This window comes from Physella acuta, unplaced genomic scaffold (assembly GCF_028476545.2).
Source record: "Physella acuta isolate Inbredline_101_S28 unplaced genomic scaffold, ASM2847654v3 ptg000669l, whole genome shotgun sequence".
Taxonomy (NCBI): domain Eukaryota; kingdom Metazoa; phylum Mollusca; class Gastropoda; family Physidae; genus Physella; species Physella acuta.
Window position 1 is genome coordinate 303,377 of NW_026732188.1, and position 59,124 is coordinate 362,500.

The window sequence follows — 59,124 nt, forward strand, 5'->3', positions numbered from 1 at the left end:
GTTTGGAGCTCGTGGTGTGAAGTGCAGTGTAACAAAATATTTGTCCCCAGTTCAAAGAATTGTAGGCGGATACAAAAGTCAAGTCATTTTTGGCTACTAAGTCTCCAGCCAATTGAGTCAGCCAATTGTTTTGCTGGTTGGTAGTGTTAGCTGTTTGCGTAGCTGGGTGGTGTTAGCTAGTGGCGTAGATATGTGGTAGTGTTAGCTAGTGGCGTAGATATGTGGTAGTGTTATCTAGTGGCGTAGATATGTGGTAGTGTTAGCTAGAGGCGTAGCTGGGTGGTAATATTAGCTAGAGAATCGTAGCTGGGTGGTAGTGTTAGCTAGTGGCGTAGCTAGGTGGTAATAAACGATTGTGTAGCAGTAGCCGTTAAAATAAAAAAAAAAAAGCAATATCCTCCAGATTGGGTTACCGTTAAATATCGCTCACCAGTTTTTACTAGATGTTGAGTGGGGGGGGGGGGCACTTTTTCGCTATAACAATAATTGGAAGGATTTACACAGGAATGATAAGTAGATAAATATAATTTCAACGCTTAGAAAGAAAGCAATTGTATTAAGTGTAGCCAGTGTTGTTAAGAAATGACGCTACGATTTTCTTTACTTTTCTCTCAAATGCATTTTGGAGACTTTTATTTGGGTGCAATAAATATTTTCTAAATTATAAATAATTCGTATTAGATTTACAGCCTACAATAACAGAGGAAGTGGTACTATGACAATACAAATTTAACATAGACAAAAATCACACAAAAGATTGCATTTTTTATTTTTTTTTCAAATTTTAATGAGTCTGTAAATACACAATTAAAATCTTACAAGAAGATTATATGTTGTACACGTGTGTCAATAAATTATAATGTAATTTACCAGAGGTTTTTAATCTGCACAGTATAGGATATATATATATATATATATATATATATATATATATATATATATATATATATATATATATATATATATATATATATATATATATATACATATATATATGTTCAAACACGTTTAGCACTTTATACTTTACATATATCATATCATAATGTTTTTAACAAGAGCATGACAGTATAAATTATGCTTTGAACATATATGGTAGTGACAACATATTTCTGAGAAAAAATATTTCTAAAAGATTCACTTAGGGTTTTTTTAAACAACCTCGCCCCCCCCCCACCCCCCCCCCCCCTTCAGAGGTTCGATATCTTAAAAGAGAGCGTTATTTTTTTAAACAGGTTAATTAAAAAGTCTAGTGACATTTAAGCGCAATTTCCTTATGTTATCTAAAAATAGCTTTGTCGTAGCGTAAATCAAGAGCAGGGTTAGTAAAACCATTGGTTAGTTATTAAAACGTTTTTTATTAATTTTTTTCTTCAGTATTTTACATGTTTTATTTACAATAGAGTTACATGACTAAAAACCATTGCGCGCCTAGCTACTAAACGTGATGACGCAGCCATTGAACGTGATGGCGCAGCTATTGAACGTGATGACGCGTGTGGTGTGGTTGGAAAAAATGCCTACTAATTCGGTCCAAAGTTTAATTACTTAAAAAAAAATGTTGTGACCGAACGAAAGGATATTTTTGAAAACTTTCTTCGGCAATATTGTTCTAAATTATGTCAGAAATCGATTGGTACATGTTTCAAGTCGCTAAGTGGTCTGGTTGCCGAGATATGGGCAAAAAACTGCATTTTTTCGAGGTTTTTTGGCTTTTCCGGGAAATCCATGGAAGAAACCCGGAATTTTTATGGCCTATGCTCATCCTCGTAAGTTGCTTAACATAATTGCTTTTGGAACTAGTCATCGATTTTGCTTCGTTGAGGAGGAGATACGACTTAAAGCTGCGGACACACATTCATCCATTCATCCATCCATCCAGAAATGACGGGTTAATAAACGCAATTCTCCAGAATGGAAAATTGCGCTAAAAATATAGTAGTTTATTTTAAATGCTCATAATTAATTTGTTTTCAGTAATTCGGTTATGACAGTGTAACTAATTTATTGTAAACAAATTGCCGCATTAATGTAGTAAAATTAAATCCAGTTTTATAGAGTTAACGAAAATAGTTTTAAAAGATATATAACCAAGGCAGGACTTAAACCGCAAAATAGAAGAGAGGTAGCGTCCCTTTATTGCGCTTGACAGCACATTGTTTATACTCATTACCTGTCAAAATTTAGACCGTTTCAGACGTCTGCGGGTGTAGGTGGCATTGCAGAATTCCTAATAGGACTATGGACATGGTGACATCACAATCCCGAATTTTACAGCTAAAATCCTAACCTTTCTTTCATTGATCAAACATGAAGTTTCGTCATAAGACTGAGCTAGTAACTAATTAAGAATTATATTTATGAAAACAACTAGATGTATATTCCTAACTCAGAACTATGATAAAATATCGTCATAAAAAAGCCTAATGGGTTAATGTTTACTATTTAAGAAAACAACTAGATGTATAACATTAACCTATTAGGCCTTTTTATCACGACATTTTAATTTTATCATAGTATTGAGATAGTACTTATAGTCTTAGGCTTCTTTTAGTATTTATTTATTCTACCCTCCAGCTACTAGGAACAACCCCATGCAATTTATATTCATTTGTCCAGCTTAGTAATTTAGTAATGTAAGCTAACGAGATATATTATCGACAAATATCAAATAACATTGGCGAAACGAAAAGTTTATAGTAGACCCATGTACACATTCTTTACACTTTAGATAACAGAATTTGATAGCAAAAGAGACTGTTCTTGAATAAGGTCTGCAATAGTTTATTTTACTCGTGTCTTACTTTATGTTCAACCATCTAGTATGGATGCAGAGATGGGAGAATTCTTGAAAGCCATGTACTGCAATAAAAAGGAACCAAAAAATATAGGTAGTCATAATGTTAAACTGCTCTGTTAATGGATAGCTCTGTTAATAATTGTTTTTAAAAGATGCCTGAAAGAAACTCTGAACCCGGCCAGCATATCTCACTAGTTTGTATAACGGTGCCCAGCAGAGTCTGCCATTTCTTATCTCTTATCAGAACACAACACCGTTCTGTATTTAGCACTTCTGTTTATAAACAAGCTTAAATAAACCATTTTTTAAAAAATCAACATTTAAAAAATTGAGAGTGGAAAGAACGAGATGTAGATGTTCAAAATTCTGAGACACCCAGCTCCATATTACCGTCGTCATCACAGACATTTCTGTTCAGATATTTATACCCTTTGTGGTTCCGTTCATAGCTTGGTAAATCGGAAGGAAAACACAATAATAATCCAATTTTTAAACAATACAGTTTCATCAGTGGGTAAGGAATGAAAATTACTTTATAATAGAATCGTTTATGTTCAGTTTTAGGAGGTGGCTTAAATTATGCCATTAGAGTGTGAGTAAAAATTAAAACCGAGAAGGCATTTGTCAATAAATAACACTGTCAAATGACACTGGTAGAGCCTATTGCATCATCGACAGCTAACATATATGGGGGAAAAGGTTAATAAGATCTTAATAATATTAGTAAGTTTAATAGCAAGAAAAGGGTATAACTTAGAATTTATTATTATTATTATTTCTATTAGATAGACAACTTACCACAATTTAAGTACAGCGTAAATCATTTTTGCCAACATTATGACAAGCAGGCCGGAGCCAAATAGGAGAACAATGGCAAGATAGGTCCGCTTACCTGGGGATTATTAGTAAAAACAAACTTAACATGATATATAAACAATTATTCACAGCATGCTTTCATAAGAGTTATCTATTATCGTGATCATATTTTCCTGTTGGTGCATAATACGTATGGGGCCGATGAAGTAGTGTTCATTTTTTATAATGACTTTGGCAAATGAGAGGATCGTGTGGTTAGCACTACACCCAGTCGTCTTAGTTTCTCTCAGTCAGGTCAGAACTGGGTGGACTTAAGAACGTCCCAGTTTCTCTCAGTGGGTCAGGTCAGAACTGGGTGGACTTAAGGACGTCCTAGTTTCTCTCAGTCAGGTCAGAACTGGGTGGACTTAAGGACGTCCTAGTTTCTCTCAGTCAGGTCAGAACTGGGTGGACATAAGGACGTCCTAGTTTCTCTCAGTAGGTCAGGTCAGAACTGGGTGGACATAAGGACGTCCTAGTTTCTCTCAGTGGGTTAGGTCAGAACTGGGTGATCTTAAGGACGTCCTAGTTTCTCTCAGTCAGGTCAGAACTGGGTGGACATAAGGACGTCCTAGTTTCTCTCAATGAGGTCAGAGCTGGGTGGACTTAATGACCTCCTAGTTTCTCTCAGTCATATCAGAACTGGGTGGACATAAGGACGTCCTAGTTTCTCTCAGTAGGTCAGGTCAGAACTGGGTGGACATAAGGACGTCCTAGTTTCTCTCAGTGGGTTAGGTCAGAACTGGGTGGTCTTAAGGACGTCCTAGTTTCTCTCAGTCAGGTCAGAACTGGGTGGACTTCAGGACGTTCTAGTTTCTCTCAGTGGGTTAGGTCAGAACTGGGTGGACTTAAGGACGTCCTAGTTTCTCTCAGTCAGGTCAGAACTGGGTGGACATAAGGACGTCCTAGTTTCTCTCAGTCAGGTCAAAACTGGGCGGACAAAAGGACGTCCTAGTTTCTCTCAGTGGGTCAGGTCAGAACTGGGTGGACATAAGGACGTCCTACTTTCTCTCAGTGGGTCAAGTCAGAACTGGGTGGACTTAAGGACGTCCTAGTTTCTCTCAGTGGGTCAGGTCAGAACTAGGTGGACTTAAGGACGTCCTAGTTTCTCTCAGTCAGGTCAGAGCTGGTTGGACTTAAGGACGTCCTAGTTTCTCTCAGTGGGTCAGGTCAGAACTGGGTGGACTTAAGGACGACCTAGTTTCTCTCAGTCAGGTCAGAACTGGGTGGACTTAAGGACGTCCTAGTTTCTCTCAGTCAGGTCAGAACTGGGTGGACTTAAGGACGTCCTAGTTTTTCTCAGTCAGGTCAGAACTGGGTGGACTTAAGGACGTCCTAGTTTCTCTCAGTGGGTCGGGTCAGAACTGGGTGGAATTAAGGACGTCCTAGTTTCTCTCAGTCAGGTCAGAACTGGGTGGACTTCAGGACGTTCTAGTTTCTCTCAGTGGGTTAGGTCAGAACTGGGTGGACTTAAGGACGTCCTAGTTTCTCTCAGTCAGGTCAGAACTGGGTGGACATAAGGACGTCCTAGTTTCTCTCAGTCAGGTCAAAACTGGGCGGACAAAAGGACGTCCTAGTTTCTCTCAGTGGGTCAGGTCAGAACTGGGTGGACATAAGGACGTCCTACTTTCTCTCAGTGGGTCAAGTCAGAACTGGGTGGACTTAAGGACGTCCTACTTTCTCTCAGTGGGTCAAGTCAGAACTGGGTGGACTTAAGGACGTCCTAGTTTCTCTCAGTGGGTCAGGTCAGAACTAGGTGGACTTAAGGACGTCCTAGTTTCTCTCAGTCAGGTCAGAGCTGGTTGGACTTAAGGACGTCCTAGTTTCTCTCAGTGGGTCAGGTCAGAACTGGGTGGACTTAAGGACGTCCTAGTTTCTCTCAGTCAGGTCAGAACTGGGTGGACTTAAGGACGTCCTAGTTTCTCTCAGTCAGGTCAGAACTGGGTGGACTTAAGGACGTCCTAGTTTTTCTCAGTCAGGTCAGAACTGGGTGGACTTAAGGACGTCCTAGTTTCTCTCAGTGGGTCGGGTCAGAACTGGGTGGAATTAAGGACGTCCTAGTTTCTCTCAGTCAGGTCAGAACTGGGTGGACATAAGGACGTCCTAGTTTCTCTCAGTGGGTCAGAACTGGGTGGACATAAGGACGTCCTAGTTTCTCTCAGTCAGGTCAGAACTGGGTGCTTAAGGACGTCCTAGTTTTTCTCAGTCAGGTCAGAACTGGGTGGACTTAAGGACGTCCTAGTTTCTCTCAGTCAGGTCAGAACAAGGTGGACTTAAGGACGTCCTAGTTTCTCTCAGTGGGTCAGGTCAGAACTGGGTGGACTTAAGGACGTCCTAGTTTCTCTCAGTCAGGTCAGAACTGGGTGGACTTAAGGACGTCCTAGTTTCTCTCAGTCAGGTCAGAACTGGGTGGACTTCAGGACGTTCTAGTTTCTCTCAGTCAGGTCAGGTCAGAGTTGAAAAGCAGTCGTGAAAGCAGTCGTCCGTGACGATAGTTTACAGACGACAACAAAAAGATCAAACAGAACTTTTTATTACCTCCCCTTAGTTTCAAATCCTTTAAAAACTAAATTATCTGCCCCTAATAGCCGTCACTAATTCGACCCGTCTCTACGATTGTAAACATTTGGCGTGAACCACAGCTCACCAGACTGGAGAGCGAGAGAGGGGGAGGGAGGAGGGTTTGACAGTCAGCTTGCGTCGTGGTATCAATAAGGAGAATTATGAATAGGGCCTATAGATAATGAGACTAGACCAGGGCTTGGCAATGTTGAGACGCGGCTTTCTAGCTCCTTGCACAAATATTACTTGTTATATTATTTCATTTTTAAAACACATAACAAATATTAAATAACTTTAAACAGGATAAAAACACTCATCAGACAACAGTGAGAATAGGTGAGGTAGCAAGTATACGGACAGCTGACAGCCGCTTGGGCACCAGGCCCAGACCCACGGCCATTCTGTGGACAGCACCGTGGCAACAATTCCATGCTTTTAACTAAAAAATCAAATTTATTTACCAAATCCTAATCAAATACCATAATTTTGAAATAATAATGTGGCTCTTTATAAACTGGGACATTTTGTAAATTGTAACTTTTGGCTTTTCCGGCTCAAAAGGTTGCCGACCCCTGGACTAGGCTGTTGACTTTCTGATTCAAGAGCTTGTAAAATAAAGTAAATGTTATACTGTGTGTTTTTATTTCTGTTACATTCAACCATTGATCATTGTTGTAGCTTGTGTTTTAATCCTGCATTCCTATGTTTCTGCTCCCTCGAGGGAGAGGGGGACAGAGAGAGTGAACTACCTATCCGATCACGCATTATTACATAGGGCCTGCATAGCATTTAAAAATGAGAAATATTTTCAGATTTCTTCGTAATTTATGTAATGTTTTGGTAGAACTTAACCGTTGAATCAAGTAGTTCACCTGACCCAACCTGATCTTTTGTCTCTCCTAGAAGAGTGGCTGTACTTGAGGGTTCGAACTCGAGACTTTTCGGTTTAGCAACCATGAGCTTTACCGACTCGACCACGCCGACCACTTAGCAAACGATTAAAAATAAAACGTGGGAGGCAGCATTCCATTACATTCCAGCTGTCAGTTAATTTGACAATAACCGACACTTGCGTGTAAAGGAGTGCGGGCAAACGTTTTTCTCTAGGGGGGAAGGGGAGGGAGTCACTTGAAATTTCATCGGGACTTAATTTTCATGGTGAGGGGGGGGGGGGCGAACTTTGGTAAAAGTATATTATTATATATTTTCTATATAAATTCTATTTTGTTGGGGGGCGGTAGACATTCTTCGGGGAGGCTCCACCCCCCCCCCTCATCCAAATAAATGCCTGAAAGAAACTATGTGCATGCACCAAGTGATGTGACTTGCGAGGACATGACGAGTTTACTCTTTTGACGCGTTGCTCGTGTTTGACACGACGTGTAACAAAAACAAACTACAGCAATTTTTTGCCTGGTTAATTTTAGCTTTCATCACCGAAGGCGAGTTCTATATCTACCTGAATATTCTATAAACAATAGTGTAGGGAGGTAAATAAATTTGCGAAATTGGTCAAAATCTCATTATTTTTTCGGGCAGGACTACAATACATTGCCTATATCTATATTATGTATACGAGAAAGAAAAGAATTATTAATAAGCAGATATACAGCCTGACAAATGAACTAGATAACAAACAGACACATGCAAAATACTGACAATCAAACAAGCAGCAATGAAAGGAGAATAAGCAGACAGACACACATACAGACCAACGATTGTAACGTACCCTTTTTGTTGACAGCTTTTCCAGTGATATTCATTACTGTTGTGTTATCTTTCCCTGTGTTGATTACAACAGTGCTGTTGTATGCCACTGTTAAGGTGCTGTTAACGTTTACTGGTATCATGGTAACACTGGTGTTATAGTTGATTGGCGTCATGGTAACAGTGGTGTTATGGTTGGTTGGCATCTTGGTAGCACTGGTGCTATGGTTGATTGGCGTCATGGTAACAGTGGTACTATGGTTCATTGACATCTTGGTAGCACTGGTGCTATGGTTCATTGGCCGAATGGTAACTGTGAGGTTATGGTTTATTGGCATCTTGGTAACAGTGGTATTATGGTTGACTGGCGTCATGGTAACAGGGATGCTATGGTTGATTGGCTTCATCGCAATAGTGGTATGATAGTTTATTGGCGTCATGGTAACACCCGTGTTATGTTTGACTGGTTTCATAGCAATAGTGGTGTCATGGTTGACTAGCGTCATGGTAACACTGTTCTTATGGTTGACTGGCATCATGGTATCACGTAATTTATCTGGAACTGGGCTCTTGAAAGAATGTGTTCCTTGATGTATTGCAGTAACCGCTTTCGATTAAACAAAAAGCATCGATAAAGAGAATTATTCATCATAGAGGTCACTTTGTAAGAAGACATTTATCCCATATCCTGCTTCCATATGGAACACTTGTAAAAAAAATGGCTAAAATATATTAACAATTATTTTAAAAAAAAATATGTTTTTATGTATTTGGAAATAGTTAGACTGTTGAATTTGTATGTGTTTTGTTAAAATGTTTGAAATTAAGCGATTAGTTATTTGCAGATTATTCATTAATTAATTGCTTTATTTTCTAAGTTTAAAAAAAAAAGTAGCTATTCACTTATCCGGAGTTTTTGTTTGTTTTTAAGTTGTGTTTAGAGGATAAATTCAATTTTTGAACGTCCTAATCACAAAAATCACTAAACTCGGACCCCCCCCCCTCCCCTTTCTGTACGGTCGTCATACATGGGTGACCCCTCTGGCACGCCGATAAATTGGGAATTCCATCACGTGCGCTGGTAGAGACAGTTTTGCCACATAGGTCTCAGAAGGCGAAGTGGGCTCTATTAATTCTTGATGACAAGATCCTTATATAGACAACATCTTTTTTAAATGATGAATATACCCGCCAGATGTTATTTGAAGACCCGGTAATAAATTAAAAACACACGACTTATTCATATTCAAAATCACGATAAAAATCAAACCGGAATTCAAGAACACAGGATGTGACAATTTACAAAATCAGATTCGGCCAATAATACTGAATAGAACAGTATCGGCTGTTTTAAAACCTGAATACGTTGTTATTAGCAGAGTTTCTTCCAGGCATCTCTTGAAAGTCTACCGCACCCCCGATCCCCAACGAAATGGAATTTATATAGAAAATATATACTTTTAACAGTGTCCGCCCCCCCCCCCCCCCCGTACAAAAAAGTCTGGAAGAAACACTGATTATTAGAGCCCAATACAAGAATGAACAGGGGATGGGCGTATCCCCCATCCCCTGGCTATTCTCAAGAGTGTTACTAGTAAAGTTTATACAAGCTTCAACAAGTACAATCAAAAAAGAAACTACAAATAAATACGATCGATTCGTTATCACCACATCATTATACACTGGCTTGGAGAAAGTTAAAAGAATAGAGGTTCTTCAAATCCTAAAGTGGATGTCATTAGATTAATACATTCGATCCGTAAATAAGATTAAGGTTTTTATCGACTACGATTTTCAAGTTTTTGAGTCAATGTCCCTTGGATTACGTTCCTTGGGATTTCAGAAGTTTGATTTGTAGCGGATATGTCTTTTCTTCGATAAACGCTCGGACAGGGTGCCATTTGGTGCCACCGGCTAGACTGTGGGCACTATGCGTTTATGTTTGCATTTAAGTTGTGTTTATGTTATGATTGTAGTGTTTGTTTTTTTGTTCGTGTTCTTTTTTTGCATTTGTGTTTGCATTTGCATTTGTGTTTGCATTGTGTTAGTGTTTTCATTTGTATTTTTATTTGCGTTTGTTTTTCTTTTGTGTTTATGTTGTATTTGTGTTTTCTTTTGTGTTTGTGTTGCGTTTGTTTTTTTCTTTTGTGTTTGTGTTTATGTGTTGCGTTTGTATTTTCGTTTGTGTTTGCATTGTGTTTGTGTTTTCTTTTGTGTTTGTGTTGTGTTTAGTTTTGTTCTTTTCCCAAGTTGGTACATTTAAAAAAGATGTACCGTGGCAGATCACGGGTATGCAGCTAATATATATATATATATATATATATATATATATATATATATATATATATATATATATATATATATATATATATATATATATATATATATATATATATATATATATATATACATATATATATATTATATACATACATACATATATATATATATATATATATATATATATATATATATATATATATATATATATATATATATATATATAATGTATATATAAAACATTAAAGTGAAAGAGTATTTATACGTGTACTAGCAGAAGCTTAGCACAAAAAGACAGTTAAAACAAGCGGAGCTTAAAGGTATTTATCGATACTCATAATGAATCTGTTGCTAAAAGAATTATGATGCCACCACACCAAATCTTACTTCATTCACACACAAACACACACACACATATATATATATATATATATATATATATATATATATATATATATATATATATATAATGTATATATAAAACATAATAGTGAAAGAGTATGTATACGTGTACTAGCAGAAGCTTAGCACAAAAATACCTGTATTACTTACGTTGTGTTCGACCAACGTAGAAAGACAAAAGAGCAACCGCTAACGAAAAGTTGATTGTTGACTTCATGATTAATTAAAGTATGACTAGCTCTAAAGGAGAGATCGTGCTGATTGTGGTCAAGTTATTAAAGTTTAACCTTCCTCCTTCACACGTCTGCCATCCCAGTTCAAGGAATTATAGGCGGATTCAAGAGTCACGTCATCATTTGGCTACTAAGTCTCCAGGATTTGAGTTAGCCAATTGTGTTGCTGGGTGGTAGTGTTAGCTAGTGGCGTAGATATGTGGTAGTGTTAGCTAGTGGCGTAGATATGTGGTAGTGTTAGCTAGTGGCGTAGCCAGGATCGTCTCAAGGGGAGAGGGGGTTCCAATTTTTACCCGGGGACAAACATTCGATTTGCACCCCCCCCCCCCTTCAGACTATTGATTTGCAGCCCCACCTCAAACTTTCGATTTGCACCCCCACCCCCTTAAACTTTCGATTTGCACCCCCTCATACTTTATATATATACCGAGGGGTCTATGGGGAGGGGGGGTTATGACCCCCCTAACCCCCCTGCCTACGCCAGCGGGGGGGGTTTGCTAGTGGCGTAGATATGTGATAGTGTTAGCTAGTGGCGTAGCTGGGTGGTAGTGTTAGCTAGTGGCATAGCTAGGTGGTGGTGTGTTAGCTAGTGGCATAGCTAGATGGTGGTGTGTTAGCTAGTGGCGTAGCTAGGTGGTAGTGTTAGCTAGTGGCGTAGCTGGGTGGTAGTGTTAGCTAGTGGCGTAGCTGGATGGTAGTGTTAGCTAGTGGCGTAGCTGGGTGGTAGTGTTAGCTAGAGGCGTAGCTAGGAGGTAGTGTTAGCTAGTGGCGTAGCTATGTGGTAGTGTTAGCTAGTGGCGTAGCTAGGTGGTAGTGTTAGCTAGTGGCGTTGATATGTGGTAGTGTTAGCTAGTGGCGTAGCTGGGTGGTAGCGTTAGCTAGTGACGTAGCTGGTTGGTAGTGTTAGCTAGTGACGTAGCTAGGTGGTAGTGTTAGCTAGTGGCGTACCTAGGTGGTAATAAACGATTGTGTAGCAGTTGCCGTTAAAATAAAAAAAAGCAATATCCTACTGATTTGGTGACCGTTAAATATCGCTCACCAGTTTTTACTAGATGTTGAGTGGGGAAGGGGGGGGGGCGCTTTTTCGCTAACAATAATTGGAAGGATTTACACCGGAATGATGAGTAGATAAATATTTCAACACTTAGAAAGAAAGCAATTGTATTAAGTGTAGCCAGTGAAATTAAGAAATGCTGCTACGATTTTCTTTACTTTTGTCTCACATGCATTTTTGGAGACTTTTATTTGGTTGCAATAAATATTTTCTAAATACTTTGTATTAGATTTACAGCCTACAATAACAGAGGAAGTGGTACTATGACAATACAAATTTAACATAGACAAAAATCACACAAAAGATTGCATTTTTTATTTTTTTGTTCAAATTTTAATGAGTCTGTAAATACACAATTAAAATCTTACAAAAAGATTATATGTTGAACCTGTGTGTCAATGAATTACAATGTATTTTACCAGAGGCTTTTAATCTTTATTGCAAAGGATATATATGTATGTTCAAACACATTTAGCACTTTATACTTTACATATATCATATGATAAAGTTTGAACTTGAGCATTACAGCATAAATTATGCTTTGAACATTTATGGTAGTGACAACATATTTCTAAGATCAGGGTAACTGTCACTAAACGTACACAACAGTTTTAAAGAAAACAAAATGAAAACAATTAAAAAAATTCCCCTAGGGCTTAATTTTAAATAGTTGCAGCAGTATTAATACAGTAGTCATACAGAGGTGATAAGGATTAACAAAAAAAAAAGGAGCTCCGACTTGCAATACAAGAAATAACTATTGCGGAGGTGGATTGCTTCACATATCTAGGGAGTGTGGTAAGCAAGGATGTAGGAGCAGATGAGGGCATTAAAAGCTGTCTCAGCAAGGCCAGGTATGCATTCAACACCCTCCACACAACATGGTCGTAGAGATTACTGTCCACACTTTCCAAAACACGACTGTTTAACAGCTATAGTTCTGAGATGTCGAGAGTAACACAAACTAATAATAACATACTTCATACTTTTATTAACACATGCCTCTGCTGCTTATTGAATATCAGGTGGCTGGAAAAAATTACCAATGCCGAAGTATGGAGAAAAACTGGACAAGACCATGTTGGCAATGAAATACCAAAGTGAAAATGGGGATGGACTGGATACACCCTGAGTAAACAACTAGCAACATCACCTGACAGGCACTAGATTGGAATACACAAGAACAGAGAAAAGTAGAGAGGGCTAAACAAACATGGAAGGGTTCAACAGTCAGTGAAGCAGAATCAGTGGAATGATGTGGGCTAAACTTGGAGGAATTGTCCAGAACGGAGTATGATAGAGAGGGTGTGGTTGCTTCCCTATGCCCCACACGCGGTCAACAGGAATGAGGATGATGCAGCAGTCATACAACTAACTTAAAGAAATAAAATTGTTTTCATCACATAATTCTATTTCATGTGAACTAACTTGCCCAGAAAGATCTTCCCAAGAATAAACAGTGTCCTCTTAGTGTTAAGTTCTTCACTGATACCTTTCTTGATTGTGTTTGTGTGTGTGCGTGTCATGTGTAAGGTACCTACTTATGTAGATAGTTGTAGTCTTGGTTTGTTTGTTGTGTTTTAAGATGAGAGGTTTTCACTGACAGTTGGTGAGTGACAGAGCATGTGTTAGTGTGTGGCAGTTGATGAGTGACAGATGTGTTAGTGCTTGGCTGTTGGTTGGCATTTGTGGACAAAGAGAAGACGTGGTGTGGGTATTGTTGTATCATAATTCTTGTATTATTTATCTTTATGTTTAAAACATTATACTTATTATTTATTATCACAATTAGTATTGTTGAGTCTATTGTATTGTGCTATACAGTCTTATGTTGTCATAGATTATCCCCTAGACAGAAGAACCTGACACATAGTTCTATTTTATGTGAACCAACATGCCCAGAAACTCATCAAAAATTTCTTTAAGTGAACTTGTGTAGAACAGGGTTTGTAACTCTGTAGCTGATTCCAATTCAAGAATACAGAAATCAGGAAATCTGAAATTTAGATTAATCTGAGAATTAACTTTATTTTAAAACTGGGTACAATGCTCAACTGTTCCATACATAATATCACATTTTATTTCAAATGATGTTCACACAAATGGGAAAAACCTTTCCCACCTAGACTAAAATGACACCACACTTTCAAATGACTCTTTAACTCCAATTGATTTTCTTTAAAACAACTATAAAGTGTAATACATTTTATTTGCTACAAAAAGTTTTCAAAGATGTTTAACAACACCTTAATGTTAGTTAATGCAGATGATGTGTGACAATACACTCTCTGATCCTCTATCACTCACATCACAAGTTTGACACCCCCCCCCCCCCCCCCCCATAGATTTATGTGAAATCATTTATGGATGACCCCCAAAGTACTCATCTTCTACAATATATTCTGTAAACTTAGCTGAATTAGCCACTACTTACAGAGAACAGACTGCAATGTGCAAATTGTATTCAAGCAACAGTTTTTAGGTTTTAAAATTAAAAAAAAAAAGATTGCAATTGATTTAAGAACATATTATTATTATTATTATTATTCTGGAAATCTTGCTATGTATTTTAAATATTTTAAATACTAAGAAAAGTAAAGAAATGTTACAAAAAATATTCTCAAAAAAATATATAAAAAATAATATAGCTCTAGACACAGAGAATCTAAGACACAAAGAATTTACCTGTTAGATATCTCAGTCTGTAGTTCACACAGAACTGACAACATCTTTTCCTTGCAGCTCCTGCCCTTAGAATCCACATCCACATTGCACGTCCTATTGCGGATTATATAATCCTTTGTGACTAAGAAATAAACAATTTAAATGTGGAAGCTTTAATCAAACAAACTGTACTTTTAGTTTCAAGAAAAGTAATTTGTTCTCAGAAAAATATTTACCAGATTTTTTAAAAAATATTTTTTATGGAAAAAATTTAGAAGTTTTAAATGTTGAATCAAAAAAAGAACTGCAATTTATTATAGATTGAAGGTAAAAGATTGTATTATAGGTAACTTTATATAAATAATTTTAATACTTGTTATTACTACTTCCTTTTAAATTATTTTTAATGCAAATATATAAAAATTAAAAAATGCTATGAGGGGATAAAAAATATTTAAACAAATGATTTAAGAACAAGAAAACTGTATATATGATTAAAGCAGATCTCTGACACAAAGCTAACACCTTTAATACAAATACAACTTTGGAAATCTTATAAACTATTAAGATAAGTAAAGTCTACAAAACATGACAAGGTAATACAAACCTTTATACAACTAGCATCACCTTGAATTAGGATCAGAATAATTTTATGCAGAAATATTAGCCTGCCAGTCAGAGAGAGCTCAGTGGTCCATTTTTTAATCAGTTTTACATAGCTTTGTTTACTTCTCATGTGGTCTAGCTGAAGTAGAGCTGTCATAATGTGGGAGGTACTTGAGGACAATTCTACAGCATGTATATGACTAGTGTTGTTAGTCCTTAAAGATGATTCATTAGTCTTTACATGACTGATATTAATGTTAGAACTTAAAAGTAGGTGTCTAGAAGGTGTATCACTGGTGTTGGAAGTCCTTGAGCCCAGGTATTTAGTCTGACTAGCCTCTGGGTGACAGACTTGGGTGTGTGAGATCACAGAAGAAAAATGTGCTTGATGATTTTCAGGACACATACTCAATGTAACACCATCAGGCCCATGAGTAGCGTTAGGCTGACGTTCTGAGGTAGACTCACTCTCTGTATCAGGTTGAAGACAGGGGTAAAACATATTTGGATCTGTGGAGCACAGATTCACCAAAGCATCAACTTCTTTACGTAACAGTTCCTCAGCCAAGCAGCAAAGCTCCATGATCATGGGTTGACCCTGCAGGCTCTGGGCCTTTGCTTGTAGCTGGTCCTGCAGTTGTTGAAGTTTTACCTTGGGGAGAAGTGAACAAACCACAGTGCATTCTGGGATGTGCTGTGGCTTCAGGCAGAAACTGACACCAGTGTTTCCACCAAAGTTAAGTTTGTTGCACTGAGATCTGAGGTCAAAGTTCACTTGTATAACCCAGGTTTCTGCATTTTAAAAAAGATTTCATAAAAATTATTTGAAGTTCAGAATGTAGTTTTATACATTTGATTTTACACTTGAAACTTGAAAATTAACAAAGGTGAATTGACATTAACATTAGCTTACTGAACATTTTCTGATCTTTATTAAGCTGGCTGAGAGTGAAAAACCTCAAGATATAAGTATGATGAGCTCACAAAACACTCACACTGTAGTAGACAACCTAATAAAAGTTCTTGTAAAATAAAATATGACTAGATCTACCTCTATTTTCAAAGAATTCCCCTTCTTTACAGTATATTGCTTTCAAAGCTTCAACTTCTTCTTCAGTCTCTGAGTCCATAACAGATTGTTGTCCATCAAATGAGTAGAAAAACACTGCACAAGAAACTATTGCATTTGCAGGCCTGTTTAAAGATTTCAATAAAGTAATATTTGCTATTACATTTTGTTTTCTTATATGTATGACTATGAATATTTACATGGACCTTCTATGGACATTTTGTCTTGCAAATATTATTTGATATTGTGGATCATATCTTTAATCTGCCTACATTACTAAGCTGGATTCCTAAATATTAATTATATGGGGCCTACTCCTAGTAGTGAGGATAATGGACCTTCACGAGCTACTGATAATGTTTTAAAACAAAATATTTTCAGTCATTGGTAGTTGAATTGACAAATTATGAATTACTGAAAAGTAGAAAATAAAACAACTAAATAGTGGTGTATGTTTATGGCGCGGGTCACCTCGTAATATTTAATTAACCTACTAAATAGTCTCCAAATTTAAAACAAAGGCCAAAGGTGAAGTAAGTTACCCTTTTAAACCTGCCAGTCTATGCAGCAAGTGAAGTAGAGATCAACTATTTCAATTACCTTGCCACATACAAAGAAATAGTGTGGTTAGTACTACACCAAACCGCCTTTAATTTTCCTAATGTGAGTCAGGTACCAATCAGAGCTGGGTCAACCAAGGAACATTATGAAACATAGTACTGACAATGGTTTATGAAGAATATTGATTAAGTTAAGGCACAACACAATCACAATGCTGTGTGTGATATGTGGCCTGCCTATTAAAATGAGATTGTTTAGGCCTATATTTATATTTATAACATTGTTTTGAACTTACTTTTTTTCATTACGCCTAATAATAATACTAATATTTAATTAATATTTACTCAATGCGACAGCAGGTTGGTTGAGGCAACACTAGGAGTTCGTTCTGTTAGATAGAAGTCTATTAGAAGTGAATAGTGATACAGACTAATACAGAGGGTCGACTAAAAATATCGACCAGTACTAGATCTAGATTCTAGATCTAGTCTACCAACTTAATTATTATTAATTAAGTCTAGATCTGGACTGATCTAGCTAGAGTTAGAGTAGAGTTTCATAGAGTGTGTGAGTGTGTTACGGTTATTATAGCTATACTGAGTATACTACTAGATCTATACTTTTAGCTAGGGCAGGCAGGGGCTCCTCCGGGTGGTCATTAACATTGCCCTCCCCTACTAAATACTACAAGTACTTAGATCTAGAATCTAGAGGTCTAGATCTAAATCTAGAATCTAGATGTACCCAAACTTCCCAAAGAGAATTGATAAATTTCAAGTAATGTGATTTAATTTAATAATATAAACAATAACAAAGAGAAATCAACTAGCCGCAACTTACAGAATTCCTGACACGTTTAATATATTTAGAGTAGTCTACCTTGAAAAACCCTAGTTATTTGTACGTTCGCAGTATTTTTATTCGGCCCAAAAAGTTCTAGATCTAGATGAAGACTGAACATAAAAATAAAATAATAGTGTTGGTAATAACGACGCAATGTTTACACCCCCTTCAACTGACACCACGCCAGAGTTTCTGTACTACGTTGGCGTTCCCCCCCCCCCCACCACAAAGAGATCCACTGCCCCCATTATCGAATTACAAAAATCATTCTTTAATCATGTTATACGGAAAATATTTACTGCCGCCCCTCCCCATGCAAAAGTTTCAAGTGCCCCCCCCCACCCTAGAAAATATCTAAATGAAACCCTGCACCAATAGACTTATATTATAATATGAATCACATAAGCCCATTTATAAAAATGCTTGACAACTTTAACTTTATAAAACTTTTTTTTTAAAACTGTTAAGACCTGCTGTGTCAACTTACTCTTACAAGCTAAACAGCAGGAATTTAGCAGCAATAAGTATAGGCCTACATTTTAAATATAAATGTTAAATTACATGTCTCTATAATGCCTCCCCATGTAACATAATGAGGCCTCATAACATATATGATTAATTACAACACACCCACCCTTCTATTAATATTTATGTGAAAATCAATAATAACTTAAATGAATTAGCTGAAGACATTTTCAGATTACTCAGTTGACAGATGAAGTTTTCACTGCATTTTTTGAGCGATCTATTCCAGATTGTTTTAGCTATGTTTTTTTGTGTAATATTTTAAGTGTGTTTAATATGTCCCTTTCTCCCCAGGCACACTCAACCTTTTTTTCTAGTAGGCTTAGAAAAAAAAGGAAGACTGTTAAGGCTTTATTCGATGGCTTTTATTAGAAAGCTAGTCCTGAAATGACATTTAGAGCAATTACACCAACCTAAACTAAATGTACCATTAGCGTATAATAGTATTAAATCTACATTACCAGTATCTTTAAATTATTAACCATTTTTACAATAGACAGAAATCTTTGGTAAATCATTTTCTTTCCTGTGATTTTAACAACATTAACATAAAACCTATACTGTTATTTGATAACTCTTTGAAATATACATGTTATAAACTGTTTGTGGTTTTATGAATTAACCATAATCTTTACATAGGTTAGGTATATTAATTTCTGATGTCTAATGAATTTCTGCCAGGCGGCCAATGACACTTAAAATCTGGCCATCAACATTGACTGGCGGAGCAGTTGATCGTTGGCAAGCACGGGCGGACAGGATAGCTCTGCAGTCATGTTCAAGGCGTATCAGACCTTCGATCAGGGCCAGAATGTTGATGTGGTCTATGTTTTGAACAGAGTAATGGAGGTAGAGCTGTTCAGCAAGTTTTCTTCTGTAGAAGTCTCCTCTGTCCCCCGGCATGCCTTGATCTTCATGATTGCCCTGGAAATATATCAAGTTATCATTGATTGAAATATTTGTAGCTGTGTTGAATGTTATAGATACAACATTCTCATATGAACTTAGTCTACACTTAAATAGCTACAAATCAATATAGGTAAGCTTGTATTTTGTTTTAATTCAATTAGTACAATATTAATAATCGTTAAAGTTGCTCATTACCATATCTTTAAAATGGAAGTATCACACATACACTTTTTGCGCACACATTTTGTACTGATGGATTAACATTGCTCAATGTATCACAAATGCTTGAAAAGCTTTCTTTTATTTTTTAAACATAGACCATTGATGAAGTGATTGTTTTAATAAGATATTTCTCAAATGAAGTTTTAAAAACATGAAATATTTAATTTACTATGAAATGAAAAACTCATATAAATAATTTCAAAGTTTGGTAATACATAAAGGACTGTTTCTACACTCATTTCAACTTCTGAAAATGTTTGTTTTTAGATATTTTCATACCCTCATTATTAATGAAAGTGTATGTTGTTTCAATGCTAATCTGTGGTAACATGTTCATATAATCCATTTTGGGATGTATAATCAACTTTAAGACCTATCTTAAATACACATAATTTCCAAAACACACACGATAACTCTTTAAACATCTGGAAAATACATACTGTTAGATATATCAGGACATCATTCATGCTACCTAGTCGATGGTGTCTGGTGAGCATGCAAGTATTGTTCATCAGGAGAATAATTTTTTCTTGAGCTTTTAAGGCCATTCTGTGCATTGTTGAGACAGGCATCATGCGATCAGGTACAAAGTCAACAGTCTCCTTCTGTTTTGGAGCACTGTTTTGCAACAGCTCATATCCAATATTTGTAGCTGCCATGTTAATTTCCTTTTATCTGCAATGGGAGTTTAGGACATTTTAGAGCAAAGACGCAAATGACTTAGCCTTAATTTTATATTGCTGGTTTAAATCTGGCACAAATGCACAGTTTAGGGGATATGCGCAGCAAAATAACCACTCGAATCCTGATTTTTCGTCATAATGGGTTTCTTGCACTTTTGCGTACTTTCTCCATTTTTGTATGAAGAAATTAATAATATTAATCAGATCATTTTTTACTGTGTTTAAAACACAATTTTATGACCCCATTAATTAAAAAATAATCATTAATGTAATCGTTAATGTAAAATTGAGCATATCACCTGTCTTAAGGGATTGTTTATTAAAGGCGTTATACTTATCAAGCTGAATTTTATCTTCAACCCTCATGTCCTCACAAAAAATTACACAAATCATTCCCTAAATTAATTTTTAAAAATTTCTACCTTCCCATACCTCACTCTGAATCACATTAATTCTAATGATAAGTAATAGCTAATTGTAACAGCTAATTGTAATTAGCTTTGACAATCTAAATTTCTAAATCTAATCAGTTACAGTTACTTGAGTTGCAGTTACACTAGTTACAGTGTAATTAAGTGTAACAGTTACAGTTACACTGTTGTGACTGTTACATTATTATATTATAATATAATAATATTAATATTAGTATTTATGTTAGTAGTGGAGTAACTAGTCTAATTACCTAATTAGTTATCATTAGTAGTAGTAGTAGATCTAGTAGTAGTTGGTAAGTTAAGTAATAATACTGAACTTAGCATAGTCTTAGTCTTAAGCCCTAAGTTCTTAAGTCACCTTACCTTTAGACTTGGACTTTAGACGTAAAATGTCTCTTAGTCTTAGTTAGTACTACTTATATAGTATAGTGTCTTAATATATTCTTAATGAATGCCTTAGTTACTAGTTAGTAAGTAGTGTTCAAATTAGAAATAGAATTTAGATCTAGAATTCTAGATCTACTACTTAGTACTTTTACGTCTTACTAGATCTAGATATATAGAATATGTAAGTTTTAGTACTATTCAATTTCACTGCCTAGCTAGGTCGGAAGTACTGAGACTGAGTGAAGTAGACTTACAATTATTAGTAGACTAAGAGTACTTTCGCCTTGGCCTTGCCTTGGGCTTACATTTGTAAGTCTTAGCTCGTTTTTTTTTTTTAAATATTTCACCGATGAAAATTAGTAGTCTTTTCTCATCAAGATTCTTGAAAAACTGTCATTAAATTATTTTTGTTTGGTACTTACATATATTGTGTGTTTAGCTTTGATTTGGGAGATGCCTAAAAAATTAAATATAGACGTTACTATGGATGACAACCATTTGTAAACAGACGAAGGGCGACTACCGTGAAAACTTTTTCGCCTTTTAAGTACAACTGAATTTTTAAAATAATAATAATAAATTTAATTTAAATCTAGATTCTAGATCTATATGTTGACACAAAAACTTTGATTATAAACGAAAATACTGGCAAAATTGAAATTTAATAAGATAGACAGAGCGACCCCCTCCCCCTTAAACTTTTGATTTCCACCTCTTAAAAGACTATTTAACACTCGAATTAATCACTTAATTAAGTGGAATTATCATTTTTAGCAATTTTTTAACTTGGTGTCACCCCCCTAAAATGGTGTCATCCGGTGCGGTCCGCACCCCAGCCCCCCCCCCTCGCTACGCCACTGTTAGGGTAAGGTGACACAGAGTTATTGTACCAAGTGACGGCCAGCTCATGTGAGTCATTTGTTGTTGCTAAAAATGTATAATTTATACGTTTATTGACAGTAGTTGTTTGGATGAATTAATTATAATGGACGATTCTAACTGAAAAAAACATGTACATCCGCATAGCTGTATGTGAGGGGGGTGGTTGTGTCGATATAAATGTATCTATTCGTATACCGTAATGTATACTATAATACACATCCAGTCCTGGAACAGTGTTTCTTCCAGACTTTTTTCTCCGGGCACTTGAAATTTTCGGGGGGGGGGGGGGGCGGACACTGTTAAAAGTATATATTATCTATATAAATTATATACATTATACATTTCATTTCGTTCGGGGAAGAAACTCTGTCCTGGAATCGTATCGTCTTGTTTAAAATGTAGCCTGTCACAGTTTAGTGATTGAAACAAGCACAAAGGTCAAATCCAAGATAATAATATAACTTTCTTTATTCTAACACAAATTGATCTCCTACTCCTAACTAATCTTCAGCCCGACTCAACGATCTGCTAACAATACTCCTAACAATACCTACCTACAACTTCTTCCTAAACACGTCTAACTGCTAACACTCGACTGATCAAACCTTCTCTAACGCTATCTACCTCCAACTCAGTGGCGTAGCTACCGTAAAGCTAGCGTAAGCAAGGCATAGGGGCCCTTTTCCCTCTAAAAAAATTAAAACTTTTGTAAGAAGAAAATGAAAGTTCAGTTTCTTTTCTACTGTAGAAATAATTAAAAGTTCCAAAAAGGGCCCCGTATTCCATTCTTACTGTACATGAAATGGGATTTAGTGGGGAAGGGGTGGGGGGATCAAACAGCCCCCATCCTTAATAATAACACTGCAGGAGTTGCCGCTTAGTCGTGCAAACCATTGAGAGGCCTGCACCTCACTCCCAACTGTCTGCCCTCCCCTAAAAATTTCATCCTACTAAACATCCATGATAACAATTTAGCCATTTTTAAAAATAACAATTATGGTCAATGTTTTCTCAACAAGCTAAGTCGACCATTTGTCAATGTTTTGCTAGTCATTTTTACCTTGATGACATTTCATGTGTTGATATATTTAATCGTTAATCAATATGGCGCCACTAACACTATAAGTTTTTAGTTATCACCCAATCGCCAAGAAATTTTGGGAAGACATTGTTCTGAAAAGGTGCCAGGAAGAACTTCTGACTTTTGGGAAGTTTCTGCCATTAAATTTTTATTTATTTTGGAGGGCGGCGCCCCGACAGAAAGGCGGTGCGGTTTGCCACACAGAGATTCCCCGAGGCTATCTCTGCATCTGGGTCCGTGGATTGGGTGTCAGGCCCAGCGGGTCAGCGTAACTACTTGATCCAGCTGTCAAATAGCACAGGCGCATCCGCCGGCGCCCTGATGATCCTATTACTCGGTGCGCCCAGGGCTCCCTCGTGAGTACTACGGTGCCTTTATTCGTTTTAACGAGCGCCGTAGTTTACACTAGTGATACGGATGGATACTAACCGAGTAAGGGGTGTCCCCCAGCGCATCAGCAGTAGTAACGGTTCGGCGCCCAGAGTTCACCAGCAGCTACCTAAGGATCCCCCGGTGTACGGATGACACCAATCATACAAATATTCTACAAAATGGACACACTAGGCCTCTACGTTCGATCATTAAAACGAACCAGTGGTTGCACCAGGCTACATAAGGTAGTGTAACCGGTCGTTCCCGCGACGCCCCTGACACCTAGGTACTCGCAGAAATGTGTTCAACCTCACTATAACGGAGGATGATTAACGTACAGTCAGCTCCTTCACACAGCACGTCCCAGAGCGTCTGATCGGTAGTGTGGACCAACTCGCTCCCCGCAGCAAAAGTTCTAAAATAATTATCATTAAAAACAATTTTAAAAACCCACGTTTTCTGATTGAACTAAAAAGTAGTCTTTGTCTGTTTGTTTGCATTCAAATCTTGCTATCGATTTTATCTTCTCGCATTCACTTTTTTTTTTTTGAGTAAACGAAGACAAACACTCATAAAGGACGAACACAAAGATAAAAGGGAATTATACCAGGCATGACATGCTTATTATTCAGGGTAAGCAGGAAGTTCGTGTCGACGCATTCTTTCCATCTCCTGTAGACATTCCTCATTGCAGGGGAAAGTACCGAACCTTGTTTTTATCAAATTACAATTACTAGGTTATGTCCCTTTTTTGTACAAATCAATAGGAGTCTAAAATGATCAAAAAATTTTTTTCCATGGATCAGTTTAGTAATAATAATAACTGAATATTGTATTGTCATCGGAAACAAAGCTTCCCTGAAAATTTCAGCGCGCTAGCTAACTGGGAAGTGCCCGAAATTTCGATCGCAAGAGTTGATGGAAAGACAAACAAACAAACAGACGCGAAAGCAAGTTAAAGAAAACGTGGGAAAAAATAGCTGTGGCGTTGTTTACATTTCAACTATCACAGTTTTAGAAAACAAGGTCACACAATTAAACATACACACTCAACTATTACCTAGTTTTTCTTGTCATCTTTATGTTTGCTGTTTATGTCTATGTGTTGTCTTGATGGGACAGGGATTAACATAAGAAATACTTAAATAGTAGATTAAAATAGCCTTTTAAATTTGATTAAAAATATATTTTATACTTAACTGTATGCTAGATATACTTTAAATAATACTAAGAACTGTATGAACCCTCAACCCCTGACGACCCGCCCGAAAGCGAAACTGCTCTACCACACGGTACAGATAGTTTTGTCAGAAGAATAAGGCCAAAAGGATAATTTAATCCTATTGGCGCAGTTATAAAGGAATAAATATAAAGGAGTCCATTGCGCAGCTACTGATAGTATTTAATTTGAGCCAAATGCGTTTTGCATCTTCTGCCGGCCAGATAGCGCTGGAAGATGCTTTTTCCGAGCAGTCACTTCGTATTATAATATATTCTCTCATAAATAACATCTGTATTCAAACACACTAAGACCTTGTAGTTTTTACTCATCCATGCGTGGGCCGAGAATCAATCAAAGAGACCGATGATATGCCTTGAGAACCCACGAGTATGAGATATTTCATGGTTGAATAGACAAATATATTTGAGCACGTGACTGGCTAGCTCATACTGGCGACACCTTAGCCTTAGCCTTAGTCCTCTTTGCTCCTTATGGAGCATAGGGCCTCCACCATTTCCTTCCATTTCTTCCTATCCTCGGCTATTAATTTTGACATCTCCCAAGACATCCCTATTGGCTTCAGTTCTTCAAGAAGACTCCGCCTCCAGGTCTGTCTTGGGCGCCCTCTCTTCCGCTTTCCCTGGGGGTTCCACTCAAGCGCTTGGCGTGTAACATTTGTGTGAGCCTTTCATACTGGCGACACGTGTTTTGTTTAAAAAAAAAAATCCAAAGAATGCATAGGACATAGATATTGGCATAGCCCACGTCATATCTAAATTACCAAACTAAATCGACATTTACCTGTCCTAGAACATAAACATAGGCAGCTTATGTCATACCTAACGTACAAAACAAAACAGACATATACATATGGCGTAGACAAAATATTATTAACAACTAACTTACAAAACTAAACCAACATTACATTGTACGTAGACAATCAGTTCTATGTCAAAACTAACTTACAAAACAAAACTGACATATACTTTGTAAATAGACAGTCTACATTATAAATAACTTAATTTCAAAACAAACCCGACATTTCCAGATGACATAGACAGCCGATGTCAATAACTAGCTTACAAAAAACTGATGTTTACATGTGATACAAATACAGTCGTCTACATGCTAATTATCGTTCAAAACAACAGAATTTACATATGGTATGGAGAAAAACCTGGGACATTATAATGTGAGTGGAAATTCTTGGGGTGCTTAAAGCGGGCTGTGTGTGGGGGCTGTGTTAGACGGGGGAGGGGGAGAATACATTTGTCAGCATAACCACAATGGTAAAGCGGAAGTAATCTTCCTTAACGCTTATCTTATATATATATATATATATATATATATATATATATATATATATATATATATATATATATATATATATATATATATATATATATATATATATATATATATATATATATATATATATAATATACATATATATATATATATATGTAAGTGGACTCAAGGACGTCCAGACCAAAATCGAAACTCTAGACCTTTGTGGTAGCATTCTATCCATCGGCCACGCCGTCCCTCCATAGCTTTTGGTAGCGCCAGTTTTATTGTACATCCGTTTTGTCATGTCTTCTACTAGGTCTTTGTGAAAGCTGGTAAACTTCCAACGTCCATGATGTATTTTACCCCCGTGCATAGCACAATAGAACTCTTTCACTGTAGCGATTGTTGTATGGAATATATTAGTTAGTTTACATCTCCCTTACTCCCAGTCAGTCCCCAACACTCTTGTTGGGTAGGCCTATAGCTTCATGCAATACCGAATTTCAAATAGAGGACAAGTTGTTACACGCTTGTAATGTCGATAAAAAGCTTATATTTTACTGTTTTATATCTTTTTTTTAGTTTTTAGTGATAACGAATTTCGTAGAATGTGTTGAGCTTGCAGTATTTCTGTCAAGCATCTCTTACCTCCACCCCCACTGCCACCACCCCCATACTTCTGTGCAAATGATAGGAAAAATATGTAATGTTATACATATTATAATCGTATAAAACTTATATATTATCATAATTTATTGTCCGATAGCATTTCATCTTTCAATACGAAGGTAAAACACAAAGAATCATGCATGGTGTGCAAATCAAATTACAGAATGGAATGCAGCCTATTGCGAAACAGAATGTATAAATTATTGCCTACTGCTATTAACATTTGAAAATGTATAAAAGATTCGCCATTTTAGTTAGGTAAAGAGATATTCGCAGCTTTTGAAATTCGGTAATTGTGTACACTTTATTTATTAAAACGCATATATATATATATATATATATATATATATATATATATATATATATATATACATATATATATATATATATATATATATATATATATATATATATATATATATATATATATATATATATATATATATATATATATATATATATATTTATATTTATATTTATATATATATATATATATATATATATATATATATATATATATATATATATATATATATATATATATATATATATATATATATATATATATATATTAATATATACATATATATATATATATACATTGAGTGGTACATAGGACAGTGCACTATGTCCGAAAAACGTAATCTCGAGAGAAATGAGTTTATAAATCTCATTCCAATATTAAAATAATGCAAAATATTATGTCTAAACATTCATGAAATATTTTGCATTCTACTTTTCTGACAGTGTACATGAGTGTTCTTATAACTTGTATTTTTGACAATATAACTATATATATATATATATATATATATATATATATATATATATATATATATATATATATATATATATATATATATATATATACGTATATATACAATCATATATAATACATATATAATGTGTATAAATAAATGTTTGTGTTACCTTTGTACTCCCTTGCATATTTTAAAGTTGTTTAACGTTGGTTGTTGTACAATATTTCTGTGTATTTTATCCGGTTTGTAAATACAATGTTTGATAACAATAATTTGTTTTCATATAATGCAGACATTTAAGAGGAAAGCAAACAAAGCACAATGTGGATCTTGATCGTGCCTGTATTATTTTTGCTGCAAGAGCAAACATACGGTGGTGAGTTGCTTCCCTTACAACTAACGATATCTACTCAACGCGTTCATTTCTTTCCTCTTTTGTTAAACGCAAATGTATAACTTTGTTAGATTTAATATTAGTTGTACTTTATAGTTGCTACGAGGACATAGCTTGGTACCCTCTAGTCTAGACTTGTGCTTTTGACATTCAAGTGCCACTCCTTCCCCCCCCCCTCCCCCACACACACACCGAGAGAAATACCGGAAAGAGACAATGTCAAGTAACCAATTTAGTTGAACTACATTTAGAACAATTTAAGAATGGCGTTGTTTTCAGATACGTTTTTGAGACCTTGTGAAGTTCAAACAATGTCTTAGTGTTGCTTTCGAATCATGAATTATCGATACCTTTACCTGCAGCCCAATCTAATTTACGAATGTTTATTTTTGTTTAAAATGTGTTCAGCCAATTTCCGTTTTAGGAATAGTACTATTATTACTTCTAAATTTGGGGTCAGTTTTGTGGGTTAGATTATGTTTAAGGTTCGGCTAAAAAAATCATATTTAGGCTTATTATTAGCGCTAACGGTAGGCAGTGTTTCTTTATGGTATTTATCTCGGGGACAGAGTTTCTTGCAGTATACCACCCCCTTCCCCGAATGAAATGGAATTTATATAGAAAATTTATACTTTGAACAGCGCAACGCACCCCCCCCCCCCCCGGAAATTTTAGTCCGCCCCCCCTGAAAATTTCAAGTGTCCCCCCCCCCTCTCCCGGAGAAAATAGTCTGGAAGAAACACTGCTCGGGGGATGGGGGTACTTGAAATTTGAGGGCGAGGGGGTAAGACGACGATTTTTGTTAACGCATAGGCCTATATGTCGGTATAAAATATATATAGCTTGTGGGGGGGGGGGGGGAAGTTGTAGACAAGCTTCTATTGGGGGGGTGCACAGCTCTCCCGAAGAGATGTCTGAAAGAAACTCAGAGAGTAGGGCAGCTATACCTGCGTACCATTCGTTTTGGGTAGACTATCTACAGATTATGTAGAACCATGTAGATAACGAATTGTACGCTTCTAATAGAAATGGTCATCGTGTAGTCAGTTTTTTTGTGAATTCGTCTCTCCAGGAATAGTCAATATAAGTGTCAATCCGCTGAAGTTTGTGTTCTACACACGTGAAACCACGGCCAGCAAATGCCCTAACAACACCCTAGTGGATGTGACCTTCGTCTTGGAATATTTCGAAGGTATCGGCACCGCAAACTGGGGCAAGGTGGCACAGTTTGTCGAAGGCGTCATCAATCTGTACAAGCTTGGTCCCAAGGACGCTAGGTTTGCTGCCGTGGCGTTCTCTAAAGATATCGCCAGGCTATTCGACCTCAGGAACATTACTGTAGCCGTGGAAGCCTACAAGGTAAGGCAGGATAACCAGGTGTAAGTACCAGTGGCGTCGCTAGGTCGGGTGTCACCCGTTGCGGCGAATAATGATGTCATCCCCCGCCTCCCCCCTCGCGACGCCTCTGATAAGTACCTACATCAGAGTTAAATACTCACATGACTCAATGTGTATTAAAAGTCAAACATCAAAGTATTACATTTTTAAATTAGAATACAAAGTATTGGTTTGACTCGATGTAGACTAATATGTCGTGAATGATGTCGACCGTTACTGTTTAGGAGTTGTCCATATTTCGCTTTTTATACAACTAAATTGATGCTAGAATATTTTATAATGTTATAATCAATTTATATAATCAACGCAAAAGGTGTCAAAATTAAAATTATATTAGGCACTAAAAGGAAACGGGACTCTTAACGCAAAGTCCTATACGGATCAAGTTTACAATGCTATTATGGGATGGAATATGTTCACCAACAAAGGCAGTGGCCGCGCCAAAGCATCAAGCTTCATCGTGTACGCTACCGATGGCTCAACTACATTTCTAACAAGATGTAATGTATTAGCTATCAAGTTTATTATATGTTTGTGTTTATTTGTGTGTAGAAGTTACTAAGTTACTTAATATAAGCGTAATATCCATCAGTTTATCGTTCATTTAGCCATACCAGATATTTTAAAATAAAATTAAATACAATTATATTGGGGCTATCCAGGGTACTGATCTTGTTAATATATTTATTTCTAAATATTTATTAATTTCGCTAAAATGTGCAGTATGGCTAAACAAATTATCATCCAAGATTTTTTATAACCTTTTTTCCAAATTAATACACATATTGGTATTTCTAAAATTAGGGTAAAGGAGGGCGTTAAGAGCCACACTTTTTAGCACCTGTACTTTTTTAAAGATTTCTACTAATCTAAGAAATTTTTAGTATTGTCTCATCCTCTCCCTATTGGACCAAGTGGGTCATAAATTACATAAAATGAATCCTCTTCTTCTCTGTTATCAAAGAACAGCAATGGTTGTTACCTCAGAAGTAGATTAGCAGTGTTATTGGGGGTTTTGTGGAGGTGGGGTGTTGATTGGGGCTTAATACCACACGGCTCTTAACGTCCTCCTTTACCCTGTATAAAACAAATTACATCCAACAATACCTTTATTCCTCTTCGTTACAGACATTAAGATTAATTTTTTTTTAATTCATGAAATAATCACGTAGGTTTTAATTTAATGCGGAGGGACACATATATGTAAACCAATATATTGACACATATTTGTACACCAATTTATAGGCACGTAGACTATATTTAAACCAATTTACGGGCACATAAACTAATTTCTTTGCAGATAAATGTGAACCGATTTATAGGCACATACTTCTAAACAATATCTGTGCACATACATGTAAATTATTCACACTGTATTAATAATATGTGAGTTCGATAACAATTTTTCCCATGTGAAAATGTGTCCTTATATTATCTCCACAACAAATAGCGACGGAGCCGTTCAAGAAATTGGGCGTCGCCATCATCAGTATCGGGGTGGGCAATTACGTGGAAGCCTCCAAGCTAAAAGAGGTCTCCGCTCCAAACATGTTTTTTCCGGTCCCTGATTTTGAAGTGCCGACGTACGTGAAATCCAACATTGTAAACAAAACATGTGCAGGTACTTATCGTATAAACAGTTATACCTATATAAAATATACTACAGTAAGTTTTTTTTCAGAAACACTGTGTTCTATCAGAAGGACCCTGTTCTATGCGATACAATAATTACTAGCCCTTTAAAAACCATAAGTTAAAATACAGACTGAAAAACAAATCTACTAGTTTGTTCATGCAGTCTGACATTATTAATAATTGAAATTCTAACAATATGAACGTTCTCCATTATGGGTAGAGCGGCGATATAAAATTATATTTTAGGACCTGACAATCAATTAAATAGATACAGTAGATTCCATCTCCTTATGTGGCTTCTCAAACAATTTTTAGTGTGGTCTGTTTTATGCTCAGCATTATTAACTTCCCTAAACCATATCAGGTACCCATTAGATCTGGATTTACTCCGAGACGTTCTAAGTGGTTCTACCGTCCAGCCATAACGTTCCATCAAGGTCATCAAAAACGTTATATTATATATATATATATATATATTTATATATTTATATATATATATATATATATATATATATATATATATATATATATATATATATATATATATATAAAATACATAAAGCTATATATATATATATATATATATATATATATATATATATATATATATATATATATATAGGCCCTATATGCATGTATGTGAGTGTGTGTGGTTATTATAATATTTTATTTCATAGATATTTTAAAAATTAATTATGTTTACTACATTATCTGATAAAGTATTGTTCAAATTTGAACACTGTATTTTAGTGTGAGCCACGAAATCATGAATGAAGACAATGATTGATTGGTTGACATCAGATAACAGAATGGGACTACAACGATGAACGGAATCATTTAAAATTGGAAGTTTTCCTCGACGTTTTGATGGAATTGGTTTTTTTTTCTTTGGCACCAATAAAGCAAGAATTTCTTCATTCTCCCTCTACCTGTTTTGTTATTTTATTTTCGCACTGTTTGTTTTTGGAAGTTAACAGAAAATGTCACACCTCAATAAATTAAACTATGGTAAAATAAACTGAATACAAAATGCTCATGGGACCAAAGCATACATGATAATGGGCTTAAAGCATACATGATCATGGGTTTCAAGCATGAGTTATCATATGCCCTGTTACTCAGTCAGTTATTCTTATCACCTATGCGTTCATGTACGCGGGATGTTGAGTCCAGTATACCAGCTATAATGGAAATGCATTTAAATTAATTTTTTCAGAAGACACAGAGAGTAATAGTACAAATATAAATACTACTACATTATATAGAAAATATATAATAGTCAGTAGGGTAGGCTGATGGTGTTGAGATGGGGAGGGGGTTTACTACCACACACCCCTCCCTCTTGAACTTAAATTATAAAAGTTGCATCAAGTAATATATATATATATATATATATATATATATATATATATATATATATATATATATATATATATATATATATATATATATATATATATATATATAGATTGGCCGGCCAATCCGCGCATTGGCCAATATCGCCTCCCATAGGTCGGTCAAAGTCCGAAACTTTGCTTGATTTCGGCCTTTGGCCGGCCAATCCGCAGACTGGCCACGGTGGACCGGCCAAAGTCTGAAATAGCTCTTGATTTCGGCCTTTGGCCGGCCAGTCCGCGGACTGGCCATGGTGGACCGGCCAAAGTCTTAATTAGAAGATCCTCTGGCTAGGGAAGACCGGCCAAAGTCCGAATTAGAAAATCAATGCACTACAATGTTTTTCACAAACTATACAGAATCTATTGGCCACATTATTGTCACCCAACTGGTCTGGACGTTCCGCCACGGCAGCAGATGTGTTAGCTGAGGATGTCGTTGCATTTATGGCAACCTCCATTTCTTGTTCAATGTTCTCAAGATCTTCCTCAGTAACTATTTTATTGAGAGCCTCTCTTGGTAGATTTGAAGCGCTAAGTCCCACTTTTGCTTTGCATCCAAATAAGGCTTCGTATGGTGATTGTTGGATTCCTTGATGAAAAGAACGATTTTTCATAAATTGAATGAATTTGAGACTCAGCCCAATGAGCTGATTCATTTGTTTGCATCCATGTCATCATCATGTTTTGAACATCTTGGTAGGCACGTTCGACTGAACCTTGGCTTTGGCTATGCCTTGGTTTTCCGTGAACTAGTTTAAGTTCAGGCCGCATGTTCTTTAGTTCAGAAATAACTTGATTCACAAACAACTGCTAAACAATACATTACTCACAATGAAACCGCACCCTGAATAATGAAAACGCGATCACAACTTAGTCTAGAAAGAACATTGGCCAGGACATCCCGGCCAATGCGCGCATTGGCCGGCCAATGTACAAAATACGCTGTCAAGTTTAAGCACTTCGGACTTTGGCCAGTACGTCCCGGCCAGTGCGCGCATTGGCCGGCCAATGTACGAAATACGATCTTAGTTCTAAGTTCTTCGGGCTTTGGCCAAGAGAGCCGGCCAATCCGCGCATTGGCCGGCCAATCCGGGGTTTGGCCGCACTTCGGGCTTTGACCGTAACATATATATATGTATGTGTATATATATATATATACATATATATATATATATATATATATATATATATATATATATATATATATATATATATATATATATAGTATATATATATATCGATGGTCTCGGTCGCAAACCGTCTAACTCCGAAAATGTAAATTTTACAGGAGAGACAAAAAACTGATTATTTCCTTCTCGATCGCTCTAATACAAATTTTTTTTAAAGATATCTCCGAAGAAACACTCTACCGACTATACTGTAGCGTTTTAAAATGGGTTTTGTTGATATTTACGAAATTATAGCAGGTTTAAAAAGATAGACGGTTTGCTCGGTCTAAAATTATCGGTGCAAACCGTCTATCTGTGCGCGCGCAGACTTAGCTGTTTTGGGCCGAGAATTTCGGTCTCAGCCGCGTTCGTTCGTTTTGTCCAATGAACGATATTTAGTTATGTTTATGTTTTTAAGTTATAATTAACACTTCATAATATTTAGATTATAGTTTTGGGCTCATATTTTAATTATTTGAGTTTATTCTAATTTATGTGGTCAGTTTAATTTTTAGTAGAGATGTTTTAGTATGGCTTTATCGCTTTCGACTGTATTCATTATGTCTGTATTTAGCACTAGACTTGTTAACTGTTGAAGGTTATGCTTTATTTATTACATCTTTCTATTCTCACAGTTTATTTTACTAAATCTGGTGGGTGCTGGGTTTGTAGAATGATAATAGTAAAAACAGAAACCGTATTGTCAGATATATTATGAATGAGACATAACACATTAATCACATTAATAATGACTTAATGTTTACTTATTTTACAAAAATGTAACACAAAAAAATTTGTTTATTTTTAAAATTTATTCTTTGAATAAACGTCACATAAAGAAAAATGAAAATGGCAACATATTTTTAAAATCAGTGAAATCATCATAAAAAGGTGTGTTTATGACTTGCTTTTAGGTGCTCAAATATGACAGCTTTTATCTTTTTTTTCTGCTCTTGTACAACTTGACAGGGGCTACAGATGAGATCATAATCTTACGACCCTAGCTTAGTAATTTCCAGCTATCTGCTAATTCACTTTGAAGTAGACAGTAGCATCAGGCTTGTACTGCAGTGCACGAATATTTGTCGCTTTGAATTCTTGATAGGTCTGACTGGTCTTTTTGAGATCGGCTGGTCTCTTGTATGGTAAGGCTGGTCTTTTTGAGAGAGGTTGGTGTCTAATGTCTGTTATGTGAGGCTGGTCTATTGTATGTTACGACTGATCTGTTGAGAAAGGCTGGTGTCTTGTATGGTAAGACTGGTGTGTTGAGAGAAGCTTGTCTATTGTAGGATAAGACTAATCTTTTGAGAGAGGCTGGTCTCTTGTATGGTAAGAATGGTCTGTTGAGAGAGGCTGGTATCTTGAAGGGTAAGATTGGTCAGTTGAGAGAGATTGGTCTTTTGTATATTACGACTGGTCTGCTGAGAGAGACTGGTCTCTTGTATGGTAAAAATGGTCTGTTGAGAGAGGCTGGTCTGTTGAGAGAGGCTGGTCTCTTGAGAGTTACTGGTGCCTTAATGTTACGACTTGTCTGTTGTGAAAGGCGGGTCTGTTGAGAGATGCTGGTGCCTTTACGATTTGTCAGTTGACAGATGCTGGTGTCTTGTATGGTAAGACTGGTCTGTTGAAAGAGACTTATATGTTGAGAGGCTGGTCTGTTGAGAGAGGCTGGTATGTCGAGAGGCTGGTCTGTTGAGAGAGGCTGGTCTGTTGAGAGAGGCTGATCTGTTGAGAGAGGCTGGTCTGTTGATAGAGACTGGTCTGTTGAGAGAGGTTGGTATGTTGAGAGAGGCTGGTCTGTTGAGAGAGGCTGGTCTGTTGAGAGAGGCTGGTCTGTTGAGAGAGACTGGTATGTTGAGAGACTAGTCTTTTGAGAGAGGCTAATCTGTTGAGAGAGGCTGGTATGTCGAGAGGCTGGTCTGTTGAGAGAGGCTGGTCTGTTGAGAGAGGCTGATCTGTTAAGAGAGGCTGGTCTGTTGTAAGAGGCTGATCTGTTGAGAGAGGCTGTTATGTTGAGAGAGGCTGGTCTGTTGAGAGAGGCTGGTCTGTTGAGAGAGGCTGGTCTGTTGAGAGAGACTGGTATGTTGAGAGACTAGTCTTTTGAGAGAGGCTAATCTGTTGAGAGAGGCTGGTATGTCGAGAGGCTGGTCTGTTGAGAGAGGCTGGTCTGTTGAGAGAGGCTGATCTGTTAAGAGAGGCTGGTCTGTTGTAAGAGGCTGATCTGTTGAGAGAGGCTGGTCTGTCGAGTGAGGCTGGTATGTTGAGAGAGGCTGATCTGTTAAGAGAGGCAGGTCTGTTGAGAGAGGCTGGTCTGTTAAGAGAGGCTGATCTGTTGAGAGGCTGGTCTGTTGAGAGAGGCTGGTCTGTTGAGAGGCTGATCTGTTGAGAGAGGTTGGTCTGTTGAGAGAGGCTGATATGTTGAGAGGCTGGTCTGTTGAGAGAGGCTGGTCTGTTATGTGGTAAGACTTTTTCTGTTGTGAGAGGCAGGTATGCTGAGAGAGGCTGGTATGTTGAGAGAGGCTGGTATGTTGAGAGAGGCTGGTGTGTCGAGATAGGCTTGTCTGTTGAAAAATTAATCATAAAAGCATTTACTAAAGACAACTAACCATGTCGTTGAACATGTACGCCAAACATTTTGTACCCTACCATATAAACATTTCTTAACACGTATCTAAACCCTCAATCTAAAGCTAGTAGTGAATTAACAATTATTAAATTTATTGCACATTCTTGTGGAAATATAATTCGAATTATATTGTTTTGATTGATATTTAGATTCTTGAATGAAGATCTAGTTTCAAAGCATTGTGTTAGCCTAAAAAATAGTAAACAAATCAGTTTGGTTATTGACAATCTGGAAATAGGCTATATTAAACAAATACTATTTGTTTATTATTCTTTAAAATGATAAAATGTAATAGAATAGTTGAACATTATTAATCAAATATCCTTACCTATATGTACTGTGACTGCTGTGCTGTAAAATTGTGTGAGGCGGCGTACGACTGCGTTCCCGATCTCAAGTGTACTAACAAATATAGCGATATTCGTTTTGCGCCGAGATTTTTAGCGCTAGAAATAATAGGCGGTTTGTTCAAATGATTATATCTCAATAATCATTCTACAGATTTCTCTAATATTTTCAGGCATTATGGGGAATCATATTGGCTTTTGATTTATGTAAAAAAAAGAAAATCGAATTTTTTTGAGTTAGACGGTTTGCGACCGAGACCATCGATATATTTACGCTATTATACTATAATTAACAGATTTAAGCAGACTTTCTCATTCAATAAACTGTACTTCGTTTCGCTGGCAGCCCTTGAATGAGTCAGCTGGTTACATTCTGCTCTATGGGAAGGTATCTTATTGTGAAAAATATTCAAAAATATTTTCAAGGTTATGGTTCTTGGACCATGAAATTTATCAGAGTAAAGAAGTTTTGGAAAAACATTCAAAGTGGACTAGAATATACTCTAATTATTTCGAAAGTATTAAAAATATGTAATTAATTTTTGAAATTATAGAAGAAAATGTTTAATAGTTTGAAAGGCTATTTATTTAGGTGATTTTTTATAAACTGATCTATTCACTATCGCTATTGCAAGTCATTCTCATTTGTACTTCAATAAAAGCTAATGCCTCTGTTTCAGCTTAAAAGAGACCTGTAGAAATTTTTATTTTGAATTATTATGAGATATCCAATAAATTTGAAATTATTTTAGCTCTAAACTTGAATTTCCATACAATTCATTAAAAACCAACTAGCAGTTGTATTCTAACTTGTTATAGGCTGGTAAATAGAAATTCTTGTTACATTTTTATTCCTTCTTCTTTTTACTGTTAATTGTGATTAATAAATTTTATTTCTTCGTTCTTAATTGTATTTGTTATATTTTTATTTCTTTTTCTTCTTCGTTCTTAACTGTAATTGTTATATTTTTATTTCTTCTTCTTTTTCACTCTTAATTGTAATTGTTATATTTTTATTTCTGTTTCTTATTCACTCTTAATTGTAATTATAATATTTTTATTTCTTTTTCTTCTTCGTTCTTCGTTCTTAATTGTAATTGTTATATTTTTATTTCTGTTTCTTCTTCACTCTTAACTGTAATTGTTATATTTTTATTTCTTTTTATTCTTCGTTTTCAATTGTAATTGTAATAATTTTTTTCTCTTCGTCTTCTTCACTCTTAATTGTAATTGTTATATTTTTACAAGCTTTTATTTAACTCACTTCCTCTGTCTGTCGTCAGTCTGTCTAGACGGAAACGCAGGAGTGAAAATTCGGACAGTTCTACTTGACCGATACGATTCACAGTTGGCACGTGGGTCAAGACATGAAGACAATGCAATCTGAAACTAAATTTGACTTAATTGGATGCCTAATTAATTTTTTATGAATTAATTAAAATTTGGCCCGAATTAGTAGGCATGTCTAGCCAACCACACCACACGCGTCATCACCTTCAATAGCTGCGCCATCACGTAATGGCTGCGTTCAAAAACCATTGCGCGCCTACTGAACGTGATGTTCAGTAGGCGCGCAATGGTTTTTAGTCATGTAACTCTATTGTGAATAAAACATGTAAAGTACTGAAAAAAAAATTCATAAAAAACGTTTTAATAACAAGCTTTTATGTAATGATGCACTAAAAAGTAGAAAATAAATTATAGACTACTATTTAAATAACTATAAAGAAAAGCGTGGGTGTCTTCCTTAACATTAGTAAAGGTATCCAATAGATACTAAAGTGACCCACGCTTTTCTTTATAGTTATTTAAATAGTAGTCTATAATTTATTTTCTACTTTTTAGTGCATCATTACATAAAAGCTTGTTATTAAAACGTTTTTTATGAATTTTTTTACAAGCTTTTATTTAACTTGCTTCCTCTGTCGTCAGTCGTCAGTCTAGACCGAAACGCAGGAGTAAAAATTCGGAAACTTCTACTTGACCGATACGATTCACATTTGGCACGTGGGTCAAGACATGAAGACAATGCAATCTGAAACTAAATTTGACTTAATTGGATGCCTAATTAATTTTTATGAATTAATTAAAATTTGGACCGAATTAGTAGGCATGTCTATCCAACCACACCACACGCGTCATCACGTTCCATAGCTGCGCAATCAGGTTGAATAGCTGCGCCATCACATTCAATAGACGCGCAATGGTTTTTAGTCATGTAACACTATTGTAAATAAAACATGTAAAGTACAGAAAAAAAATTCATAAAAAAACGTTTTAATAACAAGCTTTTATGTACTAATGCACTAAAAAGTAGAAAATAAATTATAGACTACTATTTAAATAACTATAAAGAAAAGCGTGGGTCTCTTCTCAAATATTAGTAAAGGTATAAAATAGTACTAAAGTACTAAAGTGACCCACGCTTTTCTTTATAGTTATTTAAATAGTAGTCTATAATTTATTTTCTACTTTTTAGTGCATTAGTACATAAAAGCTTGTTATTAAAACGTTTTTTTATGAATTTTTATTTCTTCTTGTTCGTTCTTAATTGTTTTTGTTATAAGCCTCCTTATCTTTCTAGATTTGCTCCTTAGATTATGTCTTACCAAGAACTAACAACAAGGCAGCAGTTGTTTGATTTTAAAGTTTTGTCTCCTAGATGGCTTGGAGTATATTTTTATTATATCTTACAATTTGGCGAAACGTTTCTATAACGTTGTGCTACAATAGGTGTAGAAAAGATTCAATACTTAAAGCAATCAATTTATTCTTCATAGTTCCGCATAAATTCAGTCAAGTATAACTGTTTGTATTATGGTGATATTGTCCAAGTAATAATTTACTGTTTGTTGTACGAATCAAGTTTGTACAATAAGTTTGTTCTGTTTGTAGAAAGATTTCTCTCCACAACAATAACAATCCTTGTCAACTTATTGCCCCCGTTTAAACAAAAGTATTGATGGTTGTGTTTTCCACAGTCACTGGTGATAGTCACATCGGCCTACATGACATTTACTTTCCTGCTTTACAATCAATGTTGAGGAATGTTCAGCCAGTTTGTTAATCCATGTACTGGTGTATTTTATCAACTTGAATTGTGTAGATATTATAGTTATACAGCTAAAAACAAATTTTCTATGCTACTACTACCTCAACTCGCGTTGTAATAGACCCCCCCCCCCGACCCCCCCCCCCCCCCCCCCACCACAGCACACCACTTCGTCCCCTGCACACTACTGAACCTTGCCCTACACTTACAATTTTTTCACCAGTTCTTGCCCCGTACCCCCACCCTAGGATCCGCACATCGACTCACCTATCATACACATAATCTCCCACCATCCCACCCCCCTATCTATCCCCACCCCCAGGATCCACACATCGACTCACCCACAGGTTCCCCCACACACACCAGCCACCATATATTATACTTGCTGATATCAATAAAAGGGGAGATGTCAACAGGTACTTTCTTTACACTTCCAAGCTACTAATTCTCTTTGAACTTTATTACATACACAATGTTCTCACTGGAAAACTACAGTCCAATATTTAAACGCTAATGGATAAGGCTATTTAAAATAAGTCACTTGGCTTTTTTTTTTTTAATTTGTAGGAATCTTTACGTTTTTTTTATAGCTAGGTAGACATTGCTCCGTGTATTTTAAAATAGAAAAATTAAGTTAGAGCTTTTTGAAAATTGTATTCGAGGTAGCATTACAGAACCAATACGCCGGAAATAATTATGTTCACTTATTAAAGAATTTTAGCGTAACAGTAGTCAGTATATTAAAACTAAAAGATTCGCAGCGGTGTCTTTTGAAATAAATGGGGAAAAACTACTAGAGAAAATGACACCATGAGCTAATTACGTTTTTCCCGCCGAGGCTTGCTTAGTCTCCGGTAATTGTATCCTGCAGTTTCCGTGCCACCGGAAATAAGGTTGGCAAAATGGCAGATACTAGTGTTTTTGTTGGTCCATGAGATCGCACCTACCCCGGGGTCTTTAGGACTGAAGTCTCCCACTGAGTTTGTTTTTCATAGTGTTTCTGGATCAATGTGACATCTGAGGCGATGGTCGCAAGTGCTATATTTTCTATATTTCTTATAACGTTTCTGGATCAATATGATCTCTGGGGTGATGGTCATAAGTGCTATATTTTGTATGTTTCTCATAACGTTTCTGGATCAATATGACATCTGGTGCAAAGGTCACAAGTTCAAGCTGTTGTATGGTCAACTTTTTAAAAAGCATTATGAAAAAAAAAACCACAATGAAGACCTAAATAGCTTGAGAGCTATGTTCCACCAAGTAAATGGTGGTGGTTAATTACGGTTGTTAATTAATCTTAACTTACTATCATTTATTTTGATCCATTGCACAATTCACAAATCCATGTTCTCACAAGATAGCCAACAAATCAAATGTTTTTCTCTCCCATCAGCAAGACAAAAAGTATGTATTGGAATCGTAGATAAAAAAAAACGCAAGTCAAAGAAATACATCATAGTTATTTTATTGCAAATAGTTTCTTTGATAAATGTACAGTCCACAGATCATTCATACCTTACGATCGTCACAAGGACAAAAGACATTCCAATTTACACCAGTGACGTCATCGTCACATGATTTACGCACAACAATAACAGGAAATGATCCCTATGATTTGGCCAGATTTTCGCCGCAGGTAAAAATTGTTATTTAAACAGTTTTCAGAGATTTATTTTTTAAATTTTCACAAATTAAAATAATTATATTTTGTAAATGTATAAAATTAGCCCAAAATAAAAATAAACATGTTTATTTTTTGTTTAAAAATGAAGTATTCTTGGTTTTTAATAGAAGTAGCCTATAGGGTATAGGAGTAAAAAAAAAAAACAAGTTACGTTTAAATACGACACCAAGCCATCCTAGATATAAGTAGCAATTGTTGCTAGGTTCAGTACAGAAAATACTCATGTTGGTGGCGGACGTACGGGAAGTTGGGTCGAACCGTGTAGGAAGGAAATACTAATGAAACAGACCAAATGACTTCAATAGTAATGACTTCACAAACAACGCTCTAAAGTAAATTGTTTTCATCGGGAAAAAATTGACAAGTGAAATTGACAAACAAGGTTATATAATCAAAGCGCTGATCAAAATCATACAATGATATCAATTTTATTATAATTATGTTCATGATCATGACACGTAATATGATTGAAGATGAAACATATTTTATCAAATGGAATTGTATGCGGTGTGATCTAATTAAAAGTAGTTCTAAATTGCTCTGAACAGTTCTAGATATTAAAACACAATTTTATTAGTCACAAGCTTTTACGTAAAAAAAATGAAATACTTCTAGACTATGCTGGAATTGCTTGATATAATTTATAAAGGCACAGTAATCCTTTCTGGCATACAGTCTCCTGATCTGGTTTATTTATAGCTCGTGTTCCACATTCTAGCAGGCCACGCGAACAAGCAATGTTTAAAAGAAATTTATTGGAATAAAAAATTCGTCTCCTAGCAATAAGAGTTCTTTTTTTTTTAAATTAAAAACTTGCTAATTTTTGTGTTAGATTGTTTTAAAAATCTTTAAACCAAAATCGTTTGAGTTTAATAGAACTGAAATAAACAAAATGCAAATTGATGAAAGGTAGAAACAAATATTAACAACAACGGAACGAATAATAAAAATACAGGGGTTTGATTATAAAAAGTCAATATTCCATAATCAGTGTTGAACAAATACTACTATTAATACTACTAAACATAAAAGTAGAAATTGCGAGATGAAATTTTGTTTGAAATTTTAAGGTTTCCATTTACATTTTTGAAAAATCCTCCTTTTACCAAAGCCCTAAAAATAACGAATTACAATAGCATTTTCACAGAAATGGCATCCAATCAAAATGATCGTAACATTGGAGAATATGGACAGCAATTATACAGGGATGGCAAATAAGAAAGTTCGGGATAGAAAAAAAGAAATCAGAAAAAAATTCTTCAGTAATGACATACCAATTTTTTTAAATAATAGATTTTAAATTAATAAAAAGAAAACCCTAACAACAGGAAACAGGAAGTTAAAATAAAATGTCATAATGTGACTTGAATTCAACACGTTTGGTTTTAGGTTAAGTTTGACGTGGCTGTAGGAGAAGAGGCATGCCCGGCAGATTCAAACCGGAAGTCTCGAAAAAAGTCGACAGTCTGCGCGTGGGCTCTTGGCGCTTTCCGTCACCATCGACAATGTCACGTGAACATAACAAATCTAAAATACACTTCCTGTTTACTTCAATCATGCTTTAGGCTTTAGAATTTTACTTTTCTGTTTTTTTTAAATAGAGAGACATTTAAGTTTGACATTCAATTAGGGCTATATATTTTTAAAGAACAAAATCTTCATACAAGGGCAACAATGTAGGGCCTGTTGTATATTACAATACTAAATTTTCGTTTAAATTGTTTATATAAAAATATTTTACACTATTATATATATATATATATATATATATATATATATATATATATATATATATATATATATATATATAAACTTATTACAACTAGTTTTTACTACCATCATCAAACCCTACCCTACCTTTTAAAATGATGTAGTGTCTAAAAAGACGTTGCCATGGGATTTTGATTTAAGTATAGTCTCTACCACCACATCTCCCTTATGACCTTCATCTTCACCCCCACCCTACCCTGATCACGATTTGCCGCCTCTTCCTCTACAATAAACTTATTTCGAAAAACATATCCAAATTAAGGTGTGATTTGAAATATTTCGACAACACAACACATCCTAATAGACTGTATTGTAAAAAAAAAAAACAAAAAAAAAAAGATACTGCTAAATTTATCATTCAAAAAACTAAAATGTAATGACTATTTTCAAACACCATTTTTGTGTTTAAAGAAGATAATTTTGGTCCATGGCGTGTTAAATTCTATTTACTCCGGAACAGAACCAATAGTTGCCATGACAATATCCTCAACCATTGATCAGCGTTAAGGTGCGCGCGCTCGCCATTAAAACCCCAATCAATGACGTCGAGTTCAGGGGTGGGGCGGGGGGGGGGGGAAGATGTCATTTAAACACAATCTCTGATGTATTTCTCTTGCAATGATGTATCTACGGATATTTAATGTAGCATGCCCCATAATTGCCTATGTTTCTACATTTAAGAGGGTAAATATGCTTTAATTATTACAAAATGAAACAGAAACCGTGGCTAAATTTTAAAACAATAACTAAATTATTTAAAGCATGTTCAAGTTGAAGAACATTACAATGTAAGCATAAAATATCACAAGTATAGAATTTATGTATAAGCATTCTTACATTTCTTGCACACGTTAATTACGAGTTAGTGATTGGTGCTCTGATTCCAATCACATAAAGTCATTACATCCCATGGGTTATAAGAAAAAATGATACCTAGTTTCATTTTCATTTCTTTTAAGTGCAAAGCAAAATAAAGTTACAACGCAAAAAACAAATAATTTATTTTCCGTTAGTATTTTCCGTCAAAATAAAAACAAATATTTATTCAGTTCATTAATAAGTTCCCTTTCTTATTTTTATAACAACAAGCACAATACTACAAACGGGAGATAATTAAGGGGACATAATTCAAGGCAGTGGACACTTAGTCATACAATGATGACACAACTTACAAAAAAACTTAGCCATCTTTTAAATCACGTCATTTAACTACTGCTTGGTCAATTATTTAAAAAAAAAACGTACAAACATTCCTTTTCATTTAATATTGTACAAATTAATTTGACTCCAACATTAAACGAACAGCCTTGCCATGAGTGAGTCTACAAGCCACAAGCAGTCCTAGACTCGTTTATACACCAATTTGTGATAAAAATATTCCTTCTTGCAGCGTTAATAAATACTTATCAACATACATGACACCAAAAAAAGCAAGATGATATAAAAAAATCCACTATGAACAATCAACAAGCAATGATATTATTTTGTATGAAGAAATTCTCTCAATATGTACATAATAATTATAGACAGTATGAGATGGTGGACATCGAGAGGAAACAATGACAGATGATGTCCTCAGTGACAGATGTCAGTGACAGTGACAGATGTCAGTGATGGATACACCATCATAGGAAACAACACAGCATGATAACACAGCATGGTTCTTATACATTGAGCTTCAGGACAAGATTCAGACCATTTTACTTCATTTTTAGGCCATCTTAGACTTCATATTTGAGGCCATTGATGGCTATGAGTTCCAGGCCATTTTGTGCTTCATTTTTGAGGCCATCTATATTTCCAAGGTTCAGGCTATCGCGTGCTTCATGTTTTTTGGCCATCTTAGACTTCATATATGAGGCCATCCATTGTTTTTTTTAAAATTAAAGGCCATTTTAGTCTGTATGCTTGAGGCCATACATAGCTTCAAGTGTCAGGCCATCCTTGGTTAGAGGCCATCAGTTTGTATACTTTAGTAACCATGGGTTACAGTGTCAGGCCATCCCTCAACACATTAGCACAGAACTCAATGGCTTGTCTCCTGATTAACCCTTAACTTATTAACTTATTTCCTCACATTTATAATCAACTCAGAACACAAGATACACTAAGATAGTGATTGTCAGTAACACAATGTCAATAAAATCATGTTTTAAATTTAACAATAACTTATTAATTGTTTATTACTAATTACCTTATAAAATTTATTATTTAAATTTAAACCAAAGATATATTTCTTCCTGAAAATAATTAATGCTGCAAAACTTTCATGTATTAAATTTAAATAAAAAATTCTTTCATAAATCAAAACTATTATTTATCTTTTAACAATAAGGCAAAAAAAAGGTAATTCCTGATCATATAAACTGAAAATAAATTTGATTATTTACTCTATTGTTCAAGAAAAGCGACAGCATCATGATTCTTATCAATAGTGTTTTCAAAGCTCTAGACATACAATGCAAAACAAACACATTTTGGTCCATGGCAAGAAGTACAAAGGCTTAAATAGCTTCTCAAGAATCGTCTCATACCAGCACGAAATACAGTGTTTTTAATAGGTGATATGTCATTAGTTTTTGTATTAAGTCGAAAAAAAATGGCTGACTAAAAATAGTTTGAAAAGCTATTATTTTTTTTATTACAATCATCACATATTAAACGTGTTTAGAATATGTTTTTACGTTTATGAGTTGTTTTTGTAGATGTAGTAAAAGGGTCAGATGGATCAACGTATGGTAGGAAACAAGGGCTCGTTCATCTTTACGGGGTAAAACAAAATACAACATACAAATGTCATTACATTATAGCTAAATTATTACTGAGATGTGACCAGGTTCAAGTGTGTTGGCTAAATGGCCAACATGAAATGTATGTAGACAAATTGGCCATCACAAGCTGTGTGTAAACAAACTGGCCACACGTGTTGGTTGGCAAGATAGCCAATACATGCAGTGCGTGTGTTGACAACATGACCAACACAAGCAAAATATGTGAGTGTTGATATGTGAGATGAGATAAACTGTATGTGTGTGGAGGGCCCACACAAACAATGTGAAGGTTGAAAAGATGGCCAAGCAAATATGTGTGATGAGCTAAGCTATTTAACTGTAACATAAGCAATAGATTGGTTGGCAAGCTTCTACCAGATGATACTTGTGTTGATTACAAAATTTTACATAAATATAGTTTCACATGTTCTAAATGTGTGAAAAACAAATTCCAGTACAATTTTACACAAGTTTTCTATGATCAGCTGAAATATATAAATTATAGTATAATATATTTGAATATATATCAAACACCAGAAAATAAGTAGATGTTAATTAGATGTTAATGTTAATAATAATAATAAAATACTGTTTTGACTTTATCGTTAATAAATGCGTTTTGTTTCATTTTAGTAAAGAAATTATTCTGTTAAATTTGAATCTGTGTTTTTAAATTTCTGGTCCACCCACAATCCAAGTTTTTATTTTTCACAATACTGTTGTTCATGTTGCTTTTTTTAAACAGGATCATAAACGGTTTAAAAAATGCTCAGTTAATTAACCAACATTGAATGATGAGTAGCTTATAATGCAAAAACAAGATGATAATATACCACACAATCAGATGAACAATATTGTTTCAGTTACAAGTCCTTGGCCAAGATAATTCTTGTGGTCAGAAAAGTCTTGAAAATCTGGCACATCCAAACATGACTCAAATCTTTACCTCATTGGTACATTCCTATTAGTCTTTTGAGGTTAGGAAAAATATATCATATTTTCTAATAATCACTACTTGATTCATGAACATATAAATATGGCTTGTGATTATAGTGTATTGTTCTGTTCCATTTTAGATCAAAAGTTTAATTTTTATGACGTATTATACATTCACGTCATAAATAAATTAACTTTTCTTGTACTCACACAATGGCTATATGTTGCTTTAACAACAAGGTAGAAATATTGAGCATTAGTTCTTGGGGTTGTTTTTTTTACAATACAATTATTTAAGATTTTTTTTTCTTTGTTTCAAGGTTTTTTAAAAACGCTTCATGAACTGCCACAGGTGTATGTATCACCTGTTGACGGCGCCAACCACAACTAAGACAACCCACACCAGGATGGTTGCACTCAGAGACAGCCGAGTGCTGCTGTTTTCAGCGTTGATGATGGCGGTGGGCGGTTTGCCACCAGGTGGCGTCTCGATCTCTGGTGGGTTGATGGGCTTTTTGTTGTTCCTGGGGGGCTCCCGGGGATTCTGGGATAGGGCAGGATGCATTGTGACAGTCTTGGGCACTCCAGTGGGACATTGCTCTGGAAATTAACACACACACAAATTGTTGAAATAACTGGATATCCATAAAAATATTTTGTTAAAAAATATAGATTTTTATAATTAAAATTAATACATTCAATTATGATCCTAAATAATTGTAGATTTGACAGTAAGTAACAAATTTATATCTCAAAAGAAATTAACGTTCATTGGCATACCCCAAACAATCTTAACTATGAATCTAATCCAGAGTTTCTTCCAGGCAGATCCCCCCCCCCCCCCCCCCACGATGGAATTTATATAGTAAACATACTTTTAATAGTGTCGTCCCCCCCCCCCTCCTCGGAGAAAAAAGTCTGGAAGACCGGAAGAAACACTGATCTAATCCTTAACCCCACCTTGTCCCCTTGATGTATGACGAAGTAGACAAAAAAGGATTCAAAATAAAATCTTACTATTTGCTGAATTGATGATGAAATCTACAGGCTGTCCCATGATCTTTAGCCTGTCATTACCACACTCGGCATCAGCCTCTAGCTCATAGCCATTAGGTGTGACTTTAAAAACCTGCGGAGACAGAGAATTTAATAACCATCATGTTGTTCCTTGAAAACCTGAGCGAACAGAACATTTTATCTAGTGCATATCACCTTAAAAACTGTTAAATAGAGTAGTTCCTGCTTTATTACAAACCAAAATAAACTTTAAACCTAAAACCTAATACAAGATTTAACTAGACGTGATCTTCTAATTCAAACTTACCAAACAATCGGCAGCTTTACGTAGGTCATTGACGTGGCCGGCTATAACATAGATGCGGTCTACGTCAGTCCAGTTCTCATAGCATTGAAGGAATTCAACTGGATGGGAAAATTTGTTTTTGTGATAAATTCTTCTTTTATTTTTATAATCAGTGTTATAGTGTAATTTAGTAGGTTACTGTACATTAAATAAAAGCTTTTAATAAAATAAGAAATATTAAATGGTAGATTTGTTGAGGATTAAGCGTCAGTTTGAATTAGGTCGCAGAAATGGTTTAGGCGAGGTGACATATACCAAGTGATAGGTAGACTAGGAGGGATATCGTGGAGGTGAGATTGTCAGTAGGTGACAAACCAATACCAGGTGAGAGTCTGGCATCAGGTAACTATCTAGCACCAGGTGGAACTGGCACCACGTGACAAAGAACAGGTGAAAATGACACTAGGTGACAACGAATAGGTGGGAGTGGCACCAGGTGACAACGAACAGGTGGGAGTGGCACCAGGTGACAACCTAACGCAGGTATCAACCTACCGGAAACGCTTCCAGCACATTCCGTCTTGACCTCTACCTCCGAGTCCCTGTTTGAGCAGCCGACCAAGATCTGACCGGTGCACTTGTTTCGCCTGTGCACAAAGGTGTGACTCCCCTGCATGGGACAGGCCTTGGGTGGGGCGTTACCAGCTGTAGGAAATAAACATCACCATATTAAACAAACGTATAATGAACTGTACATTACAATTGATCTCATAGAGGCCTACTTGATAAAATAGGATGCCTTTACGTCTAGCTGTGGTAATCGTTCCTGATGGACAAAGCTATAAACAATATATAAATTCGTTATAATTTCTATCAATGCTGTGGTTTAGAATCACCCAAAAGGTTAACCACAGCCATGGCACACAACGTTCAAACCACTCAAACGAAAATCAACATTTTAATTACAAGTCAAATATTAGAAAATTTAGGCCACGATACTATTCCCTATACCTTAACCTACCAACTCCTTAGGCCTAACACCTAGTTAAAAGAGATCTGAACCCCCTTCAATCCCCACCGGATAGATGTTTACCAACGACCCCCATCCCTCCCCCACTTCCTAGTCTGTTAACTACCTCCCTGTAGAACTACTCACTAATATACCGTCAATCATCATTGACAGTAGTTTGGCTTTACATGTTTTTTGTACTACAATAAAAAGAAAACTTCACGTAGCCAAAAACAATTAAAAAGTGCGAACCGCTACATCACCATTACCACTATTTAACGTTAGCTTCAACCGGATCTAAATACCTCATCTTATCAGGGTTGGTGTCGACATTAAAACTTAATTTAACCTGATTTGGATGTAACTAATTTTATTCCCGTTTTTAACCCTCCAGGGATGTCGAAAACACGTGATCCATTGACGTCACAATTCAACGTTATAGATAAAGACAAAGTGATTTTTTTTTATAAATCGGGAATAAAAATATGAATAGCCTCCCCTTCCAGCTAGTTGAAAGGCCTCAACTAAATTCAAGACAACGATAATTTAATTATAGAACGCAATAAATTAATTTAAATCTGTCTCATTGGTATTAGACTTTTAAAAACAGTTTTGTACAGTAAAAAATGTTAGGATATAAAAATTACCAAAATAAGATGAGAAGTAAATTATGCGCTTGGTTTAAAAAGCAGTCGTTGGAGGGAAGTTTAAGAACATAAAAACCGTTGGTTTCAAGTCTGTTGCTCGTACTAGAGTAATATTTTATAAATCTCTCACAAAAACTTCTTAAAACATTGAGTAGAATAGACAAATTAGGTTATTATTTATTAAAAAGAAAAATAATTATATACACATGAACCTAGTATTTAGTTAGCATGGACATTTTTAACTTCAAATCACGTTTTAAAATTACTAGGGGAAATAACCTAGTACACCAGGGGAGGTTAGTGTAATTTACATAAATAAACAAACAATGAGCACTAGCTGAAGGCAGGGAAAGTTTCAACGTGTCTCTGGTCAAAATCTGGCAATGCTGTTTTCTATCAATGGTGGATACAGACTGGCAAGGTGAACGCATATCTGGCATATTGGGCTCAAGTAAAAAATACAAAACGCGACATTAAAGTAATTTAAATTCTTCAAAGCATCGTATTTGAATATTCTCAATTCTTCTTTAAAGACCTGAAAGGGCTTGGATGATTTGTTTTTAAAAATTAATAAAACTAAAAAAAATTCTTCTCAATAACAGCGAACATTTGAATAATATACACCATTTTTTTCTCTCTCTTCAATATCATTACATTGCATAATGCTTAATACGATTGCTAAAATGATATGAAACGGATGCTCCCCCCCCCCTCCTCATTTTCCCAGCAGATTATGAAACCCATAACAGGTAAACGCATCTGAGAGGAAAAGACAACAGAGATTTTACCTCTGCTGAAGAGATAATCTCACATAATCTCTACACCTGGTTTCTGAGCTTTACCCGACCGGCTTTTTGTCCGTGTTTACGTTTTGAAAATTATTTTGAAAGCTTTTTTTTCCGCTAGGCTTTTCCTGCCCCCGGAATTAGCTTAGACTTTATGAGCGCCATTCTTAAAGATCTGAGCTCGCGTTTGTGTGCTGATTAAATTCCAGGCCATCTATTGTAAAGGTTTCGTTAGCATAACTGTCATTTAATTAAGGATAATAGTTTAAAGAGGTTGGAATAAATTTCGCTACCGCCAAAAATATTTTTTTTAATACAAAACAAACACATGGGTTGATTCAAAAGATAGTTTCAGAAAAAATAAAAGACCCGAATATGCGGGTCGGAGACAAAAAAAAAAGACCCGGGGTTTCTAATATGATAAAACCAACTCAGAGGCGTAGCGACGAGGGCGGGGGGGGGGGGTACATATTTCCCCGGGCGCCGACCCTAGGGGCGCTAAAATAAGCTCATTTTTTAATAATAAATATAAAAAATATAGGGGGGGGGCTAAATTGAAAGTTTGTCCCCGGGCGCTGGGAGGGGTCGCTACGCCTCTGAACCAACTTCATTGTGCCATCATTGGTTAGTTTCGACACCCTAGCAACGTTTGGTTTGATCTGACACTGAGGTTACCTTTGGTAGGATTTCCCGGCTTGGCTTTTGATAGTGGGAGTTATTTACCCCTGTCAACAAAATGAAAGGGGAGGGCAGGCAGGGCTAAACCGTGGCATATAGGGTGAACGAGGGTCCATCGATGATGTATAGCTCTTCACTTGTGATCTTGGTGGTAGAGATGGTGCTTTTAATTTATATATACAACCGCTGTTCGATTTAATTGATTATTTTTGTTGTAATTTTATAATCATTAAATGTTGTACTATTTAATATTGAGAAAACCGCTATTTAATTTAATGGAATTTCTGATAATCTGTAATTTAATAACTGTTAAATATTGTGTCCGGAATAACATTTTTTTTATTCCGTACTTTACGGAAAAGCTTGTTTGTGCGGAGAAAAATCATTTTATTATAATCATCGGGATTTTTTAAATCGTCATCATAATTATCAATTTTTAAAGGCAAAACTGATGAAATGCAAACTCAGAGAAAGTTTTTTTTTTTTTTTTACAATTTTCTTTTACCAATCGGCTGAAAGAAAACGGCCGATGTTAGCATTAAAGCTCCGGTAGTTTCCCCTTTCGTGGGCTGGATGAGAAGAGAAAAACTGCGACGAGGAAAATGTTTGTGTTAATTTGAAAAACAAACAAACATCCCGCTGAGATTGGAGGCGAATTAAGCAGAAATAGAAAACATTTTATGGATGACCTTCAACTGGACTTCATCAAAACTGTGATTTTAGACCTGGGCGATTTTTTTTTAAATTTCATATTTCTACCAGTAGAGGTTTTTATTCGTTAAAAAAACAAACATCCTTATTTGTAAGACACCATCATTAAAAGTAACCAAGGGAACAACCATCGTCTATTCACTCTAGAAAAAGAAAGTAAAGTTTGCTATAGACGCATGTTAGGGCAATTAATATTTTTTGTTTTTATTAATACAAGTTTATTTTTATTTTGAACTATAGGTCTACAGTAAAAGGTTAAACTATTTTAAGCTTTCAACATACTTGTGTTAATTTAAACCATCTAAATAACAAGGTTGCACTCCCGAAGTCCTTCAAGTTTTTAATAGCATACATGGGTGCTCAAACCCATACTATCCCATAATTTCATTTCGAGGCGCCTTTTTCCTAATGAGCTCTTCTCAGCACTCGTGTGCACCTCAGTCTTGGAAGGTTCAAGGTCTTCATGTTTGTCAGGTCTTCAGGTCAGAGGTTAAATGGGGTGAAAAAAACACGGACTCCGTGGAACAGCTTTCTAAATTTAATTACAATGTCGTATTCATTTTCTTAGTTGTACGGTTTTGACAATCGGAATTGAAATTTAAATTGAGTTGCATTACAGAATAAATTCACGCTCCGGGGCAAATGGAAATTGTATGGAGTATGAGACAAGAGAGGTAATGAGTTTCTAGCTTTAGGGTTTCCTGGGTTAAAGTCCCTGTCGGTAATAAATGTAATTTTACTCGCATCCGAATAGTGTAACCGTGAGACAAAGAGGAAATTAGAAGGTAATGATTGACTTAAAGCGAATCAGGTGTTTAAAAATAATAACTAAAACACATTGTTTTCTTATGAAAGTTTAAGTTGGCTAAAAAAACAAGTTTGTGAAAAAAGTATTGTGATTGTAAGAAAGGTAATAAGGTATTTGCATGAAAAGTAACTAAGGTATTTGCATAAAAGGTAACATTAAATTAGTTGCAAATCTCGACAACAGACTTATAGAATCGATTTTGTTTTCAATGGCCAGAAGTTGATGGTAGATTTCAAACAATTTCCGTGATCGAATACAAATTGGGATTCTACATTGGTATACAAAATACCCCAATGGAAATATCCAAATCTCGATTCCTACAAAGTCAATAGTAAGGTTATAGACAACAGGATATGTGACTTCTATTGACATCTCTTGACATCTTTTGACATGTGTTTTTTATAACCACCAACAGCTGCTGAATATGTGGTCTGTACTTTGAGCATGCGCGCCATTTTTTGAGTTACCGCATTCCTTACGCATGCGCAGAATAACTAAGTGATTGTTGCATACTAGCATTGATTATGAAGCCAATTTCATCCTTAAAAACACTCGTTTCAGTGGTTTTACAGCGCTCTAGTTGATTAATTGAAGTAGGCGGCAGAGAATCATAATAGAGGGGTTTCTATAAATAAAACGACATTACTGTAAGTGGATGGAGCTGTTGACTCTATAAGCTGTGATTGACATTCTGATTTTGTCTTCTAAAACAAGAAAAACATCATGGCGGTTAATTGATTTAATACGTGACGGAAGCGACGATTGTTACCGTTATAAAAAGATAACATACGAGCGGTTCTAATCTTTGAATACATAGGTTTTTATTTGCTTAGGAGTAAAATTTAGTATTGATTGTTATCGTTATAAAAATATAACAGAAGAGCGGTGATGGTATAACGTGATGGTTACATTTTCTGTGCATAAATCTGACTCAGTTTATGCCAAGAAACATCAATATTTGGGAAGATTGTAGAAGTTTTAAGATTTTCATTGTAGAAAAGCAAAGTTACGTCACATTTTATTTTGTTTTGTTACTACAGTTCTCGGGGGAGAAAAGGGTTTCAAATGACGCCCAGAGTGTGGTTCCATTAGAGATGGGCGTTCATATCTCCTGAGCATCCCTTAATTAAACACAATCCATCTTCTGCTACCAGGTGCGTCCTGATCAACTCGGCATTGTGGGATTTCGGATTAGGATAAAGGAGAAGGCATCGCATGATGACAGAATTACTCATCTTCGCCTTAATCTCTGCGCTGCTCAAGAAAAATAATTTATTTTTCAGGCTCGTTAAATTTCCATTAGGGAGCTCTAATGACACCTTATTTCATTCGGCTACTTCTCCGAGGAAGCGGATGGGTTATTCGGAGGATGACTAATTGAAACAAAAAATTTGATTAAAATAAATGTACATTTTGTTTCTGTGAGATGCTTTCATGCGATAAACTGTTGTTGTAAATGAGGTGTCGTAGTAGTTGGGTACAGTGAGTAGTACTAGTTAAGTACAATGTGTGTCGTAGTAGTTGGGTACAGTGTGTCGTAGCAGTTGGGTAGTGTGTCGTAGTAGTTGGGTACAGTGTGTCGTAGTTGGGTACTGTGTGTCGTAGTTGTTGGATATAGTGTGTTGCAGTAGTTGGTACAGTGTGTCGCTGTAGTTGGGTACTGTGTGTAGTAGAAGGTAGGTAGAGTGTATTTTAGTTCGATCACATGTTATTCTAGCTTTCAGCTTGGGATACCTAGGTCAAAAATCTCAAGAAAGGTAAAGTCTACAATCTACCAGCCATAGCCCCCCAGGCATGTCACGAGACCATGACTTGCTCTACTTCACCTGCACTATAAAAAGTATTATCTCCAATACTCTTTTTTTTATATATCTTAAAAGCCTTGATTGAAAATTAGCTGCACAATATTATTAAAAAGCTAAACTAAAAATATCCCTATCTCAAATATTACGTAATTGTGGTTGATCAAAAACCGTTACAATCTTGTGTAGTTACGATTGCCTGAGTAGATCGATAATACCAAAAGGTCAAGGTTCACGTTTAATCACTCCATCATTCAGTTTACAAGGTTGACACCAGTGTTGAAAACTACGGACAAACTCCAGAAATCAAGAAATATGAAACGAAATTATAATTATAAAAAATTGGTTCGTTGATTTCAAAGTGTGAAAGAACCACAGTTGGGCAGATCAATTCAATTAGACTGGCCATTTCAATTCGAAATAGTTTGGCATTGGGATAATTTTTAATTGGTTATCTGAACTTTCAGGTGATCTTTTTTATTCAGACTTAAGACTCGACTTTACATTTTCTGAGATGGGCTAATTAATTTTTAAATGTCACGTGATATTAGAACTCCAGCTAGAGTTACCGTTCTTTACTGGCAACTCAGTATATCGTCAAGTTAACAATGTGGCCAGATAACAGGCAAAGTCAAGGATTCTCTGATCAAAATAAAACTATCATATACAAAGTTATAACGGCGGCCAAAAATTCGAACACAAAAAAAGTTTATTATTGGTTTGGGTTTCAGTACAGAAGAAAGAACCTATTTTGTTTTTTTTAAAAGTTCTAGTTATTTAGAATTCCCACTTATTATTTTTATTTCTGTCGTGTCAATGTCTTTTTATTTTATATTTCTTACTTTTATTTCAGTGTGTTTTTTTTTTATTTCAACGTAATGGTATTTAATGTTTCTGTTTTAAAATATCACTTTTAGAATCCACAAGGAAAAATTTGACAGCATTAACTCCAATTTTCCCGTTGAAAATACGACAACTTCAATTAATCTCTGACGTAAATAGAAGCGTTTTAATTGTCATAAAAACACGATTCTGTCAAACGATTCTAAAAAAAAAAAGTCTTGACAATTAGTGATTAGCCACTGTGTTAATGTAGATCAACAAAGTCCACAGCTCGTAAAGAACAAGCCAATCAGATGTCTCGATTCATATATGCGCTGAAAAACGAGCCAATCAGATGCTCTGATTAAAATTTCTACGAATATCAACAATGTCATGGGATGAGTTGTTGATGTTTGTTAAGAGGTGTTTGACATAAGAACAACTACCACGAACACAAATTATCTTCTCCCATTTTTCACTAAGTTTAGAAGTCTTGAAAAATTATGTTCTAAATCAAACTTGTGGGGGGAAAATAAGCGCAGTATTACAGTTCATTTTTCAGGATCAGAATTTTTACAGAAAAATCTTCCTCTTGACAGTGGCTAATGCTTTGTCCAGAGTTATCCGAGATTAGTATTGAGGGTTCCAGGCAACATTAAGTCTGAGAAAATTCTAGAAAGATGTGTAATTAATTACACCAAGACAGTGTCTGTTTCACAGAAAAGATAGACGAAGTTAATTTGTGAGTTGCATAAAGCCAAGTGGTTCAGATTTGTGAGCGTGATTTTATTTTTATGTATGGGATCGTGATGTATGTTATATTTGGAGTTGTAAAGTTTTATTTGGGTTCGTGTTGTTCTGTTATATATGGGGTCATATTATTCTATTTAGGGTCCTATTTTTCCTTTGGTCAAGTTTAGTAGGCGAAGAGATTGCAATATAGGGCTAAATGTGAGGGAAATTATGTGTGGGAATCAGTGTAAAGTTAGTGACATGTGAGTAGTGGTGTGTGTAGTGGTGTGTGTAGTGGTGTGTGAGTAGTGGTTTGTGGGTGGCGGTGTGTGGTTAGTGGTGTGTGTAGTGGTGTGTGTATAGTTGTGTGTGGGTAGTGGTGTGTGGGTATAGTGTGTGGGTAGTGGCCAACTCTAGGCTGAAATACACTTCTTAACACATTTAGTTGTCCTACACACATGCCAGTCCAGTTTTGTACTGTAGGTTGTCTCATCATTGAAACGTCTAGGGTAATCAGACGGATATGTTGCAGGTAATCTGCAGCTAGGATAGGTTGCATTTCTGCAGCTTCGATAAGGTGCATACATGTGGTTTGGATAAGTCGCTTATATGTAATTTGGATAAGTCGCAGATATGTAGTTTGGATAAGTCGTAGATATGTAGCTTGGATAAGTTGCAGATATGTAGCTCGAATAAGTCGTAGATATGTAGCTTGGATAAGTTGCAGATATGTAGCTTGGATAAGTTGCAGATATGTAGCTTGGATAAGTTGCAGATATGTAGCTTGGATAAGTTGCAGATCTGTAGTTTGGATAAGTTGCAGATATGTAGCTTGCATAAGTCGTAGATATGTAGCTTGCATAAGTCGTAGATATGTAGCTTGGATAAGTCTCAGATATGTAGCTTGAACAGTTCCAAATCTGCAGACGGCCGTTTAACCCAACTAAAGCGTTGAGATTAAATCTATTTCTGCACACCTCGATTTAAAACAGGCTGAATTTAATGAATTTAAATAAACCCGTGACGTCATCCAATTATTTGCCAAGTCAATCAATCCAATCCGATAGTGGTCGTTAGCCCCTAGGGCAAATTGCTTTCCCGCCAAAAATACGTTTTCGCGATCATGGATGATTTATTACTTAAAAACTGGCTACAAATTAGCACTTTAATAGATCGTTAGCACATATGTTGTGTCGCCCAGGTGACCGATATTTAAATTAGCTGTGACGTTGGAAGTCTTTGTGTAGGAGTGGGTGGGTGGGTGGGGTCGTAGAGCCTTAAAAGATGGTTAGTAATACATTAGCAAGGAACAGGAAGCTATAAAAACAGAAAACAGCTTCCCTAATAGAAGATAGGTAGCATAATCGAAAATAGGAAGCTAATGGGTAGCTTCCAAAACAAAATAGGTAGCTAGCAAACTCAACAGAATGGGTAGCTACCTAAACAAAATAGGTAGTTAGCATAACAGGATTTGTATTTAATATAAAAGAATAGATAGTTAACTAAACAGGATAGGGATCTATCATAACAAAATAGGTGGCTAGGATAGCTGGAAAGTTAGCTCAGATTAGCTGGAGCATATACCTACCACAACAGTAGCTACACAAACAAATGCGTTTATTTTTTGTCAAATTGTGTCGCAGGTATTAAAACAGCAACAACAATACGTTGCTTGACACACAATTAAGACATGTTGCTTGTCACACAACGAAGACACGTTGCTTGTCGCACAACGAAGACAAGTTGCTTGTCACACAACTAAGACACGTTGCTTGTCACACAACTAAGACACGTCGCTTGTCACACAACTAAGACACGTTGCTTGTCACACAACTAAGACACGTCGCTTGTCACACGACGAAGACACGTCGCTTGTCACACAACTAAGACATGATGTTCAAACTGTCTGCTCACGTTAACATGATGGTAGGGTTGTGATGTGACCGTTTAAGCTCACAGATTTATCATGTTCGATCTGAAATGATCGATCACGACTTTACACGATCGTTAGGTACCGGCGCCTTATTGGACAGCTTGACGTCCATTTTTGTTTTGTTTTATATTTTATGTGCTTGCGACAATCCCACTGTAAAGTTATCAACATAACATTTCTAACATAGGTGCTTGTCTTTATACATGGACAAAGTATAAGAACGGTTAGTTCAATTTTTATCAGATGGATTTAAACCAATTTTAATTCATAACATTGTGTTAGACCATGAGTAGTCATTCTCACCACGCAACCCCCCCCTCCTCTTTCTTTCCTACCCATGCAACCCCTCCCCCTTTTCCTCATACCCACAAAACCATTCTTTTCCCTCCCCCCCCCCCCACCTCTTTTACCCCATACCCACATAACTTCCACTTTCCCTCCACACACAACCCCACCTTTCCCTCCTCCCCACACAACCTCGACTCTGACTTCCTCCTCCTCACCCCTTCCCTGACGTCACGAAAGTATTGATCCCCTAAACAACAGCCCCATTGTCTCGAGGCTGAATACGGCAACAAAAGTCACACAGACAGGGAAGTAACTCATGGAAACATCACCAAGGGAGGTAATTAGGAATTTGACAGACAAAAACAAAATGTTACTTTCACGTCGAGGTTGAATAGTTGTTTTACATTTGTCAACAACCATTACATGTGCAGGCGACTAAGAAAGGGAATGGTGTGGTCAGTTCAATGCCCAGTCACCCTTATTTACCCTAAGGTCAGCTACCTATTACAGCTGAGCGGATTTAGGAACGTACTACGGATTCGAGCCAGTGATCCGAACTCAAGACTTTCGGGCTAGCAGTCGTGCCCTCTACTTCCCAACCACGCAGCACACTTTCTACTTTTACTACTAATAATTATTATTGGAGATTCAAAAACATAATTAAAAACAGGAATAAATAATATAAAAATAACACAAATCAATACAGTATTGTATAACAACTCTCTCCCACTATTCTTACTCATGTGACATAATATAAAAATGAATAACCACGTTCATATTCCTTAGTGTTATATAATACGTGCTAGAGAGGTAAAAACAGAACAACTAAAAAACAGATTTAAAATGATTAACAAAAGTAGCATGTTCCGTCTAGTAAAAAAAACAAAACGGAGGGTGTATTGAACGGTAAATGATGGGTTCACCACGGGGGTTCGCTCGGGGTTCGGTAATTGTATTTGTGTTGATGACATCAATGTCGTCTCGAAATAAACAAACCATTAACTAATTTTAATCTGGTTAATGATTTCCCCCTGTATGGGGTCTGGGGGGTCGGGGTTCACCAGCAAGGGGTGGGGTGGTATGTGATGGTCGGAGTTTTTAAGCTTTTAAAATGGACACAATAGCAGTGTTAAGCTTGTGGCTGAGCTAGCAGAGCGTTAAGCTCAGTGGAGCTGAGATTAGATAGTAGGAGTTTAGATTAGTTCACGGAGCTAGTGGGAGATGTGTTAAGCTCACGGAGTTAGTGGGAGCTGTCTAGCTCACTACCAGTTTGTCTGCAACACGAATTTGTTCCACTGATATTTGAACACAGTGTCCATTAGCAGTTGTTTACACAATCTATTAATGTCTTGTA

At 35.9% G+C, this 59,124-nt stretch overlaps 3 protein-coding genes across 5 annotated transcripts in view; all 3 read right to left on the reverse strand.

Moving 5' to 3' along the window:
- Positions 1–12,243: 12,243 nt before the first annotated feature.
- Positions 12,244–17,160, reverse strand: LOC131949022 (uncharacterized). 2 transcript variants are annotated; one of them, XM_059310778.1, is made up of 5 exons: positions 17,135–17,160; positions 16,212–16,354; positions 15,162–15,952; positions 14,576–14,688; positions 12,244–13,886 (listed from the first exon to the last, which is right to left on the reverse strand). In XM_059310778.1, the coding sequence occupies exons 2-5, from the start codon at positions 16,288–16,290 to the stop codon at positions 13,766–13,768; spliced, it is 1,104 nt and encodes a 367-aa protein (XP_059166761.1). In that variant the 5' UTR covers positions 16,291–16,354; positions 17,135–17,160; the 3' UTR covers positions 12,244–13,765. The 2 variants fall into 2 exon arrangements, 1 of the variants encoding a protein (XP_059166761.1); XR_009388105.1 differs by lacking the exon at positions 17,135–17,160 and having other exon boundaries at positions 13,846–13,886; positions 14,576–14,668; positions 16,212–16,376.
- A 1,346-nt stretch (positions 17,161–18,506) lies between these two features.
- LOC131949023 (uncharacterized) lies at positions 18,507–21,318 on the reverse strand. 2 transcript variants are annotated; one of them, XM_059310781.1, is made up of 3 exons: positions 21,216–21,318; positions 19,730–19,964; positions 18,507–19,082 (listed from the first exon to the last, which is right to left on the reverse strand). In XM_059310781.1, exons 2-3 carry the CDS (start codon positions 19,946–19,948, stop codon positions 18,822–18,824), a joined length of 480 nt encoding a protein of 159 aa, XP_059166764.1. In that variant the 5' UTR covers positions 19,949–19,964; positions 21,216–21,318; the 3' UTR covers positions 18,507–18,821. The 2 variants fall into 2 exon arrangements, with proteins under 2 accessions (XP_059166764.1, XP_059166762.1); XM_059310779.1 differs by lacking the exon at positions 21,216–21,318 and adding an exon at positions 21,071–21,206.
- Positions 21,319–45,897: 24,579 nt separating this feature from the next.
- LOC131948997 (uncharacterized) overlaps positions 45,898–59,124 on the reverse strand; it is a 245,209-nt gene continuing 231,982 nt past the window's right edge. Inside the window, exons 12-15 of the mRNA XM_059310747.1 lie at positions 48,111–48,260; positions 47,577–47,674; positions 47,270–47,381; positions 45,898–46,852 (exon numbers count right to left, since the gene is read on the reverse strand). Of these exons, the coding sequence (XP_059166730.1) occupies positions 46,614–46,852; positions 47,270–47,381; positions 47,577–47,674; positions 48,111–48,260 (599 nt within the window). The 3' untranslated portion in view covers positions 45,898–46,613. The remainder of the gene's footprint in view (positions 46,853–47,269; positions 47,382–47,576; positions 47,675–48,110; positions 48,261–59,124) is intronic.

Excerpts from the sequence above, each read along its gene's own strand:
- LOC131949022 (XM_059310778.1), bottom strand. The coding sequence starts at position 16,290 with ATGGACTCAGAGACTGAAGAAGAAGTTGAAGCTTTGAAAGCAATATAC. Across the intron at positions 14,689-15,161 it reads GTGATGCTAGTTGTATAAAG|GATTATATAATCCGCAATAG; the intron begins GTTTGTATTACC and ends TTAGTCACAAAG. Across the intron at positions 13,887-14,575 it reads CAGACTGAGATATCTAACAG|ATTTCCTGATTTCTGTATTC; the intron begins GTAAATTCTTTG and ends TCTAAATTTCAG.
- LOC131949023 (XM_059310781.1), bottom strand. The coding sequence starts at position 19,948 with ATGGCAGCTACAAATATTGGATATGAGCTGTTGCAAAACAGTGCTCCA. Across the intron at positions 19,083-19,729 it reads ATGTCCTGATATATCTAACA|GGCAATCATGAAGATCAAGG; the intron begins GTATGTATTTTC and ends ATATATTTCCAG.